This window comes from Phoca vitulina, unplaced genomic scaffold (genome assembly GCF_004348235.1).
Source record: "Phoca vitulina isolate PV1807 unplaced genomic scaffold, GSC_HSeal_1.0 scaffold12, whole genome shotgun sequence".
NCBI classification, from domain to species: Eukaryota; Metazoa; Chordata; class Mammalia; order Carnivora; family Phocidae; genus Phoca; species Phoca vitulina.
Window position 1 is genome coordinate 4,702,445 of NW_022589715.1, and position 72,089 is coordinate 4,774,533.

At 45.1% G+C, this 72,089-nt stretch overlaps 1 protein-coding gene across 2 annotated transcripts; it reads right to left on the minus strand.

Moving 5' to 3' along the window:
* Positions 1-27,463: 27,463 nt before the first annotated feature.
* Positions 27,464-51,780, minus strand: CDC42EP3 (CDC42 effector protein 3). 2 transcript variants are annotated; one of them, XM_032410317.1, is made up of 2 exons: positions 51,341-51,780; positions 27,464-29,671 (listed from the first exon to the last, which is right to left on the minus strand). In XM_032410317.1, the coding sequence occupies exon 2, from the start codon at positions 29,431-29,433 to the stop codon at positions 28,684-28,686; it is 750 nt and encodes a 249-aa protein (XP_032266208.1). In that variant the 5' UTR covers positions 29,434-29,671; positions 51,341-51,780; the 3' UTR covers positions 27,464-28,683. The 2 variants fall into 2 exon arrangements, with proteins under 2 accessions (XP_032266208.1, XP_032266207.1); XM_032410316.1 differs by lacking the exon at positions 51,341-51,780 and adding an exon at positions 50,677-50,974.
* Positions 51,781-72,089: the final 20,309 nt, after the last annotated feature.

Genomic DNA, 72,089 nt, shown 5'->3' on the forward strand with positions numbered 1-72,089 from the left:
ACGTAACGATAGGCCTTGCAATTTGGAAGGAAAAAAGAAAAGTACCAGTCAGTGGTCTTCCATGCAGGGTGCTCTCCTGTGAATGGGGCCTCCTGTCCCCAGACGGCCATTGTACCATTGGCAATCATTCTTTCTCATTCTGGCATTTGGAATGGAGAACACAGTCAGTAAGCAAGAGTGGGTATAATTAGGCTAATCAAAATGTGAAAGAATATAATGCAACTTTGCTTTTCATTAGTCTCTTGTTTTAATCCCTGGCACGAAAGAGTCCGTCTTTCCTCTGGCCGCATTTTCCAAAACTTCTCCCCCGAACAATTTGGGAAGCAGAGAGCTGGAGAAAGACTGGGGAGTGGAGGGAGTTATACCCTGTAATAATGCAGATTTCAGACCTAGCTCTGATTTTTGGAAAATCCCTTCATGAGCATGAAAAGTGCAACGACTCATGTTCAGTTGCTTCTGCCAACTGAAAACCATCATGACACTTGAGTGTGGTTGCAAATGTTCTCTCCTTCCCCACCAGCACCCAGGGCGGTGTTCCAGGCCATGAACACAGTGTTTGGCCTGTCTCCGGGCCGAGAGTGTATGAAGTGTGGGCATTGTTGGGTGAGCCTGGTTGGAAAGGCGTTACTTAAAAGCAAGGGAATCATGTGGAAAGATTAATGGAAACTTATATTAAAATATGATACCTCCAAAAATAATTTCTTGCAAGCAGTAAGAATTAATACATTGTGAAACAAACAGAACTTTCACTATTAACCTCAAGGAAGAAAAAAAAGGGGGGGTGGCTGGCTCAGTGGAAAATATCGCCTGTGATTTTTTTTTTTTTTTTTTTTTGCCTTTTCCATGCTAGATGGCACTAATTGATTGAAGGGCTTGGTTGTTTGGTGGGAGGTGGGGTACCCTGAGGGGAAGGGATAAAATTAGACCGTGTGATTTTTGATATATTGATGGGGGGGGTGTCTTTATTTTATTTTCAACCTGAAGTCTCATTACTTAGCTATTGTTCTGGTCTTAGAGGTAATTTTTAATTTTAAGTAGATTGCTTGGTTTTTCTGCATGTTGGCACTTGGAGGAAAAGCTGACTAAGGGTCTGCCAAATCCCCTGGGGTGGGTGTTGACAGATCTGACATTTGCATGGCATTTCCTTATGTCCTCTCGCCCCACCCTGCGCCCTAGTGGCCGTACTTTACTGGTACAAAAATCCTGGAAAATGGCATTTCTTCACCAATTTCTTTCAAAGGGGAGACTGTAGAGAAAGGACTCATTTTATCTGAGCAAATAACAAATTCTTACAGAAGCTTGTAATCGCTATCAACTCTCCCTCTCCAGTCCCCAAAAATAGACCTTGTGGTGTGACATGAGGACAGCAAATGATTTTGTAATTCATTTTAGAAATAAAGCTGAGCCCCGTAAAGTACAGTCCAGGAAAAATAGGAAGAATGAATAGCCTTAAGGACGCATCAGATACTTGGGCCAAAATAAAAATATTTGGTATAACTGAAAATAGGTCTATATTTATTTTTTGAAACGTAATGTGCAATTAAAGTTTCCTCTGTCTGTTGAATAACTGCTTAAAAATAGTTTTGCAGCATTGATGTAATGACTTCCAATTTATGTTAGGGCTGGATGATCTGATCGCATCAGTGGTTCTGTGAAGAAAGTTTTTCATGTAATGTTGTTGACAGATGACAAAACAGAGGCTGAGAGATTTTGTCACTCTCCTCAGGTCACATGGGTTGTAAGTGATAGAGCCAGGACTTGGATATTATAGTTGTAAAGCTCATTCTCTTCCCATTAAATTGCTCTGAATCTTGCTCTCCAGGGCTTTGTAGGAACAGTAACCATGGGCCCCGCTCAACTGGCTATCTGGGTGGTGGAAAGAGTTTTGGACCCAGAATTAAGAGCTAGATTAGAGTCTCACCAGATAGGACTTAGGCTGAGTGACTTGAAGCACATCACTAAAACTCTCCCAAGCCTCAGTTTGATCATCTGTAAACTGGGGGTAGATCTCTATCTACAGAGTTGTTGTGAGAACAAGGATCATGAATGTAAAAGTTCTTGGAAGATGGTGAAGTGCCCTATAAAGGTACACCACTGTTATTTATTAAGCACAGACTCTATATCCAGTAATGGGCCAGGAACTATGAGAAATTCAGAAGACTTTTTTATAGTCTGTCCTGACATCCACTTCTTGCTTACCTCTTTCCCATCCATTCTAGAAGCTCCATGCCCTAGTCACATTGAACTTTTTAGTTTTTCACATATAACTTGCTCTATCTATGCTTTTACATGTTTTAATCGTCCTGCCTACAACACCTTTCCTCTAGAACTCTTATGCATCCTGCACAGGCCCTTTCCAACTCTCCTGGGTAGAGTTAAATTTTCCTCTTCTGGGTTCCCATACACTGTGTTCACATCTCTATTATAGCACTTCCTGCAGCATACTGTAATCCATCTGTTTACATTTCTGCTTCTGCCCCTTCCTAAGCCACAAGCTCATCAAGGGCAGGTGCTGCCTGGCGCATAGGAGACGCCCAAAGGCTTGCTTGCTGGATGAATGGTTAGAGGTGTAAGAATTACTGCCCTAACCTGCAGATACATTCCAGCCTAATTGAGGGACAAGACAAATACACAAGAAACATGAGGAAAGCATGCTGGACAATGGATTATATGATATGGTACATAAAGCCCTTAGCAGTGTGTAAATTCAGATGAACAGTAGATTATTGAAAGCTCAGGTAACCAGGGAAAGTTTCAGTAATGTTCGGAATTAGTTAATGATATGAAATGAACGGAGCAACATTAAATCCACCAGAATTCCTGTAGGGAGCCAAGCTATGGTGGACGCTAAATACTTCTGGGGACTCAAGGGATCTGCTTGGGGGCAGGATTGTTCTGCAAGAGGAAAGGGGTGTACCTGAAACTCCAGCTAGATTAGGGATGACAAAGGGGAGGATGGAGGTGAACTGAGGATGACAGCTTAAGACCACATGCCAACAGATCTCAGTGAGGTTGCCTAAATCCTCAAGAGCTTGAACTGAATAGATGCTTCTGTTTTCATGGAACCGATGGGTGGATTTGAACCAGAGACATTTCATGTGAATACTGGAACAGGGAGGCAAAGAGAAAAGCAAGGCACGGGCACTACTAGAAGCCTATCCGGCTTCCCCCCAACTCTCCTATAACACCTTCAGTAGAGGTGACAATGCTCCTTATGGTTTTGTGTTAGTGGCTTTCTTTGGAGAACTCAAAAAAAGGGTGAAGTTCTGAATCCAAGTTGATTCAACATGACAAGGACTTCTGAGGATCCAAAGATGTAGATTTGGGGTTTAGGCCAGATATTTAACCAAATATCTAAGGAATAGAGCAGGGGCAGGGGGCAGGGTGGTGCAGAGAGAGGAGAAAGCTGACGTCCTGATGACAATATCAAAATAAATTGGTCCTCCAAAGCAAAGAATTGGCCGGGAAGTGTTGTAAGGAATCATGCATGTTAAGGCAAAATGATACTTCAATCCTCTTTATAGACATTGTTGTAGCCACTGACCCTTAGACCTGTCATCCATAAATGTCGGTCCTCAAACCATGCTGATGATAGAGGAAAAGTTTTCACCTGTCTGTCTCTGGCTAAGTGAGGAAAAATGGCAATGGGAGTCATTTATAATACTAACTTCATTTAATTTCAAGAACCTTGTTTGAAAATCCTGTACTTGTATATATATTTTTTGTTACAAATGTCCTTTTTTAAATAAATTAGTGGTTATTTTTAGATGTCCTAACATGGCAAAACTAAAATGTGTCAACTTTATGTCCATCTCCTACATTTCTTGGAAAATTCACTGGTGTAGAAAATCCAAAAGTGTAGGAACCACCTCTCTTAATGTGACTGACTCTTAGTATAATTTTAATTAGCTAGTGTGTCCTGAATGAAATGGTAGGAAGGAGATTGATTTTCATTTCCTAAATCCACTTTTCCTGGTCTTGGTTGGTGCTGTTTAAGATGATGCCTTTTGAGTCACAACATCCAGAGACTCTTCAAAGTAAAATGTGTGAGTGGAGGAATTGCCATGAGGCTCCTCTGAAAACTGTCTGCATATGAACAGGGTTTGGTTCTCTAATTAATATGCCATTCAACAAAGTAAATCCTGTGCCTACTAAAAACAATACCTGGCATTGTATTATTACAAAGCAGTGTTTATGTAATGACTACATATTTTTACTTACATAATTATAAAATGCACAACTGTTTTTATGCTGCACAGTAATTGACCACAAACGGTACACATTTCTTGTATATGGCTGTAATTCCTGTGACTTTCATAGCAGGTCCAGAGTCATGGGTATGCAGCTTATGCAGTCCCACAGGACCACTCCTGAGCACGGGGCCTGTGCTTGATTTAATGATCTGAGGGCACTGTCTCAAAATTGCTAATAATTTCTGAACAAGGGGCCCCACATTTTCTCTTTACACTGACTCTGCAAATTATGGAGCCCTCCGGCACTGGCCTCTGCCTTATTCTTGATGCCAAGCCCAGCTGGCTTTAAGTCTTATTGAGGCTATACCTAGTAGAGGGATGGGCACAACAATCTGATTTGTTGCAGAGAGATTATCATTGCAGAAAAATATTATGCCCTAAATATCTCCCTATGGTCTAAAATCCTGTATGATAGAGACCATTGATGTCAATGCAGACCAATCCCCTTGGAAGGGTTAAGGGTTAAGGATAGGGAACCCTTCTTCTGTGCCTGCTCTGATGTAACCCTTGTGCTGGAGGTGGGCTCCACTGGGAGAGGAACAGAGAGGGTAATTCTCAGTGATCAAATGGCCAAGGAAGGGCCTTTGGCAGAACAAAAAGTTTTAGTGGGGTCAATTGTTGCTGTGAGATATGTAACCTATCCAGCTTCCCCCCAACTCTTCTATAACACCTTCAGTAGAGGTGACATTGCTCCTTATGGTTTTGTGTTAGGGCTTTCTTTGGAGAACTCAAAAAAAGGGTGAAGTTCTGAATCCAAGATGATTCAACATGAAAATAAAGATTGTTCATGTGGGCTCAGGAACCAGAAGACAGAGAGACAGTGGGCAACTAGCTTCTGGGTGGGTGGCCTCAGTGAGAATTCCAGTTCTGCCATGATCTTCCCGGTGAGGTCATGAGAGTGAGGATATATGGCCTTGAATTTGGGGGGTAGGGGAAAAGAGGGTGTTCTCTGCACTTATGAGCACTTATGAGGTGAATCTGTCAGCTTTGGGGATTAATTATCTTTGCCCAGGCTCTTTAGAAGATTTTTGTGTTTAAAGGTAAAATGTTTTGCATAACTTATATAGTAGATGTCAGACATCATTAGAAATAGTATGTTTGTCATTCATTATGTTGGTATTTTAATTCTTTTTCAAGTTTCTTTCTTTTATTCTCTCCCTGTATTCCTCCATACTACACAAAAGTACACTGACAGCTTTACTATTGCTATGAGGTTAACTTAAGACAGAGGGTACGTTGCCAGCCACAGGCCAGAACACTGGGAAGGCATGTGGAAAAGAAATTTTTGGCAGCAATAGAGCTTGGGAAGCCAATATTTTTTACCATAACTTACAGTAAATATTTACAAATTCAGGCTCATGTGGGTGTTCAGAATTTTAGTGAAAAGCAATCTTATGCACTGATATTTACTTTGAATGTGTTCTCCTCTTTTCAGTAACCATGACTAATTCCCCTTTTCACAGAGTAGAGATTAAGTTGGCTCTCATTCCAACAAAACACACACACACACTCCAAACAATTTATTATGCACATTCTGGTAGCTGGCATACAGAATGCAGGAGTGAGAAAACAAAGGCAACCCCTAATATCATAGTACCAATCAGTAAAGGAACTGAGGAAGTACTGTTGCCACAGGGGCTGAATCACTGTTCCACTGATTTTTTACTTGGCTTTCAGTAGGAAAGCAAAGAATCTGTAAACTCTGAGAGTGATGCAGCCAATGAACTAAGTCCAGTAAAGATACTTACTGCGTATGTGATGTGAGGGTAATAGGACAAGATCCTTGCCTTCAAGGAAATTATATTTGTCAAGAAAACACACCAACAATGCAAAGTTAGGTGACCAAAAGACATCAATGACACTTGAAGATAACAACACAAGACAGGCAGGGATGATTACTTTATTAATGGAATGTATGAGTTGTCTCGGAGGGGCAAGAGATTATTTGGGGTTGGCAGGAAAGGAAAGCCTCTCTGGAGGAGGTAGATTTGAGCTGAGTATTGAAAAGGGACATTCCAGGCTATAGAAGGTATGAGCAGAATCACAGAGGCGGCAAAAGATCCGGGTCCAGGAGAGCAGGACAAATATGTCAATCTGACTGAAAGTTTCAGATGGTGACTAATTAGAGCACTGGAAGTAGTCCATATGTTGGACTATAGAGGGCCTTGACCTTTGGGGTAGGAGACTCACGATGCACCATGAAAGCCTTGCTCTGAAATGGTAACCATCTCTTGAATCCACATCTCCCTCAGGCCATCAGGGCCTTCTTTCCCTTTCTGCTTTTATCTTGAAGCCAAGAGTCTATTCCCATGGGCTAGGCCTGCCCCTCCTGACTCCATTGGTCCGAGTCTGACTTAAGCCTAGGCATGGCAGGTGAGTGTGCAAGGCCATGTGAGAGCTCCTTAAAACTCATTACTATTCCAACTTGGACAGGCCCGGTGTAGAAAATGGAGTGAGTATTGTTGGAGCCTCAGCATGTCTGGAAACTTCTGTGTGCACATTAGACACAGAGAAGGCTTCTACTCACTGTCCCTAGTACCCACTCAGCTGGCCCCCAACCAAAGACCTGAGAAGTAGGTGTAAAGTTAGGAATTTGCTCAAAGGACAGGTATTGCATCAAGATTCAGCACAATCCCTGAGCAAGGCTTATACATGCAGACCTGATAATGCATTATCATAAGACAGTGAAAAGCATAGACTTTGTGGAGATGTCTTCAGAGCTAAGTAATTCTGGCAAGTAATTATGAAGCAGGAGAATGATTGTACAAACTGCAGACTAAACATTTAAGCCCTGTGTGTGGGGCCAGCTGACAAGCGGAGGTAATTAATAGGCAGTTACAACGTGGAACATTCCAGAAAATAGAGTTTTGTCGTTTGAAATTCACAGTCTCTGACAGAAGAATTTTAGTAAGACGGATGTAGTTGGATCAAGTAATCTTGAGAGGAAGGGCATTCTCCAATCACTTTTGGAAAGAGTCCCTGGTGGTGTTGGATTTCCTCTGTCCCTTTGTGGAAGTGTTCTCCTCGAGTGTTAGGGTTGGCAAGCGTGCAGCTAAAGGAGATGTCACAAGCAACGGGTACAGCTGTACAAGCAAGCCACTGGGAGGATTAGACACTTGTTAGTTTTTATGAAGTTAGGTGTCTGGTCTCTGTTTCTTTGCCTTCCAGAGGCACTTCCTGGCAGAGAGTTACAATGGTGCCTCACAGAAGAGCGGAGGCCGGCCACATCTGCTCTGGAGCTCGGCAGACTACAGCCGGCCCTGAGCATGACTTGCTTATTTTCTGAATCAGGAGCCGTGGTGGTGACGACGGGCCTCAGCCAAACGGGACCCTCCAACCTCTGCTCCCTTTCTCCTGCCCCAGATGCACTGATTATTAGAAGGTGTGACAGGGATTCCTGCCTGCATTTGTGTCACAGGGGAAAGGAAAGGAGCATAATGGGCTTTTGGAGAGCCAGGAGCAGAGTCTTCAGAGCTGATTTTTAGAAAACCATGAAGCTGACTACTTCTTTTTCTCCTGTATCCTTTTGGGACCCTTTCCTCCCGACCAACCTGTCTTCACTGCTGACAGATAACTTGCCCTATTCCCTAAATGTCCAATTTAATCTTCTTTTGCAACACCATCAAAGTCTTTTCTTTTACTGTATGTACCCCCTTCCAAAATGATCCCCAGCTTCATCTCTTCAAAATGTCTGTTTTCTCGGGGCTAATCCCAGAAGAAGCAAACAGATTGATTAATTCACACTAAGATGTGAATGACTGATGTCCCGGGGCGGGGAAGGGTGGAATTAAGGTGCACATTCACGATAGAAGATCTTTTAGAGCCAAGTGGTTAAGAATATTTCATATCTATCCTTTCACATATATTATCCTGTTCATCCATGTAAAGCAGATAATCTTATTACCTCAATTTTACAGAAGGAGAAACTGAAGCTCAAAAAACTCCAATAACCTAATTAAATATATAGTCTAGGCAAGGCTTGAACCCAGATCTCTGGCTCGAAGAGGCCTGCTCGTTCCCTCACTGCTGCTTGAATAACAGATGAAAATATATTTTGATAGTTAATTCTTCTTAACTTTTAGGATGACCAAGAGGTTAATCTCTCAAAATCAGCAATCTAAGGGGGAACAATGGGTTGAATTGTATCTCCCTCAGATTCATATGTTAAAGCCCCAACCTCCAACGTGTTGGTACTTAGAGGAGGGACCTTTGGGAGATAGCCAGTTGTAGATGAGGTCGTGAGGGTGGGGTGCTTATGACAGGATCAGTGCCCTTTTAGGAAGAGCCATCAGAGAGCTTGCTCTCTTTCTCTCTCCTGGCCATGTGAGGGCACAGTGAGAAGGCTAGCCAGGAGAGAGTCTCATCAGAACCCAATGCTGCTGGCACCCTGATCTCAAACTTCTAGCCTCCAGAACTATGAAAAAATAAATTTCTGTTCTTCAAGTCACCCAGTCAATGGTATTTTGATAAGGCCACCCACAATGACACTGGAACCACTATGCCAACATGAAGCCATGTACCCATATCTGCTGTTTGTTTAGCAAATGTCCATGTGATGAACCCAAGAAACCAGGGAAGAACTAGGAAGAAGACAAAAAGCGAAAAACTAAAAAAGCCTGAGAATTCTCCCTTTTTACTAGGTTTTCCTAAAATTGTGTTTTGCTACAAAGCCCTGAGTACAGGCCACTTGCTATAAAATAATCCATAATTTCTCTTAGCCCAGTGATATCAGCTTGGAGTTTTCCTTTAGAAAAGTTTTCCCTAGGGGCACCTGGGTGGCTCAGTCGTTAAGCATCTGCCTTCGGCTCAGGTCATGATCTCAGGGTCCTGGGATCGAGCCCCACCTCGGGCTCCCTGCTCGGCGGGAGGCCTGCTTCTCCCTCTCCCAGTCCCCCTGCTTGTGTTCCCTCTCTCGCTGTGCCTCTCTCTGTCAAATAAATAGGTAAAATCTTTAAAAAAAAAAAAAAAAAAGAAAAAAAAAGTTTTCCCTCATTGGGCACAGTGTTCCCAGTTGTATTAGTTATAAAAAATAAATGCAAAAACCATGCCCAGTCATTTAAAGTAATTCTCTTCTTGACCTAGTTGGTTCCATCTGGTCCTCCAGATGAAAGAAGTGCCCTCAAATGAGCTTTATTCTTTGGAAGTTACTTTCAATGATGCCAAAGCCACGCATCTGGGGAATGGCAGATGGGAAAGTTTCCCTTGGGATAAGCCAAATGGGGATGATTCACATCACCCAAGGGTGATGTCATCACAGCCCAAGATCAGCTGAAACTTGCTTAGGCAAAGGGGGAATTCGTTGTCTCTCATAAACAAATCAGGAGAGGACAGGGTTGTGGCTAGGCTTTGGGGGTGATTGGGTGAAGACTCAATCATAGTAAGCCTCTGTCCTTCCAACCCTGGCCCCTGCTATTCGCTACTCAGTGATTCCATTCTTTCCAACAAATGTCCTCCTGGCAGCTGGAAATAAGACCAGCAGAAGCAGCTCACTGCTTGGATCTAGAGCTCACCTCCAAAACCAGAGGGCATTGATGGTAGCTCTTATAAACCACATGAATAGAATGGAGGAAGGGATCAGCTCCCAAAGTTTAGAAATGCTGTTCATAAAAGAAGTGCAGAAAGGGGCTGTATAGATTCCAAATAGATGATCCTATAAATGACCATGGAAATCACAAATAAATAATGATAAAGCTGATTATGCATTTATTACATGCTTGCCTGCCTGCCTGCCTTCCTTCCCTCCCTCCCTCCCTCCCTCCTTCCCTCTCTCCTTCCCTCCTTCCCTCCTTCCCTCCTTCCCTCCTTCCCTCCTTCCCTCCTTCCCTCCTTCCCTCCTTCCTTCCTTCCTTCCTTCCTTCCTTCCTTCCTTCCTTCCTTCCTTTCTTCCTTCCTTCCTTCCTTCCTTCCTTCCTTCCTTCCTTCCTTCCTTCCTCTCATTGTCCATTAATGATTGAACTGAATCTCCTCTCCAGCCGCTGTCCTCTCCCTGGAAGTCTGGGTAGGACTGCAAGTTGCAAACCTCTAATCACCTGGTTATTTCTCCTGACTACCCTCCTCCATCCTTAGGTGTGGTCCCAAAGTCACTTTATTAACATAAAAAAGACACCTTTATTGAATTGAAATTCTGAGAGGTTTAGGAGCTGGGAGCCAGGAACCATGGACAAAGATCAAATATATAAGAAATATATTTCTTCTTATAATTATTTGAGACTAATTGACAGTGTTACATTAGTTTCAGGTGTACAACATAGTGATTCAACAAGTTTATTCAGTATACTGTGTTCACCATCTGTCACCATATAATGCTACTACATTATCATTGACCATATCCCCTATGCTGTGTCTTTTATTCCTGCAACTTATTCATTCAATAACTAGAAGCCTGTATCTCCAACTCCCCTTCACCCATTTTGCCCAACCCCCACCCCTCCCATCTGGCAACCGTCAGTTTGTTCTCTGTATTTATAGGTCTGATTGTGCTTTCTGTTTGTTTATTCATTTGTTGTTTTAGATTCCACTTATAAGTGAAATATGATATTTGTCTTTCTCTGACTTGTTTTACTTAGCATAATAGACTCTAGGTGTATCCATGTTGTCTCAAATACATGATCTCATCCTTTTTTATGGTTGCATAATATTCCATTGTATCTATATACCACATTTCCCTTATCCGTATGTCTATCAGTGGAAACCTGGTTTTCTTCCATATCTTGCCTATTGTAAATAATGCTGCAATGAAAATAGGGGTGCCTATATCTTTTTGAATTAGTGGGGTTTTTTTTTGTTTTTTTTTTGTTTTTTTTTAGTAAATACCCCATAATGGGATAACTGAATCATATGGTATTTCTATTTTAATTTCTTGAGAAGCCTCCATACTGTTTTCCACAGTGGCTGTACCAATTTACCTTCCCAGTGGTGCACAGGAGTTCCTTTTTCTCCACATCCTCACCAACACTTGTTATTTCTTACCTTTTTGGGTTTAGCCATTCTAACAGGCATAATGTGATGTCTCATTGTGGTTTTGGTTTGCATTTCCCTAATGGTTATTGATGCTGAGCATCTTTTCATATGTCTGTTGCCCAACTGTAGGTCTTCTTTGAAAAAATGTCCACTCAGTTCCTCTGCCTATTTTTTAATTGGATTATTTATCTATTTCTTTGGTGTTCAGTTGTAGAAGTTCTTTATATATTTTGGATATTAACCCCTTATCAGATATATCATTTGCAAACATCTCCCATTCAGTAGGTTGTCTTTTTGTTTTGTTGATGCAAAACATCTGTTTGTAAATTGTAGGTTTCAAGGAAAACCTTCATTTGTAGCATTTAAAATTCCCGCTATTTTATGTTACTGAAATAGAAATATGAATGGATGAAAAAATTTTATTTTAAATACATAATAAAACTACACTTAAGAGATACCAGCTCATTTTTTATAATTATTGCAGTATAGTTAGGCTATGTTATATTAGTTTCAGGTGTGCAACATAGCGATTTGACTATATATAGTGATTTGACTATATCGACTATAGTGATTTGACTGTATCAACAACTATATACATTAGTCAGTGCTCACATAAGTATTGTCACCATCTGTTACCATACAGTGTTATTACAATATTATTTTATCTATCATCTATCTATCTATCTATCTATCCATCTGAGAGAGAAAGAGAACAAACAGGGGGAGCGGCAGTCAGAGGGAGAGGGAGAAGCAAGCTCCCTGCTGAGCAGGGAGCCTGATGTGGGGCTCAATCCGAGGACCGTGGGATCATGACTTGAGCCGAAGGCAGAAGCCCAACCAACTGAGCGACCCAGGTGCCCCTACAATATTATTGACTATATTCCCTGTGCTGTACTTTTCATCTCTGTGACTTATTTATTTTATAACTGGAAATTTGTGCCTCTTAATCTCCACCTATTTCACCCTACCCCCACCCACCTCTCCTTGGGCAACCACCAGTTTGTTCTCTGTATTTAAGAGTTTGTGTTTTTTTTTGTTTTGGTTTTTAAATTCCATATATAAGTGAAATCATATGGCACCAGCTCATTTTGACTCACACATTTCAAAGACAATGATAGTTTTCAGATGGCAAATAACTCTAAAAAGTTTTTTAAAATAATAGTAATGAGGAAGTATTTAAAAAATTAAATATATACTCACCTATTATTTCCCCCCAAGTATATACAATATAACTGTAAAATAATGAGACAAAAAAAAGTGGCAGGCATACTAGAATCTTACATAACAAGTTTAGAATGTAGTCATTTTGTTGTTATAATAATAACAGTTAATATTTATTGAATGTTTACTAAGTGTGGGTAACTTTTATGAAACTTTTATTGGCATTACCTCAGTTAATACTTAGAGCAAGTAGTTGGCAAAGTAAGCCCTGTGTGGGCCAAATTCAGCCCACCTTCTGTGTTTGTATAGAGTCTTATTGAGACACAGCAGTGTCCATTCACCTATGCATTGTCTATGGCTACTTTCATGCTAGAGAACAACCAGTTTCAACAGAGACTATATGGACTGCCTAAGGAATTTATAACCTGATCCTTCATAGAACAAATTAGCTGATCCTTGCAAAACAATCCTGTGAAGAAAATACTATTATCCCTATTAGTCCCCAAGGTCCCATACTGGTATTGTCAGGGTGGTGAGTCAAACCCAAGTCTGTCTGAATATTAAGTCTATAGTCTTTTTTAGATATTTCTACAGCAAAGAACACAGGTCCTAGAGCCAGACTGTTTGGGTTCAAATGAGACTCTACCACTCAGAAGCTGCATATTGGACATTTTGTTTAACTGCCCTGTGTCTTAGATTTCTCCACAACTCTTCAGGTTGTTAATAGATGTCACTGGTCCTCGTTGACATCAGCACAGCCCTTAGATCCCAGTGTGTTTGTCCCGGGACCTGTACCCTCAGGGCCTCTCATGCTTTGGTTCCTCAACATTTTCAAAGTTCCGCTCAGGTACCTGGGAATAACTGGGGTGACTGGGTTATCTGGGCAAGATCCTAGGATCAATATCCTTGTGAATTCTGGTTCCCATTTTTCCCTTTCGGAGTGTTCTTTGATCTTTACTCCCGATACACCATGTGGAATCAACCAGATGCCCCAAAGAGCTCCAGGACTCCTATCTGTGGGATCATTCTGTGGCCTTTGGCCTGGACCTGATTCCAGAAGGGTGGCCTGACAAGAAATTGCTACCATGATAGCCCAGTTTTTCTTTGTTGAGACTTCCCGAGATTGAGCCACCATACAAGTGCAGACACACAGAGTTTGATGACTCTCAGGAGACACAAGTTCAGGGCTCTGGGGTACCCATGGCACACTGCCAACCCTTGAGTGGCCACATGTTGGGTCCATGTGTCAGCTCATTCTTCCATGTTCCTATATATAGCAGCCCCTGATCTATAGCACCCCAGGACAGTGGACATGGCAGCTTACATCCTTTATCCTGCTCACCTCTCCCCACAGGCACCAGGATGGTCAAACCTCCTCCCTGAGTGGTCCTCCAGAGGTGCTATGTCTTTCTCTTCTGACGGCTTTCAAGCCATTGCTCTGCAGACAGCTGACCCTTCTGACTGATGCCCTGTCTGGGTGCCAATCAATGTGTTGACAATGAAATCCAGTTTAAGCCGTTTTGGTGAGGCACAGACATTCTTTGCACCAAGGGGACCACTCTTGTTTGTCTGCTCACAGCCCCTTCCCTCCCCACCTCCCATGGGTGGTGGAAGGCAGAGGTGCTGTCCGTATTGAAAGAAATCACATTCTAGGAATTCAGTGATTACCCGAAGGAGTTCAAGAGAAGATAAGGTTAGAAAAATGTGTGCTGTTCTATGTTTATTCTATATAGTTTCAAACAGTGAAAGTCACCTGGTGAGAAAGTAAATTAACATTCACATTTCCCTTCATACTCCAGCTGAGACCGCCAGAGTATAGCCATCATCCGCAATGCCAGAAAGAACTGTTGAGAGTCGCTGGAAACTGGGATTCATGGGTGGCAGGATGGATGGGGCATCCTGAGTGATGGTAAATCAGCATTAAATAAAGGGTATTAGGGAAATGCAGAAGCAAGAAGATCTAGGTTGTTTCAATACAAACATATTCTGAAGAACCATGGCGTGAGTGATAACAGCGTCGTTACCCTTTCCTCCCAGTGGGAAAGGTGAGATTAGCACATCTAATGATAAAGAACACAAATAGATGGTTCTGGTACCTGCACAGGAAGCACTGGTGCTGAGGCGCTGTGAATAATCTTCACATACGCTGACTGGACAAGAAACAAATAAGAATAATAATCTACCCATTAACCTAAATCTCCATCGATAAATCCTTATGCCTCACATAGGTCCACCAGTTTGTTAACATTTTAAAAATCAAATTGTTTGCATAGACAGGAGCCCCACAAAAAAAATTTGCCCAGGGGCACACAGTCTAGGGACAGTCCTTCTTGGGGTCACCTTATTTTCTTTCCAATGAAGTCACTCTTGATTTCATTTATAGTTTCTCCTACATCTTTTCAGGTTTGTGCTTTCCTGTATGTTTTCCGCTCATTTAGGTTGTTCTTTCTTGTCTCCCTTGCAAAAATCGACTTAGGTTTTGTAATATTGTGTATCCCTTGCCTTCTTTTCAAGCAGATAGTTTGCCGCCCTTTCTCTCTGTCTCTTTGATCATTGGCCTTAGCCTGTCAGCCATCCTCTCTCTCTCTCCCTGTTACACACACACACACACACACACACACACACACCCTACCCATACACACCACATCATACAGGCACGCAGACGACTAATGAACATAATACTTTGATGTGTAGGCAGCATGTTTCTGTGGGATTTGTTCTTGCTTTAGGAACTATGAGACTCATGAAATAAAGGGCTTCTATTTGATACAGCAAAGAGAGTCCAGGGTTACTTACCCTCCTTCTCCGACCTAGCATCGGGACAATGAGGTCATACACAGCATGCTAAGAATGCCAAGATGTCAGGATGGCACAAGTGGGAATTCTTTTAGATGCCCTGTTGTGTGCTCCAGTCTGTGGTTAGAACTTGGCTTTGTAAATCTTTACTTGCCTGTGGATCAAGTGTCCTGTGCCTCATGACAGCTGCAGTGTTGGGGGAGATAAGGGATGCTATGTGTAATTCGTGGCTATGTGTCTACATTTTCACTGTAGAAAGCTATTGAACTAAAATCACATTTTAGGGCGTTTAAAAATATTTGGATGGCTAAGATCCAATTTTTGCTTTCTACCAGGAAACAATACAATCAAATTTTACACGTTGTTTCTCTTTGTTCCTATGTGTAATTTATATGTCTTTATTCCTGGCACTATCTGGCTGTCCTAGAAACAGCCGATGCCACCAATTAGGACATAAAATCAGTTGCTGCTGACTCCCTGTCCTATTATGTGTTCATGCATCAGCAGGGAAGGGCACTTGAAATGCATTTGCTTCAGCACATTTAGAGAATGTGTGCTAAAGGTGACAGCTTTTTTTTTTCTTTTTTTGCCAACTTGCACATTAGTGTCTCTTAAGTGGCAGATTAAAAATTTCATAAAGCACTAACGCTGATTAAAAATGTTTGTTTAGGCTTGTTCAGGACTGTAAGTGCCCACAGGCTCCAAATCACATTCTTATTCTTCTTTAAACCAACACCATTTTAAAAGCTTGCTATAATGGTTCTGTCTTATTGTAGCAAACAATAATAAATTTCTATAGGGCTATATTCTTTTATAAGGTAGATAACAAAAATGTGTAAACATGGAAAAACAATCCAGATCCATGGAAACATTTGCAAGTATATATATATATTTTTTAAAAGTCTCAGTCCTGTTAGCCTCCTTTTAATACATTAGAGACATGCATCATACCTTGTTTTCTTTTTCTCAAAAATTCTTTTTCAGAATTTATGACATGGCTCTCATCTAGCTAAGGCTCCTGAAAAGTCTTAACTTCTTGTGGACTTTATATCTTGTGGACTAATAAAAAAAATTCTTTGGCGAGCATTAACTTTAGTTGTCTACTTCTTACCCATTTACTCATTCTTTCATCTTTGCCTTCATGGAACAACAGCCCCTGCGCCTGGCTGGGGGTCCGTCCGGTGTGAGGACGGTGTCATCTCTTCACGAGGATGGGCTCAGCTAGAATACTGTGGAAGACCTGCAGAGAGAGGCCTGCACAAAGTGTGATGGGCCACAAAGGAGAGAGCAGCTGACCGGCAGGGTTTCTCATGCGGGCATCACAGAGAAGGTGTCAGTGGGTTTGGAAGAGGGGAGGAGCTCCTGCCAAGATACAGAGGCTGAAAAGTTGGGCATTTGGGGAAGTCAGCCATAGTTGATATGATGGAAGCCAGGGGTGTAAATGAGGTTGGTTAGTCACATCTACAAAGAGAAGATAAGTGGGTTCATATAACCTCAAATCCTGTGCTAATCCTTGTTACCAGTCCCCAGGAAAGGGACATGCTGTTACCAGCCAGAGCTTTAGCTCTCACACCTATGCAGGTGCGCATTCTGGCCCCCCACACCCATGGGATAAGCCTTGGGTGACATGTAAGGACCCCCTGCCTCCTCTAATCTCAAGACCAGAAGCAGGTGAGAGGACATCCCTGGCTCCTTTCTCCTGGACTTGATCTGGTTCCTGCTTGACTTTCTAAGAGTAGGAAGAAAGATGATGCTTCTCTACAATCATAAGGAGACCCCAGACCCATTTATCCCACCAGCAGCTAGGAAGGAGAGAGAAGTGATCTAAATTTTAAGAAAGTTGAAGTTTAAAGATTTTTATTTATTTATTTATTTGAGAGAGAAAGAGAGAGTACATGAGCAGGGGGTAGGGGCAGAGGGGTAGGGAGAGGGAAAGAATCACAAGCAGACTCCTCGATGAACGCAGAGCAGGATGACGGGCTCTATCTCATGACTCTGAGATCATGACTTGAGCCAAAACCAAAAGTTGGATGCTTAACTGACTGAACTACCCAGGTGCCACGAGAAAGTTGAACTTTAAAGGAAGAAGTCCTGAATGAAGAACCCACTCAGAAGTAAGGATGTTTATCTTCTAAACTTAACCCTTAGCAGCATAGATCCAATTTTTACCTCCTTGGATATTTAGATTAGGGTGTTGCGAAGGCGGGGGTTGGGGGGGTTAAGCATTAGATTTGATCTGTGAGATTTGTTCACAAATTTATGTTTTTTTATGTTCAGCTTCTGCCACTAACACAGTAAGTTCATGGAGGGCCTTGCATGCCTGCCTAGGAGTTTGGGCTTTATATGGTAAGAGGGAGTCTCTGAAGGTTGTTAACTTGGAACTTTATGGGTTTAGATATTCATTTGGACAAGTCTAGAAGATTTTTTTTAATATTAAAAAGTATTTTGAAAACTCACCACCAGCAAAATAACAAAAAAACATTGGCATGGGTCAATATGAAGACAGGGAAATAGTCCGGAGATGTTGCTATAACATAAGCAAGGGATGATGAGGAACTGAACAAAGTTAGTGGCCATAGTAATGGAGAAAAGAGGTTGGATGTGAGGAATATTAAGGGGGTGGAAGGAGAGGGTTGTAGGAAGGAGTCAGTTCCCATGTTTTTGTCTTGAGCAGCTGGATGGCTTGTGGTGTCATTCACTAGGTTGGGAGAAGGGGAGGGAAGCATGTTGTTGGTGATGGTGAGCTCGGTTTGGAATACAGTAAATTCAGGTTCTTGCAGGACAAACAAGTGGAGGTGTGCAGTGCTCCATTGGGTATATAGGTATGAAGCTCAAGAGTTGAGTCTGGGCAGGAGATACAGATCTGGGAGTCATCAGTAAGTAGCTGGGAGTTGAGGCTATGCCACAAACAGAGGGACAAAGAGAAGGACAAGGATGACCCTGGGGGCAAGAGTAGTGACAGTGTTACTGATCAATCTATCACAGCCACTAACTTAGGAAAGGAACGGTGAGCCCTGGCCCTGCTGGGGCCACCCACTCCTCCTGGGGAATCCCAAAGGGGCTGGACAAATCGGAAGCATAGCTCCTGGCTGGATTCGCCAATGCCATTGCCAAACAAACTCAGATAAACTCGTTGCAAGAGAAGCCATAACTCAAGGGATGAGGGTTTGGAAAAGAGAAAGGGAGAAATTTCTTTCAGGTGCCAGCAGCCCTGGGAGATGGTAGGCGCAAGGTTTAACCACTAACCTCTCCACCCACAAGATGGACACTAGAGTTTTATAGAAGAGGTTCAGGGGGGTAATGGTAATAGAGGCTGAGGGTGCTCTGGGGGGCAGTAGGTGTTCAACTCATGATCTTGAGCAGACAAAGGGACGTGTGGCGTGTGGGCTTCTAGGTATTCTGTTGCTATCAGGGCTTTTCTGGTCCGGCAGTTGGAAAGTTCTGGTCATTGCAAAATGTCAATGTCTCAAGAAAGTGCAATAAGAAATAAGCACACTGGGTTTTAGAGCACAGTTAAGCAGTCTTCTCTATTTCCGATTTCGACTGTTGAGATCTATAGTGGAGTGAGAGGGCTTGCTGACAATGGGGCAGGTTGATGAAGAGGGACAAGAAAGGATCTAGAGTGGAGTGGAGGGAGAAGGGGAGAGAACAAGCAGGGGATCAGTTGAGTCAAATGCTGCAGAGAAGGAAGGAAGGTGGGATAGGAAATGGCCGTGACTTTAGGAACAGAATTCATTGGTGACGGGGTTGAGGCAGCTTAGGTGGAGTGTAGTGTAGAAAGCCAGAGGACAGTGGCTTCAGTGAACATGAGGTGAGGAATGGGGTCAAGGGTGCAAACTACCCTCTCAAGGCTCTGTAAGAGCCTGTGAGGGGTTTGGTTTTCAGAGTGGGAACTGAGCATGTTCTCCATCTCACATTCTCCAGTGGTCGATGACATGGATGAGCTATTTCAGCCCTGGGTGGTCCCCGGCAGACTCAGTGCTGCTTCTCCCATCATCAGATGGAAGGATTTTTGCTCTTTAGCTCTTCTCTTCAACTCCCTGGGCTCAACTCCTGGGCCCCCTGTCCTGGCTTGGTTCCCCGTCCCCTGTTAGAGGTGAAGGGTTTGAAGGGTTTGTCACCACGTGGCAGTCAGGCACCATGTTCGGTATCCCCCTAGGGTCACTTTACTCTTTCATCTGCTTGGGCCACACATGGGTCCCAGGTCTTGGAGTCCAATGAAGAGCTCAGGGTGGTCCCATAGTCAGAGGGGCCAGTGGGATGACAAGTTCTCTGGGGTGGGACTTCCCACAGTGCCGCTGTTGGGTGTCCAGGCGTTACCAAGGTGCTGAGTCATTAAACCCACAGCACCTGTGGTGATAGGTAGGGCCTGCCTCAGCTGTAACAGTCCTTTCATTCCCCAGGGTGTCCTTCAAATGCCTCCTTTTCCTTTGTGCGCCATGTTGTGGGAAGCACTGCCCAAGGAGCTCCACCTCCAGCACTCTGGCTGGCTCTTTGCCAGTCAGCTTCCCAGAGGATATTTACAATCCCCTCATAGCACCCCTGGGTTTCCGTGAGCTCTCTGGCCTCTTCCTAGATTTGCTCTCTGTAGACTGGGAAGGCCAATTTACACTTGCCTGCATTTGTGTGGGAAGGAACACGTCTTAGGCAAAGAGCTACTGAAGGATATGTCCCTATCAACAACCGAGCGCCCCTCTGAGGTCTTCTCTGCTTCCCTTTTGTTGTTATCTGGATGACAGGGATAATCTGGCCCACATCAAATACTGTCTGGCGCTGGAAACAAGCCTCAAAACGTGTTTTAAATCCTTTATTTCTCTCCATCTCCCCCAAATCTGCCCACCGAGCACACACTTGACTAACCTCACACAGCAACAATCAATTGGGAGTGACAGTGACCCTCCTGAAGGTAGCCGCCATGGCCCCCATAGGCTAAGGCATCATATCTGGGTCTGATTAGACACTTTGTTACCCATCTACATAGTGTGGCACATGAAAGCAGCTTTCTCTCGTGCACTTGTAGGGGAATGCTTTCTGGAAATGGTAACGCAGGACTAGACTTTGCTCCTGCTGATCTCCTGCCTGGAATGTTCTCCCCCTGCTCACCACCAGCCAGAGCACCATGGAATCAGTGTAAAATCCTCATCTTATGGTGGAGACTGAGGTCCAGGGAGGTGGGGTCATGCTTGGCCTTATCCTTAAAGAAGCACTCTTAAAGGGAGTCTTCTTTGTTAACTCTCTATTGGTCTGCTTGGGCCACCGTAACAAATGCCACATATGGGCAGCTTACACAATAGGAATTAATTTTCTCACTTTTCTGGAGACTCTAAGATCAGGGTGCCTGAGGGGCTCTTTTCTCCAGAGGTCTCTCTCCTTGCCTTGCAGATGGCACCTTCTTGTTGGGTCTTCACATGGCCTTTGCCCTGTGTATGTGGGTGGAGAGACGTGGGGAGATTGGGGGTGGAGATCTTTTTCTCATCCCCTTCTTGTAAATCCACCAATCCTAGCAGGCTGGTCCACCCTTATGGCCTCATTTAACCTTAAGTATCTCTTAAAGGCTCTATTTTCCAAAAACAGTCACATGGGGATTAAAGCTTCAGCATATGAATTTAAGGGGAAACACAATTCAGTCCATAGTATGCTCTGTCTTTAACATGCTCCATTGTTCTGCCTTCTGTCCAGTGCTGGTGGATTTCCTATGCTGCTTTAACAAATTACTTCATATTCATTTATTATATGAATTATATATTCATTTCCTATGCTGCTTTAACAAATTACTACCAACTTGGTGACTTAAACAACGGAAAGTTATTCTCTCACAGCTCTAGAAGCCGGAAGGCTGAAACCAGTATCCCTGGGCTGAAATCAAGCTGCCGACAGGCTCCCACCCCCTCTGGAAGCTCGAAGCTCTAAGGGATAATCTAATCTGCTCCTTGCCTCTCCCAGCGCTCACTGCCTACCAGCCTTCCTTGACTTGTAGCCACATCACCCCAATCTCTGCCTCTGTCGTCACATTGTTTCCTCCTCTTGTGTGTGTCACATTTTCATCTCTTTCTTGTAAGGACAATTGTGAGTGCATTTAGGGCCCACCTGGATAATCCAGGGTAACTCCCCATCTCAAGATCCTTAACCATATGGGTAAAGATCCCTTCTCCAAATAAGGTAACATTTTCAGGTTCTAGGGATTAGGACCTGATATCTTCGCGGGCCATTATTCAGCCTACCCCAGGTATACTGTTCATATACTATCATTTGGTGTTTTCAGAGGGGAGTCGGTCTGTGAGAGGAGCCCTCATTGGAAGGGTAAGAGACCCACACATGTCTTTCTTGGGCATGTCTAGGCGAGATCACATCCTGCAAAGCATCCTCCAGACAGCTTGGCTCTGTCCTCTCCCATGGCCTTCTCAGAGGATCTGAAGGGAGGGCTGGGGACTGGAGGCTGGGGAGGGGGTCTCCCTGGAGAGGAAACGCTCAGATGATCAGGGGTAGGAAGGAAGGAGAGTGTCTTCTTTGCAACCCCATTTCACGGTTGCTAAGAAGGATGGGCTGTTTCACTTGTAGTACTTTGTTTACTTCTGATTCAAGCCATCTCTGAGAGTGGGGTCTCCACTAGGAAGACCCTGATTCCCCTCCTCTCTGTTCTCCTATCAGGACACAATTTCCCCTTTCAATTACCTAAAATGCCTGATCAATTTTCAATGTGCTTATGAAGTCTGGAGAGCCAACTGTGTTGAAAATTGGCGATTTTAATAACAGTGAAGCTACCACTTTTTTTTTTTTTTTTTTTGGTAAAGAAGGGGGGTTACTGTGTAGTGAATCTTCACAAACAGTGCTTTATTTGGTCACAGGACCCATGGTCTGCTATGAGGGTGGGAGAACTTTATTGGATGCTAATCTAATATCTAGGCTTGCGTTTGTCTGGTCTTCCTTCTGGCCATTTATGGTAAAAAAATCCGAGGCCAGAACACTGTAAATGTTTTTCTTCTTGTATCTAGTCCCATCCCAATTTCATTTTCATGCCATCAGAGTAGGGATGAGAAGATAATGAGCAATTTTCTTTCTTTTTTTTTTTTTTTAAAGATTTTATTTATTTATTTGAGAGAGAGAAAGCATGAGAGGGGGGAGGGTCAGAGGGAGAAGCAGACTCCCTGCCGAGCAGGGAACCCGCTGCGGGACTCGATCCTGGGACTCCAGGATCATGACCTGAGCCGAAGGCAGTCGCTTAACCAACTGAGCCACCCAGGCGCCCCTGAGCAATTTTCTTACCCCGCCTCTGACAACGCCTCTGCTTACTTTACAAAGAGACGTTTGAACGTTCCTGCTTACTCTGAAAAATTCCACATGTAATTTTAATGTTGTTTCGGGCTTTGCAAAGTTTCATGTGCTTCTGGAGCATTGCTAATGGTTTACCTCAGAATGCAGAAAAATTATTGTAAAGAAGACTGTAGGAGAAAATCATAATCTCCTTAAAGAAGCCGCATCACTAAGATGGCATTGTGTAGGGGCAGGAGGGGAAAGGCAGAGGGAAGATGAGTGATTCAGAAAGATCAACACTTGGCATCAAGACATTCATGCCTGTAGCCTGTAGGGTGAGTGGAACCATGTCAATCACTGAGAGCTTTACTTTAATCTCTTCCTGTACTATCTAATTTGTGTCAATTCAGAATTAAATTTAATTGCAGCGGTTTAATTTACTCCTCTGGCACCAGGGAGACCGGCCAACTCTAACTTTTATTATCTCTTCTGGTGAAGGCCACATTTGGTGATAGGTAAATATCTTGGAAAAGCCTGTCTCCCCACCTCCTCTTTTATTGGGTTCCAGGCAAAACTCTGCATTAAGTGAACTCACTCTTTATGCTTTTCCCGGTGTCTCTTAACTCTGTGTGTCCCTTGCCCCAGGCCATTTGCTAGAAGCTTGTGTACCTAGAGTGGATGTCTGATAAACAAGTTCATATCCCATTGTTAAAGGCTTTAAAATGCTGATACTCCAGGGAGTATGCTAAGGGGACTCCTTTCCTAGCATAATGCCTCATCCAAAAGAACCCATCTCCAATGATGGATTTTCTGGCCCTGGGGTAGCTACATAAAGAAGTTGTTTTGAGCGGGATTGTCTTTCTGGGGTCACTCAAGTTCTGCCTATTTCACTTACAAACAACTCTGGTAATGGGTATGGGGACAACACATCCTTTGGGGGTTTGAATCCGCATTTCTTTTGACTCAAATTAAAGACGGAATTTTCCATGGAAACATTACCTCAAGGGCGTCTTTGTTCAAGACCCAAATGTAATGGAAAGATCTTCCCCCTTCTCACTGGTGGTTATTTGTGGTGTAAATGTTGGGGACTTCGTGCTATGCCGAGATGACCATTTCCCTGCTGTACCTTGTAGGGTAAGGGCTGATCCCATGGTGAATGTGGTCTTCCCTGAGGGGCGGGCAGACCAGAAGTCACCGCTGGGAAGAGGCAGGGACTGACAGGAATCCTGAGTCCTGAGTCTGGATGTCCAGGGCTTCTGCCTCTTTCTTGGCCTCAGTTCTGTGAGTGTGGACTTCAAGGAATTTGCGAGAATGTCAGGGGCGGTTTGCTTCTACTCCGTTGAGCTGGTTTTCCTCTCAGCTGAGACTCTTCAATGACATTTAAACTTTTCTATTTCCTGAGAAGCTTTATCCTTTGATCTTGGGGATGTTCAACCAGAAATTGCAACCCAGCTGGGAAAAGATGGTTGAGAAGGGGGCTGGGAGAAGCAACCTGGAGGTTCTGTTGGTGGGGCAGCTGCCCAAGTCAGTTCAGTCCAGGTACTGTAATAAGAACTTGTTTCATCTGGTGCTGCTTCAGGAGATACTTTGCTCCTCTTGCTTCTTCCATCATCATGAATGAATTTCCCTGAACACTCATTGGCCTCACAGTCAAGGTGTCCCCAGGCTGGCCTTTGGGTCATAGTGTAGGCACCGTTCGCTGGACATGAGCTTTCACAAGATGGTGGCTTACTGTATATCAATTTCTAAACTTGGAAGCCACCTGTTCAGCAATCTCTGATTCCAGAGTCGTCTTATTCCACTGGGAGACCCTCCTCAGGCACGGGCCCAATTCTTTCATTTTCTACTTCGATCCCTGTTCCTGGACTGTTTTTAGTAAAAAGCCTTCCAGGATGCAGTGTATTCTTTTGTTTGCCCAGAATCTTCTTCCTCCTGAGTATTTTCCCTCTCCTGAAAAACAAATCTCACTATTTGGGCCCTCCTCTTCCATGAAGCCACCCAGGTCTTTCCCTCCCCAGAACTCAAAGGTCTTTTTTCCCGATGATCTTTTGGCAATGAATCACACACGTCTCATGACTTACTCCAGTAATTGTTTTACGGCAAGCATAATATCCACTTTACCTATTCGGCCTCCCTAATTTTGATGTATGGCAGGCATCTCGGCTGCACAAGGAGACTCTGGAATGTGAACTGTATTCGGCGAAGTGGCTTTGATTTGGGCAGATGTTTTTATGTATCTATCACCAGTGCTGATCTGCTTTCCATGAAGGAAATTTGGCTGACCTTCAAAGTATAAAGATTATTGACCTCCCTTGGAAGCCAGTGGAAGTGAATTCACTATAGAATTTTTTTTAAAGTACAAATGGAGGACAATTAAATGTAGTATATTACGGTTTCCCCCCTTATCCACAGGGGATATGTTTCAAGACCCCCAGAGGATGCCTAAAACCACAGATAGTACCAAACCCTAGGTATACTATGTCTTCCTATACATCCATAAAGTTTAGTTGCTAAATTAAGCACAGTAAGATTAACAATAATAATAAAACAGAACAATTATAACAATATACTGTAATAAATTTATGTGAATGTGGTCTCTCTCAAAATATCTTATTGTACTGTAGTCACCCTTTTTGTGATGTTTGATGATAAAATGCCTACCGAATGAGATGCCATCAGGTGAGCAGGCATCGTGACAGAGTGTTAGGCTACTGTCGGCCTTCTGGCGATTGGTCAGGAGGATCATCTGCTTCCAGGCCAGACGGCACGGGTAACCGAAACCGCAGATATCGGGTACTGTAGTGACCCAGCCTTCCCTGTGTTACACATCTCTTCGCAGAATAAGCGTGGTTCCCTTTCTTCCACATGACTTCCTCTGCAGCATTTTACTACAGAATGACGACTCCCTTACAACTCAAGAAATGTTTAGGCCTACTTCTGAATAATCACTTGCTCTAAGAATAAGGAGAATTCAACGTTCTCAGATGGAAGACCGGCTGGATGAAATCATGTGCCATCTATCCCAACCAAGCATGCAACTCTCCAGGTATCATCAGATGAAACAAACATGTCAATCAAGCAACCAACCAGGGAGATCATCTTCTTTGGAAAATAATTGTATTGCTTAGCAACACGTTAAGTTAATGCGTGAGTATCGTTTTGGGTATTGTGACATTCTCAAGCCCCATACAGCCAAATAAACCAGAAGGTGACCCATCTGAATCAATGCTAGCTTATCATTTAACATCTGGAAACTTCTCTTATATTGCTGGATCTGGCCGGAAAGTATGGGTGGAGACACAGGGAGGCAGCCAATAACCTAATTATGTATGTGGCTTATTGACTTGTCAAAAGAAAAAAAGTCAGTCATTCATATTAGTTTGGTAGACTAACTCTAAAGTCTGAGGACTTCTATTAGAACTGCTAAATTAGGGACTAGGTTGGCAACGGTTTCCAAAGGAGAAACTCTTATTGGAGAGAAACCATCGTGCCAACTTGTTTTATCGTTTGTTTCACTGTAAAATGATTCATATTAGGAGGCGCAAAGCCATCATGGAATGTATGCTTTTGTCTGTGTAAAAACATTTATCAAGTTAATGGATTCATGACTTCCTCCATTCCACGACTTCAAGTGTTTTGTGTGGGGACTTGAAAAACTGTAACTGAATAATAGAAGATCGTGATTCTGGAGACCTGGGTTTCTGTTTGACCGATTTAGTCGCCCGTATTTGTTGACAGTGATCTGAATCACTGAAATGTGCTAAGTAATGACTTTGTATTTGTGAAGAGCTAAATACCCTGATGTTCTGATTTTTTTAAGCCAATAAGCTCAGGCAGAAATAATATATGGTGTCCTCTGTTAGGTCTCATCGCCCAGGGAAAAGATCACCTCCAAGAACCTTGCCTACAACACAAAAGAGTCTCTGCTTACACAAACTGCTTGGTCTTCTTTTCTGGTTGTTGGGTCACAGGTGGCTCAGCATTCTGAGTTTGCAAATAAAGTGCATCTTGATAAATTAGGTTAAAAGTGAGAGAATGTTCACAGACTGGGAACGTCAATTCAGCTCTCAGCAGGTGCAAGTTCAAAGTGCCTTTTTGCAGAAAGCCACCACAGCTCTGCACCTTGCTCCTTGGAGAAGGAACCAGGTATTAGAAGGACTGCCACGGGAGAAATGACTTCACAAAATCATAAGCAGGATGTGGCTCTGTTTCCCCCCTAAGAGGGGCATGTTTGTGCCCTCTCAATTATACCTACCTAACCTAATGGGAGGCTCTATGTGAGAGTGGCCAAAGTGTGATCGTTAAATACCTGTGAGGATGCATTATTACTCAGATTCTATCAAATAAACCCAAGCAGAGGAAATGTGCAAACATTACTGTTTCAGCTAATAGTTTAATCTTTTCCTTGAGGCCATGCTGAAGATGAAGAGTAAAATGAGAATAAACGTGACCGCTAATGAAGATGGGGAAAGTGTTGAAAGGGTCTGGTTGACAGAAAAAGAACACTAGAAAATCATGGGCTAGAAATGCAGCTGGGAAGTTAAGGCCAGTACTCGGTGCTCTAGGGAAACTGGTTTCCTCTTCTACTTGGTGAGTTGTCTTGTGTCCCCCCCACACACACAGCCCCCACCAACCAGGTGGGACAATCATTGACGTATTTGGGAAGAGGAAGTCATTTCAGGGATATAGTTCTAGGAGAAATGAAAGTTATTATGTGCAAGTGTTTGACTTTGAAGGGGGGAAGGGTGGTTGACAGGACAGGAACTGCTGTGTACATTTCCTCTTCCTGTTTCCTTAACTGACGTCCTCAGGCATCTCTCCGTGGCAGCGGCGGGCGGCGCGGGGGGTGGGGGGGGGGTATTTTCTACTGCCTTCTTTTTAGCCTCCTTCATCTTGTTTATATGGCACCTGTAGCCAGGAAACATCTGTCTAACAGGGACAGGATTGGGGTTACAAGAGTTTGCTACAGAGTGTGTTAGAGTGAGGTTAGGAGAGTCACAGAAATGAGTTTTGAGAGGCTGGCATCGGTGTTGACTTAAAAATTCTGATCTCACATGTTCATTTTTCCTAAAACTGAAGGGTCCTGTTTCTGGAATCTCAAACCTTTGGGCAAAAATCAAAATTGCAGAGTGGATGGAAATCACCTCTTATTTTAAAGGCTCACATACACTTTAGAGAAGCAATTTTTCTAGCCCTGGACTTAAGGAAAATATTATTATTCTCTTACGCTTCTGTTTATTACTATAAACAAGCAACTTCATTTTAACATTTACTCTTTATTGTGTCGCATGAAGTACCTATGTAATGCAAGTATGTACTGTACTAAAATACCTATATTTCCAAATAACATTATATGGTGTAGCCCACAGTCTCTGCAGAAGCATCATGAGTAACCTGTGCCTTTATATTTAACAATCCATTGTTGGGTGCTGTGAAAAGTATGCTAACAGATGAAGAAAAAGAAATAAAGCTAAGTATGAATACACTTTTCCAAACATATACATACACAGCTTACAATGGAACTCCAATGGAAACAAGTCAAATGACAACATTTGATGTAGTATCTATAAAATGTAGACTCTGCAATAAAAAGCCAAAGGCACATAAAAATATATTTTAACTTTAAAAATAACTTAGTTACAGTAATACTTTGCTTGTGTCTTACCAACATGTAGCTGACGGTCAAAATTGCGCGATATAGATATAATGTATAGGGATATATAAGAGCTACGAGAAAATCCCCCGAACCCATAGAGTTGTTTGAATGTGAAAACAGAGAACAGTTTTAACACTGAAGAATTTGCTATGGTGAGCCCAAATAATGTAATATAGAAAAGAGTCTAGAAAAAAAGGCTTAGGTGTTAAATAAATTTTGACTTCTTGCTCAGAAAATGCTGGAGTATCGTCAAGTTCTTTAATGTGACTTGAGCAGCCCTTCGTAGCTAGTGCCAATCCTGGCCAAGCCAAAGTTCTTATGTTTCTGGAAACAAAAAAATGTGAGCTGAACATCAGCAATACCCGCCGAAAATGGGTTCTGAATGACTCACTTCCTTTCTGCCAGGACGTTTTTTGTGTTTTTTTTTTTTTGCCTTTCTGTTTTTGCAAACAGGGCATAACAGGTACAAAAAATATTTCGTAGGAACATTATCTTAGAAAACACACAACTGCACACATAGCCAGTGAAGCTCTTCTCTTTGACTGTGGTTTAGTTTTTATTTTTTGATACCTTTTCCCCCCAAAGGCCGAGAGTCGGCGGTGTCCGTTACTTATTTTTATCCATGACATTCAGCACCTCATCCAAAAAGGAGGGCCCCAGATCAAGCTGCAGGGAGAGGAGGGAACCCGTGAGGTCGGAGAGGGACTCCTCTGACTTCGTCTTCTCCTTGACGAGCTGGTCAAACATGTCCTCGGCCGGCCAGTCGGGGTACTGTTCGGAGAGGCTGGAGGAGTGGCTGTCCCTGCCCTGGCTGGACTGCGATGCCGAGCCGCTGGAGCCCCACGAGACGTCTCCCTGGTGGCCCGTCCCGTTCCCCAGCAGACTGCTCTTCTCCGGGGCCTTTTCCTCCACGACCGGCTCACAGCTAAGCCGGGGCAGCTTGGCCGGCCCAAAGGACTCCTGTTTGGAATGAAACGTCACCGGCGACAGCAAGGGCAACATGAGCGCCTGGGACCCTCCGATGGTCGGGAGGGAGATGGCGTTTTTGAGCACCGGGGAGGGCGTGTCCGTGAACATGGAGTCGGAGGTGCTGTTGGCCCGCAGGAACTCGCTGTGCCCCGGGAACGGGCCCAAGCGCGCTCTCTCCTGGTTTCCCGGGAGCAGTTCATAGTTCCCTTGCAGGAACGAGATGTCACCGAAGACATCGTGCTGGCCTTCTTTGCCGATGTGAATGGTGTGGCGGAAGTCTCCGAGGGGAGGGCTGATCATATCAGGGGACAAAATGTCCCTCAGTTTAAATTTCTTGCCTTTCTTGTTATTGGCAGCTTTTAGGTAAATCGGGGTCTTGGCTGGCATTTTGGAATTGGAGAATGTCTACTTTGAGAAAGGGAAAAGGGCCACTTTCTTCGAAGGTGTTAGGTTTCCAAAAATCCTTTCTGGTAGGATCTGTCACATCATCTTTTTTCTCAAGTAGCTTCCAGAAGTGGCTGGGAGAAGAGCCGGGGTTTAAGAGGCCTTCCTGCAGTTACAGCCAAGGAGGGGCGTCCTGGAGAGCCAGGGACATCATCCAACCCCTTCCAGGATGAGGAGAAACCTGGAAAGGAAACCAGAGCAGGTTATAGTTAGCTGGTCCTTCGGGGTTCACTGGGGCCTGCCTTTTTCACAAGAGCCTGTGAATAATGGCAGGCCCGGTTCCATCTAAAGCCAAGCTTGATTTTGTCTTCTCCCTCTATCAAGGAGGATAAAAACTTTAATCTTCGGATAAAAACTTTAATCTTTGGGTCTTTTACTAAGGGTCCACTCATCTTAGTCTTATTTCAGGGGGGGAAAAAGAAAAAAAAAAAAAAAAAGGAAACAGATTGAAAAACCTCATACCTATGACATCAGCACTTTTTAAACATGGCCATGGATACAATTTTCTGCACATGTCTAAGATTTTAGATTTTTCCTCTACCATAAGAATGGCTGTCAGCATATGACCAGAGTGATTTCAGCTCCTTAGATACAAGTGGATTTGCTTTACAATGTGTTTTCTCCTTTGTCTGGTGTTCACACTAGCAAGACTGACAGTATTTTGTTGTTGAGTCCCGTGTCTAAATAAAATTAATGCAATACAGTGATTAGTCTTATAAGCAAAGGGACTGGAAATATTTACGAAGTGACAGTGGCTATTTATGCAGCAAACTGCGTTCTTACACATGAGAAAACAGGGATTTGGGGGTCAAAAAATAAATCACCCTTTCTCAATCACCTACAGCCAGGAAATAGAAGAGCTGCAGCTGGAATCAGGTTGTGGCACGAAGAACTGGGCTGTCAAGGGTTTCAGGACTTGAGTCCTTCTGAGATGGAAGCAAAAAAACAAAACTGCTTCTTTTCACAGAAAAAAACCAGCGTGATCATCTATAACAGGCTGGGTCTTCACTTGGGAATACTTTTGGAACATTTACTGGTAAAGCACATATCCTCTCCCTGGGGTGGGCGGAACCCCAAGGAAACCTCCGTGATACGGCTCCTGGTCAATGCCTTTGTGGGCACAACCTGGGACTTGCTTCTAACCTACAGAATATGGCAAAGGGGATGGGATGTCCCCCTTGGTAGGTTATATTATGAAACAGTCCATCTTAGCAGACTGAGAAAGACTGCTTTCACTGGCCTTGGGAAGGTAAGCTGCCGTGCTGAGGGAGGACCGACGGAGATAAATTCTGCCAACGACCTGTGGGAACTGGAAGTGGATTTTTCCCCCCAGTTGAGCCTCTGATGAGACCGCAGCCCTGACAGCTGGCTCACCGCCTGATGAGACCCTGGAGCAAAGCCCTGCCTGGACTCCCAACCCACAGAAACTGTGGGGCAATCTCTAAGGGGTGGTTGTAAGCCACCGAGCTTGCGGTCATGTGTTATCAGCATGGAAAACTCACACACCCTCCTCACACATGCTACTTAACACAATCAGAAGTGCTAAGCTAGGAGGTGTGGGGCTCCAGGTTCTCATCCTACAGAGGAGAAACTCTTCGTCTCTTAAAAATAATCCTCTAGGGGTGCCTGGGTGGCTCAGTTGGTTAAGCGACTGCCTTCGGCTCAGGTCATGATCCTGGGGTCCTTCCTTTGCTCTGCGGGGAGCCTGCTTCTCTCTCTGCCTCTGCCTGCCACTCCCCCTGCTTGTGCTTTCTCTCTCTGTCAAATAAAGAAATAAAATCTTAAAAAAAAAAAAAAAAATCCTCTAACTCTTCAGTCACACCGGCTGACATGGGGAAGTTAAAACCTTTCCCACAGCGGGAATTCCTGAAATGGCTCGGCTAAGACCTCTCTCATCGGGCTCTCCTCCCATCGGCAGCAGAGCAAGTAGATAAATGTATCAATCAATACTCAAAGGGCTGAGTCGGGTGGTGGCTTGAAGGGAGAGCCAGCCACATTCGCTTTGTAGCAGTCGGAGGCCATCCGTGTCTGCTGCGTACTTCTTTCCTTTCGGCAAGAATTTTAAATCCATTTCCCCATGGCAGGTGGAAAGAACGGTGCCCTGGCACCCGCTGGCAAGGTACCAACTAGCTCTGTTTGGGAACTGGCTTGCACCCAGGCTCGACAAGGTGGAGAACGAGGAGCTGGAGAGGCCCACCATGCCCTGGCTCCGTGTGTGGGGAGGAGGCCCAGGCAGTGTGCGAAGGGGACTGTATCCGGAGGTCGCTAACCTAGCTGTCACCTGGGACCACACACCTGCCATCTTTCTTTTCTACTGAGTCCCGATCCTGGCTCCAAAAGCTCCCCAAGGTGTTGCTGCTGTAGCCGCACAAAGGTGCCCCGAGCTTCTGCTTCCCACTTGAGGTTAGGATCCCAAGGAAACACTGTGTTACTAATACAGGTGCTTGAGACCGAAGGGGACATGCATGTGTGGGAAGCCAATCTGGTGGGTCCAGATGCTCTCTCAATTTTCACTTGAATTTGAGTCTGGTGGCAGTCACAAATGTTACAAATCCAAAGCCTTGGATCCCAACATCAGAACCTCCTGGTAAGTGTCTAACAGCCCGGGGCCCCTGCCACCCGGGGTAGCTGGCCTTGCCTTCCTGCGCCTCTGGGCACAGCGTGGTGGGTGACAGCCTGCAGGGGCCGCCAGGGAGCCCAAAGAAGGTGGGAGGCAGCCCGAGGGACAGGTGCCCACCGGAGTGGTGTCCTCAGCACACACGGCCAGGACGACAGCTGCCAGGGAAAGATACAGTGTGTCCACCACAACTCAGGGGCAAGTGAGGGCTGCCCGTGCTCAGCTGGTGGAGTCAGGGTTATGCGAGGCCAGAACCCGAGGCAGAGCACTTCAAACTATGCAGAAAAATACCACATAGATGCAGCCAGCGAACGGTTCCCTGCCCTGCTGATGGCATCCCACACCATCGCCCTGCACTTGAACAAGGACTGGGTGAGCTGGGGAGAAGGGAGAGGAAACACTTGTGCCCTGAAGGCTCGGGGCAGGGGGAACGCCCAGCCCTCCTTCCCTCCCTGCCCGGCCACAGCCATGACCATGACCACGGCCACTACCATGGACACTGCAAGCCATTCCCCAGAGGCTGGCGTGGCCTGGTCGGAGCTGGGCTTATGTCAGCGGCACGGGCACAAAGGTGGGAAGGAAGTGACAAAAAGTAAGGAAAGGCTTGGTGAGTGAAAGCCACAAGGGCTACAGGCAATGAGACTGGAGTGGGAGAAGAGAGACGATCCTGTAAAAGGCATTTTTCTTTCTATAAACATTTACATAGTGTTTACTGCCTGACAGGGATGTAGGCTTCTAGGACTTTGCAAACAATTTGTATTGAATTTCTACTATGTGCCCATGCTATGAGCTCCCAAATACACTGGGAAAAAAAAAAAAAATTTTTTTTTTTAAGAATTTTGGACAAAAATGTCAGTTTTACAACTTCAGATGAGTTGCTATTTGCTATGTAATGCTGGGGAAATGGAACTCCGACGCCATCCCTCTCTCTTATCTGTCCTTCTCCAGCTCAGGGGCAACCATGCTTGATCCCACAGATCACAATCTAATAAGGAGGACGTCTTACACTGGCTGCTTCCTCCCCTCCTTTTTGGATATTCTGGGCTCCCGGGCTTATCAGCCGATGGACATCAATGCCCCCCTTTCCTGGCCTGACTATTCTTTCCACATCTTCTCTGCCGTTGCTAGTACAGAAATCTAACGCACAGTTTCTTCAGCAGAAACAAAGTGGCTGGTCCTGGGGGGCGGGGGGCGGGTATGCGCACGCTCCTGGGAACCACCAGCACTGAATATTACTGAGAGCCTCTCTGTGTTCTGGGCACTGTTCCAACCTCCTAGCTCATGCACAAGAACCCACGAGGCTGCTACTGTTAATAGCCCCATTTTACAAATGACGCACTGAGGTACAGACCATGAGTCTTGAGTCCCTTTGCCAAAGCTACGTGGCTACAAGGCTCTAAGCCAAGTGGCCAGGCTCCAGAGAAGAAGGTCCCGACACTGAACAAACACACGTGCCGGGAGTTCATAGTCAGCTCCCCAGTTAGGAAAGCGGTGCATCCCAAAGCCTGTTCAAGATACAAATGTGTGATAATACACTGGGCTGATAAGGGGAGGGGGGGTCAGGCCTTGCATACACCCATGGTGGGAGCCCCAAGAGATCCCACCTGGGTGGCAGGTGGTTTGGCAGGATCTATCAAAACTGCAAATCCCATGCCTTCGACACCAGAATTCTACTTACAGAGATTTATCCACTTACATAATACATGTACAAGATTATCAGTCCAGGAACTTACAACCGTCTGGAGTTGGAGACAACCTAATTGTCCACTGACAGAGGAGAGGACTGGTTAGATTGAATTAAGGTGCATCCAGTACAAATGAATATTATACAGGTCTTAAAAAGGATGAAGCAGCTCTTTGTGCACTGATATAGAAAGAGCTCAAAGATATCTATCTTTGAAGGAAGAACAGGTGCCGAAGTATATAGACACACTTGTCTTGGCTTGCATCTCTGTAAAATCTCTCTGGAAGCATACACAGGAAACTAATAATGGTGCTGCCCACAGGGAGGAGTGGACGGAATACGACAGACGAGGGCGGGCGAGAAACTTCTCACTGTACATCCTTTTATGATTTGGGGTTTTTGAACCATGTGAATGAATTAGCAATTAGCTATTAAAAAAAAAAATGTGCCGCTTAGGGCTCAGGCTGCACCTTGGACAGAATTTTATATATAGGTCCCGAAAAGCCTACTGAATCTGACTTACTGGATCATAATGCAAACATTTCTGTGGCAATTGTGTTCAAAAGCCCAAATCTAGGGTGGCAGCGCGTGTGTGGGTGGGACCTCACGAGAGGGCTGACCTTGTCTCGCCGCAGCGTGGCCAAGGGACAGATCACCCCTTCCTGCAGGGACCAGGCATTCACGCTTACGAGGGAGCACCAGGGTTATTTGGCAGAATGGAAAAGCCCTCACAAGAGAAGCGTTTTTAGTCAGAAAGCAAGGAGAAAAGGCAAGAGGCAAGAGGCCTAAGGATGCAGCAAGTGTCCACACGGAAGGAAGCAGGGGCGGGAAGAGGCGCTGGGGCTGGGCGTAGAGCTCCTGTCCAGACGGCGGTGAGTGACATAGACAACGCTCTACGACGGGATGGTCCTAAATGCCCAACACGAAATCCCGTCCCTGCTCACCGTTTTCAGAAAAGGAGACCTGGGCTCCGCAGCTGACCGACACGGCAGTAGGCAGAGCAAGGATGAATCCCAGTGGGAGAGCCTGGGTCAGGTTGACACCTGAGCGGCTTTGCCCTCTGCCCAGAAGGAGGTGGGCTCGCTTGCTGTAGGATGGGGTGGGAGAGAGGAAGGAGGGGCTTACGGGCCAGATGTGAACTACTCCACCAGAATTGGTGAGCAGGTCCTCCGGGTGTTCCACAGGCCAAACGAAGAGAACCACTAGCCTTTTCCTATCAGGCAAGACTCTACCAACCATCGTGACCACTTGGTAGGGATGCTGCCCACCCACACTTGGGGGCCCTCCGGGCTCTCCAGCTTTCTTGTATTGCCCTCATTCCTGTACTCCCACTGTCTTTCTCAAACCCAAAGACAGAAAGTCAGAGAAAAGGCAGGAAGGCATGAAAGAAACAGAGGAAAACAGAAAGAAATCTTCCTATGTGTAGCCTTTTCTCAAAAACCCTCCCCTTGACCCTGAAATCTGAACCCTCCAGATTGCTAATCCCTTTCTCTGCGTTCTCGGATCACTATTTGCTCCTCTTTCCCCCCTTCGATGACACTTGAGATAATATTCATCTCGCAAATTAGATCCCTTAGAAAACAAAGGTCCCAGTCCCTGGGCACTGGAAGAGGACAGATTTGCCAACAAAAGGGGTCAACTCCCTGGGCAGTGGCTTGTCACCCTCTCTCAAGGTGAGAGAGAACGTCCGGCAGATGTGGGGGCATGGAGTCCAGCTGCAAATGCACAGGCCCCCGCTTACAGGAATTTATGAGACATCCAAGGGTTCCAGGATACAAAAGGACTCGAGGGAAGTTTAAAGTCACGGTTTTGATAAGAATGGCAGTGTCGGGGTGCCCTTCTGGCCTTAGGCTAGCCATTCCATTTTCTGATGACTGAATAAAGTGTAAGTGACAGTGTTAATAAGAGAAATCATCACAGCAGGGATAATTCAATGAAAAAAAGAAAGAAAACCCTAAAGCGGCCCTTTGATTCATTTCCTTACCATCCTTTTGGTAAACAGAATGATGCCAAAAAGACCAAAGCAGGGCAGTGGCCAGAAGGGGGGGGAAACAGGGTTCGTTAAGAAGTGACACACGAAAACATCAGTTCCTGAATCACTTAAGAGTTGACCGGACTGGCAACTCATCTGAAAAGAACAAAGAGGTTTAGATTTTAAAAATCACATTTATTTTAAGAAAGGAATGTTTGGTTGGTCCACTAATTATTTTTAGAGTAATTCTCAGTGGAGAGAGAGAGGGTAAAAAAGTTCTTGCAGCCTACGAAATAGGTTGCAATGTTAATCTGAAACACACATGTATAAAAACAGGGACAGGTGGGGGGTGGGGAAACCATCCCAAGCGACCTTCGGGCTTTTTCCTTTCTTCTACTTTCGGGAAGTGACTGTGTGTGGACTTCCCCTTGCTTGCTTCATTGTCACATCCTTCAAGGACATCCTCGCTTCTGACCACTCTTCACTTTGCCTCCCTTCTTCCCGGCATCAAGACCCAGCACTGCCGCACTACCTGGGCCCCAGGCAGAAATATAAAACGGGTCCTCCTTCAAGTCTGAACCATCAGTCCCAGGGACGGATGATGACCCAGTTAAGAACCTCTCCACCCCCAAACATCTTTGGGGTATTTCTCTCTGCCACCAACAAGAAGATGCTACTGTGATAAGCCCCAGAAAACTGTATTTGACCCTGGACTCCACAATTTATTGATTTTTTTAAATTATCTATTTATTTTAGAGAAAGAGTGAGAGACAGCAGGGGGGAGGCCCAAAGGGAGAGTGAGAGAGGGTCCCAAGCAGGCTCTGAGCTAAGTGCGGAGCCCAGCGCGGGGCTGGATCTCATGACCCTGAGATCACGACCTGAGCTGAAACCAAGAGCTGGACGCTCAGCTGACTGAGCCCCCCACGTGCCCCTGGACTCCACACTTGAGAAAGGATAAAGGATGCCTGAAACATGTTCCTATATGTTCTGAGGAGTCCAACAGGGAGACAAAGAACTTGGTCATGACATGTGAGAAGCTGAAGGAGGGGAGCAGCTGAAAGAAAACTCAGACGGAGGGGAAAACAAATCTTTAGGAATCTGAAGGATTCATTCAACCGTAAGAGAAAAGGGATTAACTTGTTCTCTGAGGCCCTAGGATTATTGGGCAGAAGATACAAGGCCCTAGATTTTGGAGAAGCCAGGTTTCTCACAGATGGAGTGGGTGGCTGTGGGATGTGTGATCAAGGCCTGGGGACATCACAGGAAGCAGCCCTGACCCCAGGCCTCCTCGGTGGGGCGCGGCGGGTGCCTGCTCATTCTCTACTATCACTGCCAACTTCCTCATGGCCTCCTGTCACATTTGCCTGTCAAAGCGCTCACAGACTTTACCTAGAAGACTGTCCATTTGAAGATGGCTGTGTTTTTACTAATATAGGGATGACAAGCCAACCTCCTGGATCAGAAACACTGAAACATTACCACAGTGTGGGCACTCACGCCAGTCCTTTCGCAAACCTCTGTAGGAAGGCTTCTCTGAATCAGAGAATTTGAAAGTCATGGAAAAAAAAATCCGTGTCAGAAGCTTCACACTGAACTTCAAACAAAATCTAAGACAGAAAAAAAAAAAAGTAACCAGAGGAACACCCAATAAACAGCATCCTGAAGGGATGCTTTTCATATTTTTAGTCTATTTACTCCACCCATGAGAAGATAAGAAGATGCCATTTCTATTTTTAGATTCTTATCCTCTCCGGTATCATCCAAGCTGAGGACGACACAGCTACATGCAGGAGACTGTGAAACTCCCCGAGCTCCACCCCCAGCGGCTCAGCTTTCATGCAAATGAACTTAGAGCCAGACTGAGCAGACTCTATTTTATGGACCCACTCAGAAAGTCTGATACATCTCACCTTCGCTTATTTATAAACGGACTTCTCGTTTATGATTCAGCAACAGCTTGTATTTATTTTTCTTTTACGACCTGCTTTATAGAAACCCACAAAATACCACATGGGAGACTCACTGCTAATTCAGGTACACACCTCACATTTATGGGATCTAATTGTAGTAGTTGAAAGATTTTTTTAGAAGCAAAAGTGGAAGACGGCACCTCCACCTCGAAAGTCTGCACTTTTGAAGACGGGCCATTACACACCCTTCCTCCCTAATAAAATCGGTTATTGGGGAGGACTCAATATGGACATTGATCCCTGGGTGTTGTAGTATAAGGCAGGAGGAGAACAGGTTCTCTCAAAATGCCTGACTCACTTGTCACAACTAGTTTCGTATGGGGCACAGTCTCAGGGCTGGAAGGACCAGGGCAGTTTGGCAGATGTGAATCAAATGATGCCATTACTGTGAACTGCTCGCGTGCTTCCATAACTAATGGATCCCACCTCATCTGCAAAGCCGCAATGACATTACCGATATGGAAAGAGAATTTGGCCCCAAAGTTTAGGCCCCTTGATTACTCTATTTCTCTAACAGGGTGAAAGGACAGATAATGGGATTTTCCATGTTATTCTCCCAACCTACTCCAGCCCTTGATAATCATTCATCCTCAGTGGATGGGCTGGAACATGGCTTCTCCACCTCCTACCAGCACTGGGTATATCTGGAAGCCAGCAGTGGCCATTCCATTCTCCACCCACTTTCGAGGCAGACTCCCCTGTGTTATTTGTACAGAAATACCTGTACACAAATGTTTGTTCAATAAATGAACGAATGTCCCCTCAGACCAGGTTGAGAGCTCGCCTATGGACACAAACTGGATCTTCTCTTTCTGCCTCACGCTACACAAAGCACGCAGTGAACATCAAGTCAAGAAGTTTTTAAATCCATAACCCCTGCTACCCCTTCCATCGTGAGGGATGAGTTGGTTTGCTCCCGAGGGCCATCCCCCAGTCCAAGTCTACAGGGGCTCCTCAAGGAAGTGGCAAATTTGAAATTCCTGTTTCTCTAAGGAATTTACACTTGTGAATGTGAATGGCTATCATGTGAGTGTTTGCTATGGGCCAGGTGGGTATTAGAACACACCTCTTAGGAAGCAATCTTAGATTATGCCCATATCTCAGGTCAATCAGCCAAAGCCGTGGAGGAGCTGAGATTTCAGCCACCGCTGGACTCCACAGTCTGTGCTCTTAATTGTCGCTGGTGGGCAAACGTGACAACTCGCATGCAAGTGAGTTTAGAATGGAACGGCCACTGCAGGTTGCCTGCCTTGAGGTCTGGCGGGACAAAGAAGAAATGATACACTATGATCTCAACATCAGTGAGAGGCAGAGACAGTAACTGCACCTTGTCAGGGACCAAGAATGAATAAAATGGTCCTAGACACCAGCCAAAAGAATTCTGTCAAAAAGAATCTCAAAAGGAACTTGACTTGATGTAAAAGAAAAGCCAAAAGATTAAAACTTTGCAGTAATGAAAGCCCCCTGAGGCTCGAGGAGAAAAACAAACATCCTGTTCTAGAAAACAGCGTTCAGTGCTGTTAATTCTTTTCCCAGAGGAAGCACGTGCACGGGGCCTCGCACAACCACCACACGGCTTTCACTGGGGACAATGGCTCCCTTCCCTCACTGGGGACACTTCACTTCCCCCGCAACTTTCTGAAACTAAGAACCCTGTGTTCCTTACGTGGAATGTCCTCCCACCTTCTTACCATCAACCCTACTCATAACATCCCCCAAGATCCGCTTTAGTCACTTCCTTCCCAGAGAAAATTCTCTAACTCACCTCACGTAATCCAGGCTCAGTACCGCGCTGGCGGAGGCTTTCTGAGGACTCCTAGCGAGCCTATTATTTATTTTTGTTTTCTGGTTTTGTGATTTTATGTCCGGTATCTCCAGGGAGGTGCTAAGCTCAATAAGAATGAGGTAGGCAAAGGTGTTATGAGTAAGAGCTACTGTTGATAAAAATCTCCTCTTTATGATGGATTCCCAACAGAGCCTCCTTCTGGGCAATGAACACCCGAGGCCCTCAAATGTTATGGAATAAACCCTTTTAGTTTTCCCTCTGTCCATCCCTTAGGCCTGCATCTGCAAATTACAGTCAGTGGGCCAAACCCAGACCTTGGCCTGTTTGTGTAAATAAAGTTTCATTAGAACACATGTATGCCCACTCATTTATATGTTGTCTATAGCCCCCACCCAGGCGACAGGTGGCAATGTCCAGAGATATTCTTGATTCTCACGACTGGGGGTGGGGTGCTGCTGGCATTTCATGGGCGGGGCAGGGGAGATGCTCAACATCCTACAGCGCACAGGACAGCCCCCCACAACAAAGAATTACCTGGCTCCAATTCTCAGTAGTGCTGGGGTTGGGAAACCCTGTTAGAGATGCTTTCACAAGACAAGGTCCGAGTTGGGTAGTTATGGACAGGCTACGTGGCCCTTTAGGTCTGAAATATGAACTGATTCTTTACAGAAAAAGTCTGAGCCCCCGCCTTAGATGCGGCATTTCCACAGGGTTGGATGGTTGTTGTCCATCCCCCAACCCTTAACAGTCCCCCTACAATCACAACCCTGCCCGGGGCTTCAACTATCCCCTCTAATGATAACTTCCAAATCAGTGTGTCTTTAGCCCGCACGTAACTTTAGTCTCGAGTTAACTACTCAGGGTAGCTCTGTAGACCACGGCCAGGCGATGACAAGATGAGTAAAGAAATCAAAAGTGAGCTACTAGAAACTCTTTTGACATTGCTGTAACCATCAAGGACAGGACCGGGGGATTTTGCTCCTTGGATAGGCTACTGGCCAGTTTGGGAGCTGGGTGTCATCTGGCTGGCATGGAGCTGGGTGTGGGCCCAAGGCACTCGTGGTGCACACAGTATCAGTACACAGTGGATTGGAAATTATAAAACAAACACGAAGAAAACACTGCTCCTTCACAGAGAGCATTGGACTTTTCTCCCCCCGGTCTTTTTAGACTTCACCTGGCTCCCCGCTGGGCACTGCCTGGTCAACTTGTGCCATCTTTCCTCCTGCCTCCCTAGCACAAGCCTCCTGTACTTTCCTCTTGGTAAATGGTAGGAAGTCACCCAAATCCCAAACCCGGCTGTCATCCCCAACTTCTTCCCCTGCCTCATTCTCCACATCAAGGCCCACTGCTGTCTCCCCTCGTCAACCCCAAGGCCTCAGCCTTTTCTAGGCCTCAAGATGGCTCTCCTGCATAAGGGCATTTGCCACCTCACCTGTCTCCCTGCCTCCAACCTCGTCTCCTCGCGTGAGCCAGCTACAATGCCCAAGTGACCCTGTCACTCTCGGCCTTCGGTGGCTGGCCCACCCTTACAGCCTGGACATAAAACAACTCGTGTGAGGCCCACTTTAGCAGTCAGGGTCCTGCCCACCCCCGCGGCTAATATTTCCAGCCGGCTCCCCCAGGGCCTCTTACACGGAGCTGCTACTCTGTCTTGTTAATACCTCAAACCCCCCCCAGCTATGACACTTCGCTGCAATCATTACTGGGTCTCCCACTAGGCTGCCTTCTTCTGGGGAGAGACAACTAGATTTAATTCATAGTTGGCACTGGACAAATGTTTGTTAAATGAACAAATGAGAAAGTTTGAAAGAGACTGCCTTGACTTTCTTCCCTGCCCATCCTGTTGAAAATGCAAGATGGAGTCTTTCTAGGCCTCCTACAGGAAAAAATAAATAAATAAAATCATTTAACAACGGAGCTGTGGCCTCTTGTGGCAAAGGCTTTCTTTCCTTTTTCCGTCTGTAGGACATTTTAACCTTTCTCTATCCATGCAGAGTAAGAATCTTACAGCCTATCAGTGCAAGCCCCAGTAATTCTCTAGGCTCTTACAGATCTTTGGGATTAAGGCAGAGAATATTTGTCATCGTGCTGTTTGAAAGGGAAAGGGCTTCTATCCTTGACTGCAATGTGCAAATAGCGTCTCAGAGAGACAGGCAAGACTCAAGAATAAATTGACAATACATTCCCCTGAATGCAGACTCGCTAGTTGTATTTAAGTCAGTCTTAAAGAATGAGGCCCTGGAGAAACAATGAGCTCGCCCTCCTGACCTTTCCTTTCAAAAGGAAACAGGTTAAGGGGAAATTTGGATTATTTGGCCCAAGAGGTACAAAGAAACCTCAAGAAACTCTAATGGACATTCTCCAGAAAAGGGTTGCTTTGAATAGCAATGTGGGACTAGCACAGAGCAAGTACTTGAGAAAAACACCTACCGAATGAATGAACATGCTGGCAAACACAACAGGAGACCGAGCTGTGGTTCTAGGCCCTAGCGGAGAAGACACCTGGGCTAAAACTTGGAGCCAGACTTGCAAGCTCCTTGTAGAACTCCAGACACACGTGGGTGCCAGTTGCCTTCTGCCTAAATGGAGATTATTACCCCAAACCTGCTTCTCTTAAAGGGGCTTATAAGAGCTGAGTGCTGTGCAGACACCAAGCATCATCTTTACACCAAATGAAAAACCAGAACATCTACTAGATTCAACATGAAGGAGGGGAGGCATTCTATTAATAAAATAACAACTTTCATGTTCTCTTTAAATGTTGTCTGTGGCAGTCATCGATAAAATGGTTTATGGCCACCCTGTGGACAATCTCCACAACTGGAAGGAATTCCCACCTCCAGCTTGCTCAGAGGGTAATTCCTTCCTCTGACACGGGGCTAACTTCCCCTTGGAATGTACAAGCATCCTTCCTCTCCAGGGCCAAATCTCTCAGCCTTGAGAACGAATGGGACTTCTTGGAGGTGGGCAAATTACTATCAACCGCTATTGGTCAGATAAAGAAAAATGTAAGGGCTTCCAGTTATTTTCTTTAAATATCTGATAAGCTGTCAGGTGGGAGGGAATCTGTATGGTCCCAAGGACAGAACTAGGCATGTGATGAAAGTTCATGGCGAGGCCAGGTGGGGCCGTGTCTGAGGAAGAAGTCTAAAACAACTTGAGTTAATCAGCTTGAAGAAAGGGAGAGGCTTTCCCTGCTGAGTCTGAGTTCCCAAGTCAGGATTCCAGAGGGGAGGCAGAGACAAGCATTCCCGCCTGGGGAAGTTAGGGGAGATCTCCTCTAGGCCATGCTCCTAACTTAAAGGGGCAGTCCCTGGCAAGTGAATGCAAGCTACAGACACGCAGAGAGGATATAATCATAGATTTGTGTGGAAGATTTATCTATCCTTAGTATTACAAAGTATTTTACGATGGTGGTTCTTCACACCACGTTCCCTGGAACACTCGGAGCTCAAGGCAGGCACCTCTGGGTCACTGGTGGAGGGAAGGGAGACTGAGAAAAGTAGGGCCAACTTCCCTACCCATTCCTTCCTCCTCTTTCACTAAAAAAAATTTAAAATCTGTTAATAGACTGGCTTTATATTAAGATTTTCTTTCTTTGCTTTGGCTAGAAAGAAAAAAAAAAAAAAGCTTGAAAGAGAACAGGGCCAAGGAGGACTTGTTTTCTGTCACTCAACTCTTAGGGCCTTAGTGTTATCTTGTCACAATGAGAGAGGAGGGCCGAAATAAGGACCCTTCCATCTGTGAAATGTTAGGGTCTGTGATTCTACGTCTGCAGAAACATCTAGTTTCCAGGGAATTTTAAGGAAAAAATAGAATATTTTTTAATGAAGTTAAGTATCCTCAGAATCCTTATCTAAGTATCCTTAGAATCAAAATACTGGCTACCAGCTTATAAAATGTTCATCATCTTTTCCCATCCTTCCCGGTACCAAATTAAGGGTACAAAGCAATGCCAGTAATTTTCTCTGGGAGCCTCAGTTTGCTCATCTGCAGAGTGGGGATACTAACAATGTCTTCTTAGGAGGAGAAAACACACGTCAAGTGCTTGACAAAGTTCTGTTAGGCAATGAGCTGACAAATCAGTGGGAAGAGAGTTTACTATTACTAATTATTCCAAGAAACCAGAGCTGCATAAGGAACAAGAGAGGCCAGAAGTTCATTGTTGGGATTTTTCTCCAACCTTATTTCTTTTGGACCTTGGGATGTGGCCACGTGCATAAACTGATTGTTTTAAATTGTGTGAAAACCCCCAACATGTTCTGGTTCCAAGCATAATTCCTCATTCTAAGAAAAAACTGGAATTGGGAAGAAGTCACCGTTTCCCCCCCATACTGTCCCGGGGACATGTCGGCAGCTGTCCACCCCACCTGCACCACAGGGGAGCCACAGCTGGTGAGAACAAAACGCGCCCATCAACAGAAACTTATACTAAACTTACATGAAGCCAAAAAATCAACATTATCGTGGAAGACATTTCACTCTGAAGCCATCTGAGGGCAGGAAAAACACTCGGCAGTTTGGTGCTGTGATAGGCACACAATGGGCCATGTGTCTTGAGCCGACGGACTCAGTGAGGTCACCTGCCTTCATCCAGCCCCTGGCTAGTCACTCACATCCACCAACAGCTACCCAGCCGAGAAGTAAGCTCTGGGGCTGGCTTGTTCCTCAGAGCACCTTGCGTGATCCTTACCACCAGAACCAAAGGACCGGAGGTGCCTCCCTTTGAACGTGCGGGTTCTGTCGCCCGGGAAAGAGTAACGTTACTAGGGCGGTATTTGAGTAAGCTGCTAAGTGAACGTGACTTCTGGCCCGACAACACTGAGAAGACCGTGCCAGAGGCAGAATCACGTCACAGGCTAGGGCTAGATTGTTTTTCCGTTAGGTTCTGTTGTAAAAAAAAAAAAAAAGATGAAAGCGGATATAAACTAGGTTCAGCTCCTACTTCCAAGGAGCCGGCGGTCTAGCTAGGTAGCCATGAGGGTCAATAAATGATCATTTAAATGCAGTAAGTGTGGGGCGCCTGGGTGGCTCAGTCGTTAGGCGTCTGCCTTCGGCTCAGGTCATGATCCCAGGGTCCTGGGATCGAGCCCCGCATCGGGCTCCCTGCTCGGCGGAGAGCCTGCTTCTCCCTCTCTCACTCCCCCTGCTTGTGTTCCCTCTCTCGCTGTGTCTCTCTCTGTCAAATAAATAAATAAAATCTTTAAAAAATAAATAAATAAATGCAGTAAGTGTTACAATACAAAGTATAAGACACTGTGGAAATGCCTCAGATACAAGGGGGAGAAAGAGTCATAGCATGACACCAGTCTAGAGCCAGAAGAGAGCCTGGAAAGTGTCTGCTTCCTCTGTGCCCCCATCCGTCCCCTTCCACGGCTTCCCAGATGAGGGGGCAGAGCCTACCCACAGAAGGGCCGGCATGTGCCTTGGGACACAGAGGGCCAGTCGAGCCTCGTCTCCTGCTGTGTTAAAATCAATGTTATATGTCTGAACTGACCCTTGGGGAAAAAAAGGTTAAAAAAACTTATAAAAATAAATAAAAAGGGAAAGAAATCAAATACATTCTGAAATGGCAAAGCCACATTAAACCAAAAATGCCTTGTTTAAAAAATGTGTGTAGCCTAAATGATTATAATGAATTTGAACAGGTCTTTTTCAACTAAACACATGGTGATTTATCATTGGCATGATGTGTCCACAAATATGACCTTCGAGTTGTCACCAGAACATGACAAATTCCCAAGTGTGTAAGCTGTCTAAATAGAGGCCTGACTTTGAAGTCCTCTGGCTTGCACGTGGGCTCAGGCAGCCTCGCTGTAGATCCGGGTTTTCCATTATTAGTAGTAAGAGAGCTATGCTGATAAGTGTCACTGCTCCGGGCTCACTGGACTCTACAGCTAGAGGTGATCTAGCGCCATACGCCTCACTGAAGAGATGAGAAAAAGGCCCTGAGGTCCGTTACACCTGGATCAGAGCTAAGACCAGACCCTGCTGTCTCACGTCCGGTACCTCTGTGATTGTTTCCATCAGTCTTGCATTAATTTGATCAAATAGCAGAATGACAGGTGTGCTCACACCTTCTGGTGTGTCCTTGTGGCTGGTTCTCTAGAAAGTCCTTGGCTTCCGTCAGCTCCGCAGGGCAGACTGCAGTGTGTGGCTTCTGCCTCTGGCTCACTGGCTCCCAGAGTGTGTTTCCGGCCAGACTAGCCCTGTCAGCTGCTCTGTGGGCTAATGATTTGAGACCCTGGACGCTGTCTCCCTGTGGCGATTCACTGAACACAGTGACCTATTAAATGCTCTGACAAGTCCTGCAGAAAGGGACCTTAAACAAGCTAGTTTCCCAAAGAGCCCTTGCCTGATGCTATTCGGAGCTCAGGGTCCCAGTGAGGTGGTGCTGTCCTAGCTAACTGCAGACGTGTTATCACTGCCACACGGTTTAACAAAGAACCAAAGGCTAGAAAGTAGGTAATGGCTTTTTCAAATACGCAAACAAAACCCGAATCACTGAAAATCAGGCTCTTTTAATTTCACATTTGAGACTCGAGGATTCTACTATTAATCCATGGCTTGGGCGAGCAACAAGGAGTCAACAAATACTGATTTGGAACTCACCAGCTTCCAAATTCATCAGTTTGCTTGGCTCTTCAGAAACAAGACAACTTTCAATAAAATATCAATATCGTGATTCATATTATAAAACTGTGCTCTCATTTTAGAAATGGCTTTTCCACCAGAGGTGCTGGCGAACGCAGCCCATCATCACGAGATACTGGTGAACTTGGCATTGAAGAAATGTATCAAGGCCAAGGAAGGCATTTTTTTTTTTTTTAAAGGAAAGAAACATACCCAACCATTGCTGTAAAACTACTTGGCTACTTATATTATTTATCCTGGTTTGTGGGGTGCTGTTTCCTTTGTAACCTTTAGAAGGGTGGGGCAGGAGAAGGGCAGATTCCAAATGGAGGCTGACAGCTGGAAGACTACTGCTCCTGGTTTTGAGGCAACCTGAGTTATTTCGAGCCATTCTTTCTAGAATCCCTCCTTAGGTCTGAGCAGCCTCCCCCAGCTAATCGCAATCCCACAAATCCAAGGCACGGAGGCCAGGCCAGCCCCCCGCAGGTTATCCAGGGCGCCTCTGGTAGGTTTCCCAGGCCCCCTCCCGTCTATCTGTCGCACCAGACACTTATCTGGCAGGGCCCGGGGCATATGTAGAACTTGGAACTGTTAATGAGGCCCGACTTCCGCCAAGGACAGAACCTTCCTGCCCAGCTTACTGGTGGCTCCTGACTCTTGCTTAGCTCCTCCTGAAGCAGCGTCATTAGGAAACATGTATTAAATGTCCACTGGATGCCAGGGAATTGAAGGGCCAGGCACTGTGGGTGTGGGCGCTGGCCTGAAGGAGGTGACCATCCAGACTAGTTATGGGACACGGTAACCCCTGGCTTCTCAGAACTTCAACACAAGGATGCGGTCCACCCTAAGCTCCACTTCATCCTGAGCTCGTTCCTGGATGTTTCGGGCTTTTTTTTGTCCCCCCTCTTCTTTTCCGAGTCCTACATTTTCACGTAGCACATCTCTTCATTTCTGGTATAAACTAAATGCTCAGGTGAACTCTAGCAGTTTCATGCTGGATCCACTGCAGGAGAAGACTGTTGCCATACCTGTGAGACTAAACTATCTTCAAAAATGAAATCACTCACGTGGTATTCCCCAAGGCTGGCAGTTACTGCCATCTTCCTTTGAATATAGAGTACTACGAAACGAGTTCTCTGCCAGAAGCCAAAAACCCTCAGAAGAGTCAGATTTAATAGCCTCCCTGCCCCTCCTCCTCCCTCCCCCAGGGGTGGGGTTGTGGTATTTAGTACAAGGTCAACTAGACCTGAATTCCAAACCTGATTCTGTTACTCAGCTGTGTGATCTTGGCCAAGTTATTAAACCTTTCTGAGGCTGTGTTCTCATCCGGAAAATAAGAACAATACTATCTACCTCAAAGAGTAGTTATGGATATTAAACAAGAGAGCCAGTATTAAGCACCTAGGAAAAAAAATAAAAGCAACAATGAAAGCATCAACCTTTTCTTGTGCTTACTCAGGACTGGGCACTGTTCTGAGTGCATTACTTTTTTTTTTTTTAACTCATTTCATTCTCAGAGTTCGTATTATTATCCCTATTTTATAATTGCTAAGCTGAGGTATGCAGGCTAAGTAATTTGCTCAAAGTCACACAGGTATTAAGTGCCAGAGTTAGGTTATGAGCCCAGGGCAGCCTGACTCCAGAGAGGCTTCTTAACCTTAGGGTTTTTTCCCCATCTCCCTACCCTCAAGAGGTGCTGACATTCATTCAGGATTAGCCACTCCTGCGTGCCAATTAAATTACATATGCATATTTAGATTTGTTCCTTTTAGTGTAATTTTGGGCAAGTATAGTGTAATTTTGGGCAAGTATAGAACAGATCTGTCCTCAGCTTCCACATCTGTAAAATGGGGATAGTAACAGTTTTTCCTTCACAGCACGATTGCTAGAAATAAATGAGTTAAATCGAGGTAAAGGGCTGAGAAGATTGCTTGGCATTCAGGACAGGCTCCATGTAGGATACATTTATCATCCAAAGTCCTGAATAGCGTGATGCATTAGCGGAATTCTTGGGCTTCAGTCCTTGGTAAAGGAGATTTTGTACCTGGCTGAATCTACTAGTTTCAAATGACTACCCTTATTCTCTGGCAAACATACTGCATTTAAAAATAGACTGAAGTTCTTATTCAATCAGTGAATAATCGGGTCCACAAGATTTCTGGTTAGAAAGAATGAGGCCAGGCCAAAACGAAATTAGACCCAAAATAAGAATTTTAATAGTTACAAAGAAAACATCAGAGCAGTCTTTTTGGAGGGTCTCTTCAGGTTATGAACTGTACTTTACCCACTGGATAAATGTAATGGCTACTGACTGGGCAGAGAGCTCGGGAAAAATTTACGGCCTGGTAAAAATTTTGGGGTGATACAGGCAGGTTAAAGCAACTTTATCCCCACTGCTGTTGAATACCATGAATTCTAGAAGCAAAAAAGGGCAGCTTTTGTGAGCATGTTGGACATAAAACACCACACTAAAGGGAAAGCTGGACAGCAGATAGACAAACCAGCTCAATGTGAGCACGTCTGTGATAATTTTTAGGGCTTTGTATTTACTCTTCTTGCACATTTACATTTACAATGAAAAGCAAAAAAAAAAAAAAAAGAGTTGCAACACTCATTCCTTTAGCTGTCTTTCCATGTTACATTCAGATAGAAAACAGAATTTCCCCACTCAGATCTGGAGGGAAGGGGGAGCTCATCTGATTTCATGTCTGTAGCTGCTCCCATAGCCACAACACCATGTTCCAATCATGGAATTCATAACGTAAATCTCTTGCAGATGATACCACTGGAAAACAGAAACTGCCATGGATCCAGAGACACTTCCAAATTTCTGTAAAGTTCTTATCTGCGAGCCCAGAAGCTGGTACTCAAGGGTTGTGTTCAGTGAGTGAGGCCCATTGGGAAATCGACATTCTTTGGGGGACTTAATGGAGAACTTTCCACCATTCCTGGACTATACAAATATGCGCAATCCCTGATTCCACATGTGCCAATGCTGAACATGTCACAACTGCCCCAACTCACCTCCTGAGCGTTTAAATCTATTCTGAAAAGGGTTTATGCCACGCACACAGGGTCTAGCTGACTCTTTAACTGCCAATCGATACATACAAATTACAGGTGGTGTCAAAGAGAAGTCCTCTAGAACCGTCCAGAAAAAAAGAGAAGCTGCGTTTCTTGGTTGTTAGATGCAAGATCTTTTCTAAGTTAGAATATTACAGGAGTCTTTTAAATCGCCTTCGAGATACCCCTGCGGCATGATCACAGCTTCATGTGGAGCCTTTTGTCTCCCTGTGATGTGAAGGGAAGTCTCCAAGACTGGCTTTGCTATTCAAATACGGACATCTGCTGCACTCCTAATTTCTTGTTCTTTCTAAAAGGCAGCACCCCCAAGAAACTCTTTAATATTGTGAGGCCTAAAAGTTGGGGGTGGGGAGGAAATCTTTGTCTCCCTAACACATTCATCCATTCCCTCCCCCTTCCCAGACACATAAGCAGCGACCCCCCCAAATACACCAGGTCTGGAAAGATTCATGTTGCAATACCCTCCTGACATTCCTATTCCCGCCCTCATTTTAATTCACTCACTTTTTTTTTCTTTTTTTAAACAAAATGTAATTACTTGACTGTCAGCCTGGGCTGCACTCTGGGGCTTTTACTCTTTTCAACACAGCTGCGCTCCGGGCTTTGATGCTGCTGTCCACGCAGCTTGTCCCAGCCACAGCCTGGCTCTCGGTAATTCAACATTCAAGTGCATATTTATTTTTAAACTGACCTCTCCTAGACTGTACAGTATAAAGGAGGTCCTGCCAAAAAATATGCTACTTTCTATTTATAAGATGAAACACATGCCTCCCGAAGTCGAGAGGGGGATGGAGTACAATAATTCATAACAAAAAAACGACTGGCCAGATCCATTCGTCCTCACATGTCTGATACTCGTCTGTGTCAAGGCAGTTTTAAGGAGAAAAAAAATCTTGAAAACGCTTCAGCTGTTCAGAAACCACCGTCCAAAAAAAAAAAATCCAATTATAAACTGCCAGATCTGCAGGTTGGAGCTCCTGCCACAATGCCCCCTGTCAAGGGAGGAGAGGGCACCCGGCGGACACTGCCACCGCAGATGTGCACGGTACACCCAGGTGCGGTCCTGGTGCCAACCCACGACGGGAGGGGAGCGGTAGCCATGTGCGGTTTGTTCTCAGATGGAAAAATGCAATACGCGCCCAGAATGGCTGTCAATAACTCAGAGGGTGCAGCGTAGCCGTGCAGCCCCACCCTGAAAAGTGGTGGGCACAAATGGTGGAGCTCTGCGTCCCGGTCGTGCCACCCGAACACCTCCTGGTTTGCTTTATGGTCCCCTTTGGTCCTTTGGACACCAGCTGGGAAGGCGATGCTCTCGGTATCCCCGCTCCCTGAGCGTTTCTAAGCCTAGTACCCCGCGCACGCCGGAAGCGGCCACGACCGCGGATCGGACAGACTCACAGGCAAAGAGGAAGGAGCCCTGCGCAGGCAGCAACTCACCAGCCACCCCGACGCTCCCAGCCGCTGCCCCAGGGCGGGACGCCCCGCACGGACGCCTCCCGAGGGCACACGCAGTCCCGGCCCGTTACCCGCAGATCCAGCCGGCTCGGCCCGCGCGGCACCTCACAGCACTATCCACTCCGAGTGGCGGGAAGGCGCCCGAGGCCACGGGTCTCCAGGCTCGGCCCGCTCTCCAGCCCCGCCGCTGGGCTCCCAAGCCGCTCCGGCCACCGTCGGCAGGGAAGGTGCGAGCCCGACTGAGCGCGCGGCGACGGGACGCAGAGCCTGAACCTGTGAAGGGCGGGGCTGCTCGGGGCGGGGCCGGCGGCGCAGGGGGCGGGCCGGGGCGGGCCGGAGGGCGCGCGCGGCCCCGCAGACCCACCCCGGCGCGGTACCTGCGCCCTGGCCCCGCAGAGCGGGCGGGGGTCAGCTGCTACAGCGCCTGCGGGCGCCCGGAGTACAATGGGCACCCATTGTTACCGCCCTGCCGCCACCCTTAGGGATGCGGCTTTGCTCCGAGCAGTAGCGTTCAGCTCTCTCCGCACAGAGAGGTTGCGGGAGACGCTCGGTTCAAAGACGGACCCCGGGGTGCTAGCGCCTGGGTGCGCGAGGACAAAGGGACTCCACCCGCACCCTGGACACCTGCACTAAAAATCGCGCCCACCTCTCCTGGTCTCCACAAGCCGATCCAGCCCGGCGAGGCTCGGGCGCCTTGGGCGGGTGACTCTCGAGGAAGCGGGGCCACCTGACCGCGCCGACCCTGCCCGGCCCCGGGTCCCCCGGCCACTTTCGGCCCCGGCTCGGGGGAAAGGTCTTGTTTTGTCAGTTTCCAGCTCGCTCCCTTTGGAGCTGCTGCCAAAACCCGGAGAGTGGATTTGGCGCACTGGAGACGCCTGGGGCTGGGGGCTGAGCGAGTGGGCGCGCCAACAGCCGACGCTGCAGGTTTTTCCAGCCCAGGGGGAGGTGTTTCCTCTCCCGCGGGGTCCCTACAGAGACTTGCCTGAAGCTGGGGCAGGCGGGTGGCGGCAGTCCACGACGCGCCACGAGGCGCAAGTGGCGCAGCTGCCGGCCCGGGAGCCTAAAATTCCGCCCTTGGAGGCACCTGCGCCCGCCGGTCATTCCGGCGACCGCCGCGGCACGCCCCGCCCCTCCGCCCGAAGGCCCAGCTTCGACCTGGTTAATTAATTTTCTTAATCCGTCTCAGTCTCTTCCTTCTCGAGTCCTCCTCCTGGGTTAATGAGTAGGCGACAGGAAAGGGCGGCGTTTTCCGGCTGCGAGGTCCCAGGCCGCACGGTCGGCCTGGGGAGGCGGCTGGAACCCAGTCGGGGGGGGAGTCGGGCGCTCCGGGCCTGGCCCGGACCCTGGGACTCTCGGGTTGGACGGAAATCCTGGCACAAAGCAGATACCCTGCAGAGGACCTTGACTTTCCGAGTGCCGTCAGCTTCAGGTCCTCATCGCAACGCCCCCCGGGTCTGAAACCTTAGAGGATGCACAATAAGCCGGGGTTGTAAGCCACGGCTGACGTTAAGGTGAAGTGAAAAGGAAAAAGGAAACGCACACAACCGCTCTGGAGAGCAGAAGACTTGGGTGGAGTGGTAAAACCCTCAAAGAAAATAATAGTTGGCAGGTCAAATGGCCGTCAGGCTGGAAGTCAAATACAAAACTCAGCTGAAGAGATGTTAGAAATCTGACCAGCAAAACAGTCCAGCAAGATAAGAGACCCAGCATTGTTTCTTTTCTTCAAATGACAACGGCTCCAAAGTTTCCTTTGGCAGATACCTGGATTTTACTCCAGATTCCTCAGAGTTTTACTTGGGGTTCATATTTCAAAATATATGTTCCATTTGGCACGAATGTATATATTTTATGTATGGATTTATTGAAAAATATTAAATGTTACTGGCCTACTTAGATAAAGGGATTTTTATAAATATTTATGCATAGCTTTCATTGCATGTGGTATTTTTATAAGTACAAATAATATGTGTATATATTTATTAAATACCACATGAAAAATTCCTTTTGCACACACAAAGACATTCTTTACACATATGTCTTACGTGTAAATTTTTTTTCATTTGCTCTATAGTTAGCTGCCATTAAAAACACTTTTTTTTTCCACATTAAGTAACTTTTACAGCTTGCGCAAATATAGAGTGGCAGGTTGTTTGGGGTAGCTATTTCATTCCAAAACCCCATTTTCACTTTTCTACACCATACCTCACCTTCTAGAAACTTTCCGTCTCTGCTCTTTGTAAGACTTCACTTCTGGGCTCAAGACAGTTTATCCCAAACCTGCCCCTTCTAGGGCTGGTGGTGCTGATTTGATGTAGCCCGGTCTCTTTGATGTTCCACATTATCTGTTTGTACTGGCCATCTTCTTGCTACTGAACATCCTCAGTGAGGGTGAGCGCCCTCATGGAGACAGTGAATTATCCTTCCAAATGAGTACATTTCATGTACTAACTCTGAAGGCTTTTAGGCTTGGTGGATTTTTATTTCATTTATGGGGAGAGAAAAGACTTGCCTGAGGAAGAGTTTAGGGGTTCTGGGATTCAGCTCTGAATTACAGAAAAGTTTAGCCTTGAACACTTGGGGGTAACCTTAGAAGCCTAAGTGAGACTAAAAAAGTGGACATAGAGGAGATGTTCTAATCAGGCTCAGTTAATGCACTCATGTCTGTAGAGTAGGCATCTGGCAGGCCCGATGGTGGGTCTTTTTCTATTAGTCCCAATTGTGGGACAAGAGCCAAGAAGTGTGAGTGGTCCCCTTGCTGTCCAGAAACCTGCAGTCTGCTTACGGGGCAGAGCAACATGCCAGTGTATGCAAGCAAGTGCTGGCTAGAATTATTCTAGCTTTTTGCCACTCAGTGTGGCTGTGGGACCGTGGGACCAGCAGCCCCAAGCCTCACGCCAGGGCTACTGAATGGCAGTCTTCATCTTAATGAAACGTCGATGGTTCGTGTGCACATCTGATGTTTGAGGAGCACTGGGCAAGAGTGGTGGTTCTCAATCTTTTTAAATCAGAGATTCATTTTAAAATCTCATGGGACTTAGGAATACCCTTGTCAGAGAAACACACACAGAGAACTACTCACCAACGCTTAAGCCTTCAACTTCTGAGCTGCCCTGAACACCAGTCTATGGGTGGTGAGGAAGTCCCCAGTAAAAGTCTCCAGTTGCAGAACCAGAAAAACCACTCTCACTGTCAGCCCCAGCATCCCCAGGAAGGGGAGCATCCTTCCAGGAGGCAGAGCTTAAATTATGCTTTGGAATAGGGGAGAAATTAAATAGGGACAGGAGTCAAGAAGGGCATTTCAGGCAGGAGAAATGCAGAGATAAGTGGGCCCAGGAGATAAAACACCCAACATCCATTTTTACATTCAGTAAGGTGAAACTTAATGAGGAGATTGCAGTTTGGTAGCGGGCTCGCCTTGTAATTGATTATCATCATTTGAAGCTCCAGAATATGAAACTGGGCTCGGTGGCCCTTTCACTTCGGGGACACCAGGAAGCCTAGGACATATGGTTTTCTCTAAGACCTCATTTCCGATTACAAGCCATCCCTCTCATTCACTCCACATGGCCTTCAGGCTTTTCCAGGAAGTCCAGTGGTGCCTGGGGCACTCCATCTGCTCGGACACTTCTTCCCCAGATAACCAAACGATCCATTAAGGTCTTTATTCAAATGAGACTTCAGGGGACAGGCTTTTTCTCTAAAATAGCGGCCCCACCCACATTCCCGTCCTGGGCTTAAAGCAAGAATTATTTCTTCATTACCTGATATTACATTATATTTACTTATAGATTCATTTATGGCCTGTTTCCTCTGATGTGTGGACTTGGTTCTTGTATCTTTCACACCTAAAACGGGACCTGGCACGCAGTAGGTACTCAGTGAATATGTATTGAATAAACGACCTCTTGGCTACGACCAGTAATGGATGTAAAAGCCATGTTCACAAACCCCATAGCTCCAGAAATAATAATATATTAAACATTCCTGAAATATGCCACACATATGCGGAGACAGAATTTTTGACCACTTTTCTTTAGCGTAGCTGAACAAGAAATACTAAACACATGGAACATTTTAAGTTCTAAAATTCAAACATTGAAAAGTCAGGCTTACAAAAAACGTCTTTATAGTCCATGTATAATGCATAACTATTTCTCTTCTAGCAAAGCTGAAACATACTCTTGTGTACTCAGCTGGGGTTTGCCTCCAAAATGCCACATTCAGACTGAATTTGTGTGTGTATGTTCTCGATTATCCCCCTAAGTTAGATTTAAGGTAAATCGTAAGAGAAGCTGGAAGGTTAGAACATTTTGAACGAGAATGTCCTTGTGGCTGGAGGATTCCCCTCCTTGCTCCCCAATTAGAATGTCACCAGTCCTGGAAATAAAGCTACCCAATGCTAATGAATTTGGTTGAACAATTGGCGAAAGCTAAGGCATTTGCCAGCCAGTGATTTCCTTGTAGATAAAGAACTTCAGGTCACAGCTCTTTCGCCTAATCAAATGCAGCAGGAAATGGCAAACGGGAGACTACATCAGCATGCAGACAGCAGGCCTAGCGTGTAGCTCTGGGCAGGTTAGACAGTCATTCACAGACTCTGCCAAATCCTAGGACTCTCTTGGCATTTGAATTAGTTTTTTAACTCAGACAACACCAATTTTCTTTGTGGATAGGCCTTCAAATATAGATGCATATTTGCTTGCTGCCTAGAAATCAGTGGCTCATAAATAGCCTCACCTTACATTTCTATAGCCTTCTTTGCTTTACGAAACCCTTTACATTCATCTGCTTTCTTCCTCCTCTCAGGTGGTTTTGGTAAGGCCCTTGTTGTTGATTGACACTTTGCCTGGTCCCAGAAGGGACTTGAGGCAATTTAAAAGGCTTGTGTGTTTAATAAGCCATTCCTATTGTACTCTTTGGGATGTTCTCTTTCTCCGGATACATGTATGCCTCCCTTCTTAGCTTTTTTCAGGTGTCCACGTAAATGGTAGCTCCCCAGAGGCCTTCCCGGACATTCTGTATCAAATGTCACCCATGGTCCTTTTTATCTCTTTACCGCCTTTATTCTTCATGGCGCTTATCACTCAACATACTGTGTATTTCTTTGTGGGTTATCTCCTCCACCCCACACCCAACATACTGTATATTTCTTTGTTGATTATCTCCTCCACCCTGCACCACTCCATTGTCAGCTCCATGAGGGCAGAAAGTTTGCCTATTTTATTCACTGCTGCATCCCAACAACCCGACGAGTGCTTGGCACAGAGTAGAGACTTACTCCATATTTGTTGAATGAAGGAATGATTCCTCAGTGCTTAGTGTAGATACATGACACAGTGAATATTTGTTGGATAAAACAATATTTGCCTGAATGAATTAGAGGAAGGTCTGTGATTCATTCAAGGTCATGCAGATAGTGATAACTTGATGTATAAAGATTTCAATCCCTACTAATTCTTTCTCTGCAGCGTCCTCATTTGTATACCCGCTAGCGAGTCCTGACTATTGTATTGGCAGAGTTTCTTTGTTCATCCAATTTCTACCTGCCCAAATGCACATTACAGACCTATTTCAGTGATTATGAGTAGGAAATGCGATCGATCATTTCAGTTAATGTTCTGGGTTAGTGAGAAACAAGATGAAAGCATACAGGGAAGAGAGAAGTCCACAATGATACCCCCCCATTTCTCCTGCTCCCCACGTGATTCATACACATACATGGCGCCACATGTACCCATGAACCCCTCCCCAACCCATGAACAGAACATACTCCTGCCTGACAGGTAGACAATGTCCTCGCTGTCTCTGCCTGTCTTGCATTACCCAGTGTTAGAAGCCCCTGCGCACAACGGACAGACCATCTTCTGAGGGGTTTACTATAGGTCCCCGAATCTGGACTCTCACAAAGCAAACCAGGAACTGTGCAGTGGGGGAAGAACACCTGGGACTGTCCTTCCATTTACTTCCCAGAGAATGTTCCACAGGGCTGTTCGAAAACCAAATCTGACAATAGTCTTCCACTCTGAGGTCTCCGAGGTCACATGGGCTCTGGGCCAAGGCCTTTTGGTAGAGCCCACCCTGCTGAGGGGTGTACCAGACTCCCCAGGATACCTCTCCCTCCTCCTCAGGGGATGCTCTCCTTAGTCTGTGTCATCAACTCTCTAGAAACAATGGTTGAGGTATTTGGTATTTTCCTCAAGAAAGATAAGAGATAGGCAGGCGTTGGCCTTGGCAGTGCTTTGAGTTGCCTGACTCCTGACTGAACAGGTTGGAGCAGGAGGGGAGGGGGGGCCATTTCACACATTCAACTCATATTTATTAGGCACCACTCCGTGCCAAGGAATCGGGCCAAGCATGCTGGCACTCCTCTCGGGCTGACCTATATTTCTCTCATCTTTCCAAACCTGCTTGACTAATGTGGAAACTGTATTCCAAAGGCATTCATCATAGTCCTCCGGGGACATCTAGGTGGCCCTGACTGTGGTCAGGTCACTTGTCTCAGCAGAAGGCCACGTTAGGCAAATTAGGCACGCATGTAAGAGTTAACTCTTGGTGACACCATGCTTTGCATCTTAGCCCAGAAACAGTGAGATTTACACAAACGAATACCCCAAAGGCAGGGGTCTCCTTTGTGGCACAATATTAACATCTCTGTTCCTACAGTGGCCTAAGACTTCCTTTTGGGTTTGTAAAATTCTATCTCCAAGTTGCTTCTGACTGTGTGTTTGTCTAAAAAGCAAAGGTAAGAATTTAGCACATTCATTCCATAAATCTGCTTGCTAGTGAATATGATCTGATATTCTTATTGTCATTCAGCTTACATTTGTTGAACACCAGAGCGTAAGGTACTGGGACAGGTACTCTAAAGGATGCAAAGAAGAATATACTTTCTACACGTAAGCAGTTTAAAATTTATAGAGAGGATAAAACAAGTGTACACGTAACTATAATACAGACAAGATATGAGAAATGTCATCAACTATTGTTATTTTCCAAGTGCCAAATGGGGACACGTACTCTGATATGTTATCTGACAATAGGCCAATGTGTATCTCAACTAAGACCTCTGGGTTATTGGGGATGGATGGCCCAGTAATATTGATATTTCATTATACATTTGTGGTTACAAAGTTTTTCCTTTTTTAAACGGAATTGTAAGCAGGACCCCAACGTTTCTGACAGGTGAAAGTACAGCTGTTCTGGAACCCTTCTTCTCTGGGCCTTCTCTGCTCTCATCAAGGAGTTTCTTGAAATTCCTTCCTGACTCTTGTGGGCTCCAGGAAACACAGCTGAAACCATGGCAAGATGATCAGTAAGTGCAGAGATTGCTTCCGGTTAGGGTGATGAGGATGACCTGATGGAGGAGGCAGCATTTGAAAGAGGCGTTAGGATAGGTGGTCATTGGACTTTCCCTTGTGTTGGGCTGGGGCATGTGGCCCGGGTGCCCCTGTACTGCAGAGATCTTTACGATCCCAGAAACGGCCTCCACGGAGGATGGCAGTGAGGATCCAACACTTGATTTGTGAGTTTCATGGTGGGGAAGGATCTGAGGTTTATCTTGGACCTCCTCTGATTTTCTCTTCCTCATTCCTTATCATCCTTCTTTCTAACCCACTATAAGGGGCTTTCTGTTGTCTCTTTGTCAGCTTAGAGCCACAGCTCTTCTGGATATTTGTTCTTTACCAGCAGTAGCACTGACAGGATTCTAACGTTTTTTTCTTTTAGCAATAGAGCAATAGAAACCACTGAGTGGATTCTAACGTTTTTTTCTTTTAGCAATAGACCCTAGAAGTACATGCCCAGGTCACTGTAACAATGACCTGCCATCCTTAGAGAGTGCTGTGCTTTCTTCCAAGGAGGGCAGGCTTGGGAGGGAGGATCCTTTCAAGAGCCATAGAACCAATGAACTAGAATCCTAATCCTTTAGCACAGCATTCTGGCTGATCAAAGTTTTATACCACCTTGGAGTAGAGTTAACATTGCTTGGAAGGTGAGCTGCCTACTCCGAGCTTCATGCTGTCCCGAAATACCTAAAAATTAGGATTAACATGCAGGAATGACCAAGTCAGAGACACCATTCTCTTCCTTAATTGCTTTATTATTCCTTGTCAGGCGAATGACCTAGTTCGTTGTAAAAGAAAGCAGAGTTTATGGAAAACCCAAAGATGGAACTCAAACTCAGATTTACAAATGTGTGAGGGTTGCGCAGAAGATTCAATTCAATTAAAACACGTATCTGTTATGTCCTTTATTTTCTAGAGAAGCCTCAGCGGCGCGGCAAAACTGAGCAGACAGTACGGAGTTTCCATCTCCTCTCCGCCTCCACACACGTACAGCCCACATCAGAGTGTGCTACATTTGTCATAGATGAGCCTGCACTGTCTCATCATTACCACTCAAAGCTCCTAGTTTATATTAGGGTTCATCCTGGTGCGGCACATTCTCTGGGTGTGGACGAATGCATTGCCTTGCTTCTGTTTTACCCCTGGTGTGAGCACACGGTGGTTTGAATACACTGAGTCTGCAACACTGAAAGACACGTTTTGACAGAAATGCCACCTAAGAAGATTTTGAGGTATTTCCTGTCACAGGTGAGCAGGAAAGGCTCTGCTTCTCCCAATTGTCTCCACCTCCAAGCAAACGGTTCTCCAAAAGGGTGCTGCAGATGTGTCTGGTTGGTTAAAAGAACATCAGAGCTTAATGGGACCTTAACCAGTCCTGCCCTGCCATTGTACAGCAGAGGAAACGGAAGCCGAGAAAAAGTTAGTGATTTTCTCAAGGTCATCCAGTCAGTGGCGGAGACTCCTAGTCTAGAAAGGATTTTGTTTCTTTGTTTGCTTGCTTGCTTGTTTCTAAATAACCTTGCTTCTTTTTTGGGGGAAAAAAAAAGACACTCATCCCTGCACGGGTTAGAATGGGAAAGTGCTCTGAATTACGTCTCTGGGAGGGCATCAAGGCGAAAAGCGTGTGCTCTGGAGTCAGACTCCTGGGTGCAGACCCCAGCTGTCCCTTAGCTAGCCGTGGGACCTCGGGGCCAAGGCTAATGCTCTCGAAGCCTTCGTTCTTTATCTGTAAGAATGGTGGGTGGGTGGGGAGGTTATCCTAGAACACATCTTGAGAGTGGGTATGAAGATTAAGTGAAATAGTTCTTATGAATGTGACTAGCACATTCTCAGATCTCAAACAATATATTCAGATCTGTTCTTCCTACCAGGTAAGACGATTGTCTCTGTGTCCTCGGGACCTGGCACAATCCTTGTCACAGAGTCTGTGTGCAACAAGTGTGTGTTGACTGAGTGAAGCATCAGGAGTGGCTGAGGAGAAACACTAGCACAAAAAGCTGGGAAAAGAAGAACGAACATAGAAGAGAATAGATGGATAAGGGAAATCTGTTTAGATTCTCAGGCAAGTGGAATGATTTGAGAAATGTTAAATGGCAGTGAGAGGGAGAGAGGAAACCCCCACCTCCAGGGTCCACTGGAACCACACAACAGGTGCACTTGACATGCCTTGCAAAGCATGAAGTACAAAGCAGGTGTGCACGGGTCGTCAATGCCAGAAACAACCTCATCTTACCAGGACCTGAAGAGGGAAAGTTTGCCCCAAGCATCCGGAGAGGCTTATACTGCTCAGCCCTCAGGAACCAGGGAGGTCAAGGGGGAGGGAGTCTCAGGCAGCGCCAGTGAAAATAGACCCAACAATAAAGACTCTGCAAGATGGGGTGTATTAAGCATGCCTTTTTATTCTTGTCAACACTTTTCAGCATACACGGCGAACCTTAATTATGCAAATTTAAAAATCCTTTAGGAGGTTATAGGATCCCAGGATGAAATGCAAAATATGACAAAAGAATGTAACTGTGTTATAAATGCCTGAACCATCACTGAAGAGCGGGTGGGGGAAAGTGCTGACTGAAGTCACTTTGGAAATAAATGGAGTTTGTAAAAAAAAAGGCAAAAGGAATTGTACATAAGCACTCTAGTTTATAAAATTATGTTCTACTGAGGTTATGGGCTAACAATGATGTAAATACAATACACTGGGACTGAGCAATTAGGCCATGGATAGCTGATGGTGGGAGCCAGGTTTCTCGTTGTAAAGGAGAGGATGCAGACGAGCAAGGGAAGAAGGTTAGAATGATCCAGGTGGTACTGGGTTACAGTGGGAGACATCAGTATGACCCATATTTAGCTTAATAGAGATACAGAGAAATATTCATAGGTATATGTGTATATACATGTGTTACACACACACACACACACACACACACACATTCTTTCTGCAGCCAGGAGGACCTAAAAGCAATGACCCCACAGCAGCATCCAGCACACCCAGATCATGATCTCTAACACCATTCTCCAATAAAAGAAACAGGGCTCCTTGGAGACATGCCTGATTCTAGGACAGGAGCAGGAAATATGCAAGATAAGCCTGGAGGTCTAGTAGTTCCAGGAAGGAAATAGGCAAAAGATCACAGGGACCCAGGAACCAACTGAAAGAGCTCTCAATGGCCAAAGCTGGAACATTTTGAGCAACAAAATAAAGTAGTATTGGGTTTTAACCCAAAGGGTAAAAAAAAAATATCCATGAATCCATTCTGGAATAAATAAATGATTGAATAAATAAATAAATGGTGTACAATAGACAGATCTCCCCTGCAGAATTCCAGATAATTTATATAAATATTTTTCTGTCAGTGAGGTAGAGCACAACTCTCCACTCCTTAATTGTGGACTGCACATAGTGACTTCCTTTCAAAGAATACAATATACAAGGGTTGGGGGAAAGTAACTTTACAATGGAGAAACCTGACAAACACTACCTCAGCCAGGAGATCAAGGTCAAAATCAACAGTCACGGACTCCTGTTGATAGTATGCAGCCTTGATATGACATGATGAAAACAGTACTTTACCTCTGTGGTCTTCCTCCCCAAAACTCATAGCCAGAGTCAAATAATGAGAAAAACATCAGATAATTGCTGATTGAGGGATATTCTACAAAATACATGACCAGTATTTCTCAAAAATGGCAAGGTCAAATCCAAGGAAAGACTTAGAAACTGTAAAAAGAGCCTAAGGAGACGTGACATCTACATGCAATGTGTTGTGCTGGGTGGCATCCTAGAATAGAAAAAGGATATTAGGTAAAAAGTGAAGAAATCTGAATAAGGTATTTTATTCAGACTTGAGTTAAAAATAATGTACCAGTATTGGTTCATTAACTGTCACAAATGTCCCATATTCATGTAAGACATTAACAGGGAAATGGTGTATGGGAACTCTGTATGATCTTTGCAATTTCTCTGTAAGTCTAGAACTATTTTAAAATTAAAAGATTTATTTTTTAAAAAGTTCTAGGAAGAGGATCTGGGCTTAATCGTTTTGCTTAAAGTTGGTTTCCACCTTTAACTCATTGTTCTTTAATTTAGAGCTTAAAAATTTAGTAATAAAATGAATAAATATTAACTCATTATAAGGAGCTGAAAATACTTCTTTTAGAAAATTGGAAGGAAAGAATTAAACCAGCAAAAACAGGAGTTTATATGTGTAAAAAAAAGTATAAAACTCTGTATTTTTTTGGTATTGTTGAGGAGTTGATCATTGCACTATTGATCTGCATTTCTGAAATTAAAATATAAAAGTAAACTTTACATTCATCTAGACTCTATATCACTATATACCTTCAGTATACAAAATACTGCTGGCTTTGGAACACGGCTTAGAAATGGATGTCTTGAGAGAATCCTGGTGACCATAATCCTTAGGTATCAGTAAATAGGTGAGTGGGTATCTTGAAATTTTGACAAGAAACTCCTGCTCACTTTTGCCTTGCACTGGCAAGGGTATGTCTGCCAGTCCTTGGAATCCTCTAGAAATTATATAGACTCTAGTGCCCATCATGTCTAAGAAGATGGGCAGCAGGGACCCTCTGAAGTCTTTGAAGGTCCCTGGTGGCCATAAGGGTCTGTCTGAAAAAAGGGCAGAATGGCAGGGAAATTAATCTCTCCGCACAGCAAGTAGTTGAAGGATTTTCTCTCGTTTAAGTACTAACCCTGCACCATCTCTCTCCCCGGCCGTTCCCAGACACAAATTCTGGGTTTTCTGTTCATTCAACACATATTTAGAGAACAATATGTGTGAGGTCAGTACCAGAAAGTGTGAATAGCACAAAGTCGAATTAGACATGAATCTGTCTGATCTTCCCTCAAGGAACAGATAATCCAATAGAGGAGATAACACTTGCATAAATAATGAAACAAGGTAGACAGTGAGCACTGGAAAATATTATTACCGAATAGATAGAATTATTCCATTTTTTTCCTCCCGCCTAGTAAAACCTGTGGGATCACCTAAGACTATTTGTTTCTCAGTTATACTTCTGGGTGAAGCCCTCATCATGTCTCACTTGGAGCTTTCATCCGTACCCTCTCTCCAGATCCAGTTAGTCACCAGGTCAGATAGATTGGACCACCTCATGAGGCTTCTCAGAGCCATAAGGATAAAATACAAAATGGCTAAATACTTAGATGGCTAAAAAAAACCTTGTGTCATGCCCTGGTCCTTGCCTTCCTCTCCAACCCCATCTTCTAAACCATCCCCGGGTTCCAAACATACTGACTGACTGGTATTCAGAACTGCTGCGTTCCTTCCCTTCTCTGGGCAGGGCGGTTTCTTCTGTCTGGAATGCCCTCCCCTCTGCCCTCCATCTGACTATCACCTCCAGCATCTTCAAGGCTCACTTCCTCTGTCAAATGCTCTCGAGTCCTGTTGTCTGGACTGTTGTCCCTCCTCTGGGTTACTATAGCACCTTGCCCATGGCTCTGTCTCATTTCTTACCTCCTGAAATATTCCTCCCCTGCCCATATACTCGTACTCATTCTTCGAAACTCCTCTTTTGGAGGTAGCCTTCCCCCCTTTAGTTAGAATTAATGCTGACTACTTAATGCAGCCCTCCCCTGCTCCAGTGACTCATTCAGGTTTTATCCCTCCCTTATAGTACTGAGATGCCTCTGACGAGCATCACAGCAGGCGTCCCTTTATCAGTGGGGTATACGTTCCAAGACCCCCAGTGGATACTGTTTTTTCCTAACCATACATGCCTATGATAAAACTTAATTTACAAATTAGGCGCAGTAAGAGATTAACAACAATAACTCATAATAAAATAGAACAGTTACAACAATATACTATAATAAAATTTGTGCGAACATGATCTCTCTCAAAATATCTTATTATACTATAGTCACCTTCTTCTTGTGATGATGTGAGGTGATAAAATGCCCACGTGATGGGATGAAGTGCGGGGAGTGGCGTAGGGGTCTGTGACGGAGCATTAGGCTACTACTGACCTTCGGACCATATGTCAAAAGGAGGGTCATCTGCATCCAACGTGCGGTTAACCGAAGGTATCTAAAACCAGAAAGAGAAACCACAGATTAGGGGGGACGACTGCAGTTTCCAGCATGTTTGTTTTGGTCTGGCTTCTCTACCTGATTGCTCTAACCATTTCAGAATAGGCAGCTTATTTTCATCTTTTATTTAGCACAATGCCTGGCACAACACCTATGGATTAAGTTAATTACCCTTTCTGTGGTTCCTGGCGCCTCTAGGCAACCAAGCAACGCAGGGCTGAGGCAGAGGCGGCCCTAGCTGGCCCCATTTCTGGCCATTCTGAAAGGCAGCCTCTGCCAGTCTTTATAGGACTTAATGAGCCTCCAACAACCTGGAAATGGAACTTACAGCCTGTTTATGTGTCTTCTCTAGATACCTGTTCCGCAGTCGTGACCAAACAGAGGAATAAATCCAAACCAGAATCTGAAATGTAAAAAGGCTATTCGTCAACGACAGCATTGTCTTCTGCTGGAGCTAGCAGAGCAGGCTCGGGGGCACATTCCTGGGACGTGAATAATATCGGTTGTGATTACACTTCAGTATCTCATCCATCACCAGCCTCTGAACGCTGAATATAACCTAATTAGGAAATGCAAAGGTCCCTTTGCTGGGGAAGCACAGGTCCCCATGCCTCTCCCCAAGATGGGGCTCCTGAAGGCTCCCGCACAGGTTTTGATCCTGCGGGGCTCAAGGGCTGACCTCACCCAGACATCCACATTCCTCACATAATCGCCAGGAAGCTGAGATCAGGACACCTTGGATTCCATCCTCTGTTACACTCCTCCTCAAATGTTGCAAAGGACATATCAGGACTGATAAATCAGTCACCTTCAAATGGATATTAAGGTATTAACTAAGTGATTAATTCTCTCTGCCTAACAAAATTTTTTTTTTTATTTATTACTTTTGACTGGCCTCGAATAGGAACTCTGAATTTGTTGACAATTGACTTCTCATTTTTTATTGAATTCTTTGAAGTGTCTGTCTTCTTCTACACAGCTTTTAGAATGCAGACAGAGGGCTGCCTTCTCTTTTCCAAAGTTCCAAGAGCAGAGGACTAAGGATGACTGCAGGCTTAATCACGAAGGATGAGACACCGTCCTTAAAATTCCTTTGCATGAGAGGAAAAGTACAGGATCTTCTGTGCACAAAAAGCTGCGGCATCTGAGGCCCCACTTGTCATGCGCGGACTTTTAACTTGTATTTAGTATTCAATCCTCTGTCCATGCACTCATCTGACTTGTTGAGCATCTGCTGTGGTGCCAATCTGCCCCGCCCCCCGCCCGCCATGGTGCTCTGGCACTCAGCATTTACAGGGTAACTGCCAGGAGCAAAGGACGCCTGTGGCCACAAGGCAGTGAGATGGATTCACCTACTCTGGGACCGAGTGCCCAGCCGAGCACACAGAACCTCAACTGACTCAGCTACCTGACACGTCAACCTTAATTCTACCGGAAGATGTTTTTTCCTCTGCCAACTCAATGTACATTCTTATAACCTATACCTTGCCCGGATAATGCGTGAGCTTCAATGCCAAGGTTCTTTTGTTGCTGGGCAAGGGGTCTCTGAGATGACCCCTAGAATTCTCTATTTGTCTTGAATCATGGTTAAGCCACTCTAGAGTGTCGTGATAGTTTGCCACCTGTTTCCAAGTGTCCTCTGCTCCCCTGATTTCATAGAACTGGGCTTCCCTTGGATTCCCATTCTGGGTTTCTAGTCTATCTTCCTATAATTTTGAATGCTGGGTTCTCTTCCCAAGAGATTTAACCTGGCTTTTTGGTAAAGACCTCCATGAAATACTGGGATGGTGAATACCACACACTCAGTTTTGCTCACCAGGCTTTGACCGTGACAGAGGACATCCTACTACTTCCTCCTTCTAACCTGATCTTTGCCTGCGTCATGTCTGGACACTGCTTAATTCCCTTCGTTGCCATGTCCTACCCGCTTGTTTGAATTTCTGTAGCCACCCTCGTTCCCACCTGTCCCAACAGCTCCAGCCCTGCTCACACCTTGTCCTGCTGCCCTGCCTGCAGAGGAATCCTGAAATTTGATAAGCAGGTTATTGCTGTTGTTACTACTCTTGCTTTACTGTTAGGGAAACTGAGGCTTACACGGATTATGCGACTTGGCCAAGTAGATGTCTAATACATCGTAAAGCCAGACCTTAACCTAGGTCTCCTGTCTCTAAATAATTTGCTCTTTGCCCAAATCCATGCTATTTGCTCTGAAAATCTTAGGATGTGATAAAAAGGTGAAAATACACAGAAATACATATTTTATTGTTATTCTCATCAGCAAGTGAGCTTCCTCCAGTTGCCGCAATGCATTTTTGGGGGGTCTATCTAGGTCTTTAAAACAGAAAAGGTGCTGCTTCCCGGATGAGATGATCCAGTGCAAGCGGAAGGAAAATGACTACAATATTTTCAGAGGCCAGGTGTGAGCCAGTCACATTCCAAAAATTCATTTGTGGTTTATCTAGAATGGAGGCCTCCTTTTCCCACACAGATAACATTATAAATGGTGGTTAGAATCTTGGGTTATCCCACAAAGGCTGTTTCATTCATACTGCAGCTGGGGTCCATTCTAGTTCATAAGGTAGCTGAAGGAACATCTATATGATGCCATTGCAACATGATTGACAAGCCCTGATTAACCAAGTCATGTTTATTTATTTATTTATTTTTAAGATTTTATTTATTTGACAGAGAGAGACACAGTGAGAGAGGGAACACAAGCAGGGGGAGCGGGAGAGGGAGAAGCAGGCTTCCCGCCGAGCAGGGAGCCCGATGTGGGGCTCGATCCCAGGACCCTGGGATCATGACCTGAGCCGAAGGCAGGCGCTTAACGACTGAGCCACCCAGGCGCCCCCCAAGTCATGTTTATTTTGATCCCTGCAGAACTGTCTACTGACAGCAGTGGTGATTCTGTCACCATTGGCTCTGGAGGGGTTAGGAAATCTCCCAAATTTTGATAGCTGAGAGAGCTGGTGTGTCAGGTGAGACGTGAAAAGGTATTCTAGAGGTCAGGTGGCTTGAAAAAAAATAAAGTGCAGCTGTGGAAGAGATAAAAGGAAAAGAGGAATTCTAGGAACAAAAAGAGATGTGAGCAGAGTAGTTGGAAGAAATCAGAGTTATGTGAGGATGGGAAGTAAAATCTGACACAGAAATGGGAACTAATAAAAGGACTCAGAATGTGAATTTAGGAGGTGAGGGATTTATAATGTGAGAAACGGGATGCTTGGGCAGAGGATGGTTCTGGATGGCTTTGGATAGCGCCAGCTCATTTTTAGAGAAATGTTTTAAAGGAGAAGCTATCGTGACCAACTCGTGTAACTCGACTCTAATGAGGCGTCACTAGTGGGCTGCCAGATTAGCCATGGATCGTCACTGACAGGGGACAGGGTACAGCCCAGGAAGGACAGGAGATCGGAAGACTGATGGGAAAGAGCCTGGCAGAGAAGCTAAATTTTAGTCCATACTAATAAAATAGGAAAAAGTAATCCTGTAGAGAAAAAGCAGATGGCTTTGGTGGACTGTGCGTCTCTATGTTAGTCTTTCCCCTATTTCCAATACTAGCATGGAGGAAATCTTGAGTAGAATAGGATTTGGTCCAAGGTAAAGAAAAGCTATGGTGTAGCTGTGAAGTTGATGGCTCTATTATTCTCAAAGATGCCGTAATGGGCTTCTTGGTTGGTTGGTTGGTTGGTTGGTTGGTTGGTTGGTTGGTTAGTTGGTTTACAAAAGGAAAAGCCTGGAAAAGGTCTGGACACAGGAGAATAGGAACAGGGGATTGATATGTCTTTGTGAATAATGTAAAAATGCCATCTCTTTTGTGACCCAGGGAAAGCCGTTCAGATCATGTTGCCTTTAGGGAAATGTTTCTCTCTTTTAAAATGGGTTTTGACATTTGTCCTGCCAGAGACGAGTGTGTACATTGTTTGGCTGGAGGTACAAAGTGTTGTTTCACATTGAACAACTCGACCTTTGGGAGCAGATACTGCTGTGACTATGATGTCTCATGGATTGCCCTTATTGGAGCGGAGGAGGAGACCGACCTTCTAAAGTAGAGGGATAAATTTTCATAGAGGAAAGTAGAGGTTTGCAACATGATGGATTTAAGAATATTCTTTCTCTGTTTCTGGGGAAGGAGAGGGGACCAAGGCTAGGAATCAGGGAACCCAAGGAGAGGATCTGTGTGAAGGTTTTAACTTGATTTTTAATTTTTTTTTCATAGACCCTGGGAACAGTGATGTTTATGGTCATTTTTATTTTTATTTATTTTTTTAAAGATTTTATTTATCTGATAAAGAGAGAGAGAGAGAAAGAGCACAGGCAGGAGGAGCGGGAGGGGTAGAAGCAGGGTCCCCACTGAGTAGAGGGAGCCTGATACAGGGTCAATCCCAGGACCCAGAGATCATGACCTGAGCTGAAGGCAGATGCTCAACTGACTGAGCCACCCAGGCATCCCAATGGTCATTTTAATATAAAAATTATAATTACCTCCACCTCCAAACTCTTGATCAAGTCCAACAGCCTTGTGTTGTTAATGGAATGGTGTGAATTACGGAATGTGATTGTAGAGGAAAATGTAACCTTCTGCTGAGGTCAGTGTGATGGCATCAGAGTTCTAGGGAGAGGACGTTGTCCTAGAGATCTAAGTGGTGAACTAGCAGTGAGTATCCAGAGGCTCAGGGTGTAGCTGGCCGAGCAGCCATGATGCTGGACTGCTTCAAGACCAGGTGAGAATTGGAGCGATCTTTAATAGGGACAGTGTCCCCTGGGATACACAAATCAAAGAAGGGAGGCTTTTCCATCTTCCCTTCCATTAAGATGTTGATAGAGCAGATTCCTCAGGATCTCAGATAGCTGAGCACGTATGCAGCTGAGGATTGCCCAGAAATACTGTATGTGTATTCTGGAAGGGTTGAAGATGAATGGAGAAACTGGGATCCAGGAGGGGACCCATCAGAGGAACCCTAACGGAGGCCAGTGGGGAAGCCAAGTCAGGAAATCATTCCACCTCATTGGTCACTGTAGTGAGGTAGAAAAATGCATCCATAAAGATGTAGGATTTTGGTAGGACTAGCAATTGCCATTCCTATTTGTTATTTAGGGATACTATTTATTGTGTTGCTTCCTAATTAAACTTGTATTAAAATAATCTTGTGGTGACAGTGTTGGAAAGAAATACCTGTTCTTTATTTCATTACGAGGCAAATTGGGGCTGTTGGCAGAATTTTCCAGCAAAAGCAGTATCCTATGAAGCTATCTGGAGAACCTGTGGGAGAATTTCTGTGGTGGGTGCTTTACTTAGATGAGGAAATTTTCAGGCGTGTGGAGGTCCCAAAGGATTTATTTTTGAGATAGGATAGCTGAAGAAGTTTGGGGTGTGGGAAGAGCCTGAGGTAGTGTTGTCCCTGCAAAATGAGAACGAGGTTCTGGCAATGCTTCCAACCATATCCTATCATCAGGCAGGAGACTTGGGGGAGGGGAAAGGCCGGGAATTTTGGCTCCATTGTATCACATTTGAAACGTTGATTTCAATTTGTTTGGAGTTGCTCCATTTATTCCTCCAGCCTTTGAAAATGCAGTAATTTATCTGCACCCAGGAGTTCAGCCCATCAAGATCTCCCCTTCTTGTTGGGTAGGGGGACTGGACCTTAATCCAGACCCAGATGCCATAGCCGAGATGCTGATTCATTGCTTTGGGGGGCTTTTCCTCACCTCTAGCACCCACAAATGCCACTGTTTAAATGGCTCTTATTTCATGCCCCTTTTAGAATCCCACATCTCTATTTGTCTGCAGGACAATGTCATTTAAAGTCTTTATATAATGTATTTAATTTATTAAATGAACTCATATAGTTTTCTTCTAATACTCACCTTTCATAGTTTGTCTTCATTACTGTCAAGAGAACCACTTGGCTTTTCCTGGTTCCCTAAACAAAAACTTGGGAGATTTTTGATGTCTAACATCCAATCCCTTATCAATTTTGCTAATTCCTTTTTACATAAAGTCCTACAGATTTACCCCCTTTAATTAGACTTTAACAAAGCCTGAGATACTGTGTATGTTTTCTGTCTCAACCTCATGTATTACATTTTACAATCAGCAGCTAGCTGCACCTTGAAACTCCATGTTCCAGTTTCCAGTTTCTAGATACCTCTGGCTTCAGTTCATTCATCCGTTCCATTTTCTCTCCCCCCCAATATTGTTGACTTACTTATGCCAGCCTGGTCACTTGGAAATAAAGAAATATTATCTCTTGTAACAACATGTGTCTGTAATGCAGATCATCTTATATATGACTGGTAAGTGGAAGAATAAGATCAGAATAATGCAGAAGTCATGTTGGTTTATAAGTTTTCCATAGAGTAACATTTGGCCATTCATTCATTGTCTTTACACAAAAGAGAAACCTTACCTTCTGCAGCCAGCTCTCATTAAATTCACCCAGTTCTGACTTTTCTTCTTCTTTCCAAATTCTCCAGACATGTAGGTATTCAGTTTGTGTCTTATGAATTTTCATTTGCTGAAAGGTTTTCTACAAACGATGTATTGCCAAATATTGCAGATGTGTCTCATCATATCAGATTGTAAACTCACGAGGACCTGGGCTTAGTCTTGCCTCTTCCCAGATCACCTAGATCAATTATTTTACATAAGCCAGGGTGCTCACATGAGAGAGTGATTCTACGTGAAAGTGAATTTGAGGCATTTCAAGAAGTTGTAGCATATCTAAACAGCAGAGGTCAAGAATGCTGGATAAATAGGATATAAATATTTAGTAGGTATTTTATTGCTGAATGAGTAAGTGAATGCCTACATGCATGAAGGCCACTGGGACTTGGCAAATTCTTTTTCAGTGGAAATTATTTGGGTGCATCAAATATTTATTAAGCACCTAATACTTTCTGTCACTTTGCTAGACCTACAGATGGAAATGTAAAAATAAAATGTATTAAAAAATGTAAAAAATGCAGAGCCTTTGACCTCCAAGAAAATAGATACAGGGGAAAGATGCATACACACTCACATGGCTAATACAAACCAGGCAGAAGATGCTGGGAGAGTATGGGGAGGTTACTGAGCCTGGCATGATCTCTCAGGAAATGGTTCCTTTGCAAGATGAAACCAATCAAAGCTTAGTGTGTAAGAGACAACAAGGCAAAGTATGGGGTAGAGTAAGGAAGGGCATTTGAAGCAAGGGGGACCACACGAAGAAAAGTTCAGGATTATTTTAGCATGATGAGTGCAACAAAGCACTGGTCATTTAGAGCACAAAGCAGGAGACAGCAATTTGGGGGAGATAAGAATGAAGTGGTAGGTAGGGACAGATCAAGGAGGGCCTGTTTTCCCTGAAAGAGAGCTCAGCCAGGCTTGGGAGAGTCACTGAACCAGTAGAGGCAAAGGAACGAAATGGTCAGCTCTGTGTTAGAGATCCCTCTGGCAGCTGGGTGGAGGATGGTCTAGGGTGAAGTGAAAGCAGAAAAAGAGTATGACCATGTAGGCAGCAGATGAGGCCTTGAACTAGACTTTACTAATAAAAACACAAGAGAAGGAATGGGTTAGAGAACTACTTAGCAGGAAAAATGGTCAGGGCTTGGTGAGTGACAGAATGTGAAAGATAAAAGAGAAAGGTGAGTCTGGGTGGATCCCCAGATGCCTGGCTCGGGTGGCTGGGTAACTTCTCTGTCATTGTGTCATGGAGGTGTGGGGAAGAGAATGGATAATATAGGAAAGATGGCAGGTTCAATTTTGTCCTTGTTGAGTTTGAGGTACCCATTGGGATAGTCAAGGGGACATAGGGGCTCCTTCAACTGGAGCAAGCTACTTGGGAGAGCCATGTCCTCAAGGGGGAGCCCATTTTTGGTTAAGGTCAGGAAGTGGAGGAGCATCTGTGAAGAGTCTGAAGACACAGGGTGGCTGGGTTAGGAAGTGGAATTCCAGAGGGCACAGTTGAAAGCTATGGGGCAGGAGGAAGAGAGGAGTGGTTGGA

Excerpts from the sequence above, each read along its gene's own strand:
- CDC42EP3 (XM_032410317.1), bottom strand. The coding sequence starts at position 29,433 with ATGCCAGCCAAGACCCCGATTTACCTAAAAGCTGCCAATAACAAGAAA.